At 39.3% G+C, this 72,089-nt stretch overlaps 1 protein-coding gene across 1 annotated transcript; it reads right to left on the bottom strand.

Annotated features, from left to right (window-relative positions):
- Positions 1 to 52,323: 52,323 nt before the first annotated feature.
- Positions 52,324 to 54,351, bottom strand: LOC149245237 (geraniol 8-hydroxylase-like). Its single transcript, XM_089455559.1, has 2 exons — positions 53,439 to 54,351; positions 52,324 to 52,953 (listed from the first exon to the last, which is right to left on the bottom strand). The coding sequence occupies exons 1-2, from the start codon at positions 54,336 to 54,338 to the stop codon at positions 52,324 to 52,326; spliced, it is 1,530 nt and encodes a 509-aa protein (XP_089311685.1). The 5' UTR covers positions 54,339 to 54,351.
- Positions 54,352 to 72,089: the final 17,738 nt, after the last annotated feature.

Genomic DNA, 72,089 nt, shown 5'->3' with positions numbered 1-72,089 from the left:
GCTTCCTAATGGGGAGGCGTGATCAGGTGCTCATGTCCTAAGTGTCGTAAAATTCTCAAAATTTAAAGTGCTTAGAACTGGTTCAAAGTTGAATGACTGGAAATTGTTTGTCTTCCCGATTCCGGCGCTGCAAATGGTTCGAAAAACGGTCGCCGTATGAGGAAGTTATTGCAAAAAGAAGAATTTGTCCATAACATTAGAAATTTTAATTTTTCAAAAAAAATTAAAAAAGGAATATTCCGCTGGGCACGAAATCCGAGGCAACCACCAAACATTAAATGTAACTACAGTTAAGTTGGCGGAATTTTGGCAGGAGCGCCAAATTTTGTGGACTCGCCATAATTGGCGGAGCTAACTGGAGTTAACTAAAGTTAGCTGGAGTTTTTCTAGGGGCAAACTGGAGAAACTTTAAATGGCCATAACTTTGGCTAGGAAAGTCGGTTTTGGACGATTTTTTTTTTATTTTGGGTATTTTCGACCTTCGAAAGCCATTGGTGCAGGTCTTACAGCCATCTGAGGTCATCTGCAGAGGTTTTAGAACCGTGAAAGTTCTAGGAGCCACCAGGGCCCAGTTTTGTGAAGACTGTATAGGGTTGCAGGTATCCATTGGAGGTGATCCAATAGTCAATCCTAAAGGATTCAAGTGTTCTGAATCCATTTTTACCATCTATTTCTCCTGTAGATGCTTCTATTCAGCTGTATTTTCAATTTGAGCATTTAATAAAAACAAGGACAAGCCCAGTTGGGAGCTTTGGACCCAGCAGACGTAGCCCTGGAGGGGGTGAACTGCTTTATCAACTTCTTTTTCATTTTTGGTTGATTTATTTTGCAGAACAAATTCATTTTAATGTGTTAAATAGTAAAAGGAAATAACTCTGCTATGCTTAAATGGGTCATGAACAGCTGAAAATTTCATGTGTTTTCTTTCTGCAAGACATGGAAATCTTTTAAACATGTTTAATTCTGAATTGAATACCTTGCAAACAAATTTCAAGTAGTTTCAAATTCAGATCACCAGGGAATCAGATATTGGTAAGACTACGGCCAAGAAGGTGAAAAAGGTATACACTACTGACCAAAATTCATATTATTAAAATGTTGACTTGAGGCATACCTTGATTCATGTTCGGCGGTCGTGGTCGCCATGGTTTCCTTGATCCCATAAAATAAAGTTGATCTACTTCTTCATTTGTTCCCTGAAAGACTTCCTTCAATCTAGGAAGACATGGGAAATTTCTAGTGGAATGACTCTGTTCACATATCGCACAAGTCTCCACAAAATTTAATGGACATTCCTTCAACGGATGCTTCTTCCTGCATTGAGGGAAGAAAATAGACATAGCCTTCTTTGCTTCCATATGCTTCTACATTTCCTGCAACATGTCTAGCTGCGATGATAATGTGCTCAAGATATCGGTTCTCAGGTTGTCTAGCAGATTCCCAATTTCAGCCTTTGTAACTCCATCGCTAGATGTTTTGAGAGTTCGGATTCCCTACCTCTGTCTCGCAACCCCTCGTGAACACTTGATGCATAATTCACATATGGTATCAAATTATTCCTTTGATATATATCCTTTCCCTACTATGTTCAATAGCTCTAGAGATTCTTCCCTCAGTGCTTTGAGAGAATTTATCTTCAAGATATTCTTATCCAGGTCTCTATGGCCTGATCTCTGCAAACTATATTGAAAATGTTCCACAAAATCTTCCATATTCTCATCCTCTTTCTGCATAATCTTAAAAATTTCTTCCTTTACATCTTGGGATTTGCAGCAGTCATGATATTTCTCGAGGAAAATCGTCTTCATATCATCCCATGTAGCAATATATTTTCCTCCTAAACCCATAAACCATCTCAAAGTTGTGCCCTACAAATCATCGGGGAATATCTTCAATTTCTGAGCATCAGAAATGCAATCATACCCTCGACAAACAACGTCGAATTCAAAAAGGAATGTGTCTAGATCTTCGAAAGTAAGACCATGGAAATTAGGTAGAGTTGTCAAAGGAATAAGCTTCATAGGGGCATCACCTCTGATATCTCCAATTGGGAAAATCGAAGAAGTTACAGGAGCCATGAATATATGCCAATACCCAATTGGAATTTCAATAGGTTCTAGCTCTGGTTGTCCTATAACAGGTGATGGAAGTTGTTTAACAACACTCCCTTGATCAAACAGTGCCAAGAATTCCCTCAAATCTTCTTCCTCTAGACTTGCAATATGCAGTTCCTCATATCCTCTGCTTGCTACTTCTTCTTCCCCGAATTGCACTTCTACTATTGGAGGAGGTTCTGGTTGTGAAACTAATTGTCCTCTAGACCTCATATGATATCTTACCCTAGAAGAAACTCGTGACGATGCTCCAAACTCATCCCTTGAGATAATCTCTTGGATGTAAGTTTTTCTGCCCAAATCAACCCCTTTTCTTTTCAAGGGTCTCCCTCTGCCCCTTTTATTGGTGTCTCTGTTCATACAATCAGAAAATAAAAGGGAAACATTCAAACAATTAAAAGCTCAAGACCTGAAGCAGGATAAGAACTTCCCTCTTGTTAGGGTCCCACCCTAACCCCCTTATTTATGTCTTGGGATCACGTCATAGTCAAAGAGTCAATAAAGCCCATATATTTTGTAAGTGGTTAACCCGAATTAATGACGGGACCACAGTTAGTTGCAAATGGGCCGTAGCCGTAGTATTAGATAGATGGTATTAATAAAACTCACGGTTTTGACCCGTGGTATCGCATGTATGAGTCATATATAAAGGATAGAGACTCCCTGCGAGGAGCATCGTGTCTTATTTTGTCATCGAGCTCTGCTCTATTGGAGGTTGCCCCCTCGAAGAGGCATGTGAACATTGCTCTTTGAATAATAAAATCATTGCTATTCTCTGTTCTGGGTATCTTTTGTTTGCATATTCTGTGTTCTGGGTATCTTTTCTGCGCATATTCTGTATCTGGGTATTATTTTGTAGGTTAAGAGCATAACAAGTGGTATCAAAGCACTTTCCAGGGCTCGGTGGGATCTCCAATTTTTAGCAAAATTTTTTTGGCTAGAGACGTGTTCCGGCGTCTTTAAACAACGGGATCTGTTGTTAAGCGCATAAACCTGCGGATTTGGGGAGGCATGCACGCAGGAAATACAAGAGGTGGTCACGTCTGTTGGACTCCCTTGTAACCCCTGTGGGTACCCCTTCGAGTAGTAGCGCATTAGACAGAACCGCGCACGGACTGTCTTCCACGTACGCTCTTGGTATATAGGAAGCCCCCTAGGCTCCTTGAAACCTCGCCATAGATAAACCTTCGGCCGTCTTGTGGCTACAGTACACCGAGAACAGCACTCGGAGAGATTACTCGCCCGTACGATAGGGTAGTCGGGTTGTACGGCTAAGGGTACGGTCGATCCTCCTTAGTTAGAGCCCTGAAACATTGGGCCGAGTACTACTGTCAGACCCTTATGTATATTGTGATCTGTAGCACCTGACACTCCTCTAGACCATAGTTCCCTTTTCTATTGGGGGATCACACATCATCTATTCCAGATCCGCGTGTGCAAAGACGTGCCGCAGCAGCAGACATCAGTCTCGCAGCTCCATCAGATCCGCAGCAGCAGTTGTTCCACCATTCAGATCTCTCAGATCCACTAGATCGGAGTTGTTGTGAAGGGTTCCTATACCGGGGTCTACTTTTCGCAGGAATTTTGGCAGCGTTGACATTTTGAGGATTTGGCGACTGCAGTATTGATAGAGAAGGAGTAAAACTCCGTTAGGAGTTTTCCAAAAAAAAAAAAAAGTCTGAGATCTTTCGAAGCGCTTATTTGTGATCTAGCCCATCAGCATCAGGACGACGAGCTGAGCACGGTGGTACCATTCAATTTATTAGAAAAAAAATTTGGCGGTCCCAATTTTTCATCAAGTTGGTGTATGGTAGAAACTAGAGCTCAAGCGATGGCCAATGAAAGGCTAGACAAAATTGAAGCAGATATGAACGACCTCAAAAATATGATTAGCGGACTAACTAGCCAGGTACGGCAAGCACTCGATAAGGGCAAGGAGCCAGCCCTCAAGGAAACGTATAATGGCCATGAACACCATGAGGGTGAGTCTAGCCACTCTCCTCACGTCTGGCACACCCATTCACCACCCCGTCAGCGACCTCCCAAGTTGGATATGCAGAAATTTGACAGTTCTCACACGTCCGCATGGCTAGCACAAATGGACCAGTATTTCAAATTGAATCGTCTCCTAGATGATTGGACTAAGCTTATGGTGGGGACCATGTACTTGGACAATGAACGATGGCAATGGGCGGAATGGCATCAACGTCGCAATGGACCTTTTCAGAGTTGGGCCCAATTTACCAAAGCTCTTCGAGATCGCTATGAACAGGGAGACTCCTTTTTGGGACGTCTCACTAAGCTCCAACAGACGGGTACAGTGGATGAATATCTCACCGCTTTTGAAGCCTTAGCCTTCCGCACTATTGTCTCTCAGATGAGTTATACACGGAATGCTTCATCAGTGGTCTTAAAGAAGCCATCAAAGCTCAAGTTCTACTCCACCACCCTCCCACGTGGACGGAGGCTTGCTAGGTAGCTCGTAAGGTGGAACGTGCCATAACATCCCAATACAGCCGCCCCAATTTCCCCACTAAAGGTCGTCCCCCACAAGCTCACAACACGACTCAGACACTTAAGGTCCAAAAGGTGTCACCTGAGGAAATGGCCGCAAGAAGGAAGCAAGGACTATGTTACTACTGTGATGAAAAATATTCCCCTGGTCATAAATGCAAGGAGCCCAAGTTTTTTCAAATAGATGCCACTGACTATAGCTCAACCGAGGAAGATCCACCACTTGAGGAACCTGAGGTGATAGAAGAAGACAACCAAAAGGAGATGGTATCTGACGAACCAGTTATTTCGCTAAATGCGTTGGCAGGAATTTCTTCACCTCAAACTCTCAAAATCAGGGGTTTTCTTAAACATCGCCCAGTAGTAGTCTTGATTGATAGTGGAAGTACCCATAATTTCATCTATCAAAAAGTCGCCGACGCAGTGCATTGTTTTGTACACACAGTCTCTAACTTCCAAGTCCAAATCGCGGATGGGGGCACAATGAAATGTGAAGGCCGCTGCGAAAATGTCAAACTTCAAATGGGGGATTATCAATTGAAAACACACATGTTTGCCATCCACATGGGCGGATGCGACATTGTCCTCGGCGCTGAATGGCTTCGCACTCTTGGGCCAATCACAATGGATTTCCAGGAGTTATATATGAGTTTTAAGCAAAACAACTACACATATACCCTCCGTGGCCTCCAGGCGGGAGCCCCCTCGATCATCAGCTCGCATAGGATGGAAAAATTGTTAAAAAAGGGCAATCATGGCGTGGTATCTCAATTCAATGCCATCTAGGTCGTTGAAACCCAGTCCCTGCAAATTCATCCTGAGATGCAACAAATTTTAAATAAACATCGACAGGTCTTTGACAAGCCTAAGGAGCTTCCACCATCGCGAGGGGAACATGATCATAGCATCACATTGGTTCCAGGGGCCCAACCCCCAAACGTGCGGCCATACAGATATCCATTCACCCAAAAGAATGAAATAGAAAAGATAATCAAGGAACTTTGGGAAGCAGGTGTCATTCGTCCCAGCGTTAGTCCTTATTCATCCCCAGTGGTCATGGTGCTCAAGAAAGACGGAGAGTGGCAGATGTGTCCCGACTTCAGGGCCCTCAATAAGTTGACAGTCAAAGATAAATTTCCCATCCCGGTGGTTGACGATTTGCTGGATGAACTCAATGGGGCTCAATTCTTCACTAAGTTGGATCTTCGCTCAGGCTACCACCAAATTCGCATGAAGGAAGTCAACATTCCCAAGACGGCATTCCGAACTCATGAAGGCCATTATGAGTTCCTTGTCATGCCATTTGGTCTTTGTAATGCCCCTTCTACTTTTCAGAGCCTTATGAATCACCTTCTTAAACCATATCTCAGGAAATTTGTCCTGGTCTTCTTCGATGACATCCTCATCTATAGTGGCACTTGAGCTGCACATCTTCACCATGTAGATCTACTCTTGCAACTGCTCCGCCAACATAAATTATTTGTCAAATTGTCTAAGTGTTCGTTTGGCATGGAAGAAGTTGAGTATTTGGGCCACATTGTGGGGCGGGAAGGTGTCAAGGTGGACCCCAAAAAGATCCAGGCAATGCAAGAATGGCCTCAACCTAAGACCTTGAAGATCTTGAGAGGATTTTTGGGAGTCACCGGCTATTATCGTAAATTTATCAGCAACTATGGCCGCATAGCGAAGCCCGTCACTCAACTCCTAAAGAAAAATTCCTTCTTCTGGAATGAGGAAGCCCAACAGGCATTTACAGCCCTCAAAAATGCCATGTGTTCTACTCCAGTCTTAGCACTACCTGACTTCAACAAATATTTTGTCATTGAATGTGATGCTTCAGGGACAGGTATTGGGGCAGTCTTAATACAGGAAGGGCGACCCTTGGCCTTCACAAGCCAACAACTAAGTGGGAAGAATCTGGGCCAATCTACCTATGAAAAAGAAATGATGGCCATCTTACATGCAGTCGACACCTGGCGCCCTTACTTATTGGGGCGACGTTTCCAAATCCGCACAGATCATCACAGTCTTAAATATTTTCTGGAGCAACGCCTATCTTCCCCACAACAAAATAAATGGCTAGCTAAAATGTTGGGATATGATTATGAGATCATTTATAAGAAAGGGAAAGACAATAGGGTAGCAGATGCATTATCTCGCCAATTTGAGGAAGAAAGTACTCTGCTAGCAATTTCCCTCCCCATTCCAGAATGGATCGAAGAAGCTCGCAGAGAATGGTTTTCACACCCAGGGCTATCCCAACTCATTGCTCAATTGCAGGTCGATCCAAATTCCATCAAGGGCTACTCCTGGCAGAATGATATTCTTCGCTACCGGGACAAAGTAGTAATATCACCAACATCAACCCTCAAAAGTCGCATATTGGCCAAATTGCACTCATCTCCCATTGCAGGACATTCGGGCTTTCAGAAAACTTATGCTCGCACCAGAAGATCATTTTTTTGGATCGGCATGAAAAAGGACATCCTTACTTTTGTCGCAGAATGTGATGTCTGTCAACGCCACAAAGGAGAAACCGTCAACACACCAGGCACATTACAACCATTGCCCATTCCGACATCAATTTGGACGGAGGTTTCCATGGATTTCATTACAGGTCTTCCAAAATCAAGGAACAAGTCAGTCATCATGGTGGTGGTGGACCGCTTGTCAAAGTATGCTCATTTCTGTGCCCTACCCCACCCGTTTACACCAACTTTGGTTGCGCAAACTTTCATGGATCAGATATTCAAACTACATGGCATGCCCACTTCTATTGTGTCTGATCGCGACCCGATCTTCACCAGTAATTTTTGGCAAGAACTCTTCAGGATACAGGGCACTCAACTCAAACTCAGCACTTCCTATCATCCGCAAACGGATGGTCAAACCGAAGCCGTCAACAAATGTCTAGAAACCTACCTCAGGTGTTTCACTTCAGAAAAGCAACACCTTTGGGTACAGTGGTTACCTCTGGCGGAATGGTGGTATAACACCAACTATCATGCCACTACTAAAATGACTCCTTATGAAGCAGTATATGGTCAACTTCCGCCTTCCCCTATTTCTTATCCCCAGGGATGTTCCAAAGTACAAGCAGTGGATCAACTCCTACAACACCGCGCCACCATGCTCGCCCATCTTAGAGAGAATCTTCATCAAGCTCAGAACCGCATAAAGCAACAGGTCGACCAGCATCGCTCAGAGCGCCAGTTTCAAGAAGGGGACCAAGTCTTTTTGAAGCTGCAACCATATAAACAAACATCACTCAAAGACAAGGGTTGTCAGAAGTTATCTCCAAAATTCTACGGGCCCTACCAAGTACTTCAGCGCATTGGAGAAGTGGCTTACAAGTTGGCCTTGCCACCTACTACAAAAATCCATCCAGTTTTCCATGTATCATGCCTCAAGAAAGTAATTGGGAACAATTGCCAAGTTCAAACAACTCTACCTGAACTGGACGACAAAGGGTCAATCTGGGTTCAACCCGAACAGGTCCTCGCCACAAGAGACAAGCACCTGCACGGCCGCATGATTAAGGAAGTCCTCGTCAAATGGAAAGACACCTCTCCGGAAGATGCAACTTGGGAACCAGCTACTATTCTTCAGCAGTTTCCGCAGCTCCAGCCTTGAGGACAAGGCTAGTCTTAAGGGGGAGGGCATGTTAGGGTCCCACCCTAACCCCCTTATTTATGTCTTGGGATCACGTCATAGTCAAAGAGTCAATAAAGCCCATATATTTTGTAAGTGGTTAACCCGAAATTAATGACGGGACCACAGTTAGTTGCAAATGGGCCGTAGTCGTAGTATTAGATAGATGGTATTAATAAAACTCACAGTTTTGACCCGTGGTATCGCATGTATGAGTCATATATAAAGGATAGAGACTCCCTGCGAGGAGCATCGTGTCTTATTTTGTCATCGAGCTCTGCTCTATTGGAGGTTGCCCCCTCGAAGAGGCATGTGAACATTGCTCTTTGAATAATAAAATCATTGCTATTCTGTGTTCTGGGTATCTTTTCTTCGCATATTCTGTGTTCTGGGTATCTTTTCTGCGCATATTCTGTATCTGGGTATTATTTTGCAGGTTAAGAGCATAACACCTCCCCAGGACGAGAGAGTGGCCGCTAAAGAAAAAAATATAAAGAATATAAACAAATCACAAAAATCAAGCTCAGGACCTTAAACAGGGCAAAAAATAAAACTTCCCTTCCCAGGATGAGATAGGAATACTTATGAAAGAAGAACAAAGAAATGTAATGCTCCATACCTAGTGTAAGGAGATAAAAACTTCCTTCCCCAAGACGAGAGAATAATCCTACAAAAAGACAAGAAAACCAAGAAACCAAACAACCAAATGATTTAATACTCAGGACCTGGAGCAAGGTGTAAGCTTCCTTCCCCAGGACGAGAAATTAGTCCTATGGTCAATATTAGTTGTACTTTCACGCATTTGATAGCCTCCCTAGAAACGATGCCAAAATGTTGGTGTCCAAGTATGAATTATGCAATTCACCCAATCCACATTTAATTATAAACCCAGGATTCTACCCGTTGTTTCAAGATTATCGTGCACTATATGTGCAAGCCACATTTTCCCTACCCAACAATGAACATCAATTATAAATTCATCAATGTGTAACAGAAATAAATATTGTAACAACAAATAAGAGTAATAACAAGTAATAATTGTAACAACAATAAGAGTAACAACAATTAAGACTCACAGCAACACACTAATAAACATTCACATCAATAATAAACTCACAAAAATAAACCTAACACACATCTAATCCAGTAGCATCTAGTCAGAAGAGTGGGCCCAACTTCGTGATCAGGGTTGTGGCAAGATCAATGAATCATGATATGCTCAGAAGATCAAACTATCATTAATTAAAGAAATATTACAAGTATGTTGTTACAAACTCAAATTTAGAGTATTTCTCCTGTAACCTTAACGAATCTTAACAGCTATGGCTTTCACAACCTACAAATCTAATTTATTACAATTTGTCAATAATACAACTCCTAGAATTAGGGCATTGTCTGCCTTTAATTACATGATGGTTTTCAGAATGAAACATAATATAAAAGATAGCAGTGTTTCATTTGAAAGATTGATTCATCGTTGCAGCCAATATCCAAGGATAACACCGCCAACTTTGACAGTATCATCCAGTAAATCACGGTCCTCATCATTCTCCCTTAAAATCTGTAGAAATAACTGAATTAGCAAGCCACTTAGGTAATAATCCCCTACAACTATGCTTCATTGACCAATAGTCCATAAAGAGATGACAAGAGGTATACCTGTGCATTTTAAGATATCGATTAACCACTATTGGCGTGAAATGGATAAAAAAAATAGGGTAAAAGGGTGAGTAAAAGTATGCGAATCTAGCCACCAACACTCACTCTCAAGCAAGTTCAATATCTCAAGAAGAGCTAGAGAAGTGTGAAGTCTGTTGACGGGAGGAAAAAATAAGTGCGAGTATTGGGGAGTCTCTAGAGAAGAAGAAAATCAAACTTTTGGTGCCTCTCTCTCTCTGTTTCCTGGTCTGGGTTGGGAGATCGAAGTCTCCTAAAATTTCATTGTTGTCATAAGTTGCATTTTGCCGGAAGTTGTTGCCTAGTTGAAGTTGCTGGAATGGGTCGAAGATCTTGGAGGCTGACATGGTGTGGAGGTAAAGTTTGGTCTTTATTTAAGGTAAAGAGTCTCAAAGAATATTATTGAACGGAAGAATTATATTGACTGGGTTTTCCCCTTGAGGGGATTTTTTCCCTGGCATGTTCTATATCTTGTGTCTCCTGTTTTGTGATCTTCATATATGTATAATTTCTTGATGAAAGATAAAATAATAAAGAAGTAAAAGAAGCTATCACACTCACAAGTAATTATAAATAAAATAAATTTCTTTCTTCACAAATAAAGCCCAAGAAGGGTCTTCTACATTATGACATGGATAAGGACTCTTTACATATACCATAGAAGTCTTCAATGGAGACTTTGACCTAAAAACAATTGACCCAAGCATAAAACCCATGCTTTAATAAGTCAATTTATTTAATAATAAAATTTATTTTTCTTTCTTTTGGAAAATACATTACATCATGACACAAATACAATTATGAAGACTAACACTAGTTACATTCTTAAATAGGTATAAATTATTTCTCAACTTCCTTCAAAGAAAATTCTCATGTAGCCCAAGGGTTAGCTCGATTGGTTTAGTCCCCGTTGTTAAAGCACCTTTACTATTGAGCGGTCACAGGTTCAATTTTCTCAACAATCTCGGGGTTAGGCTATGTGGTTGAGTTGACAGGAACCTGGTACAAATATTCTATGGACATAGCAGTCACCGATCTCCGAGGTTTGTGAACCACAAAGAAAAAAAAGAAGACTCTCATGCCATTATAGCTGAGGTAATAAAATTATCAAAATATTTTCCAAGATTTTTTAGTCCTAAAGACAATAAAGATTTGATGGAGGAAGTGGGAAAATAAGAGTTTCTTAGTTGTCTCCAAAGTTTCTATAGGATAAAAGTTGAGGGCCATATAGCCTCCCAATGGAATTCGTTTTAGGTTTCTTTGATTTTCTAAGATATTATTTAATAATGGTGGTAGAAGTAACTAGAACAAATGAGAAGGTTTTAGGAGCCTATATAACCAAATTTATTGCTCTTATCCCAAAGGATGGAAATAGAACATCCTTTTGGTAATTCAAGCCAATATCCCTATGCAATTCTATAAATAAAATCTTCTCCAAGGTGATTGCAAGAAGACTAAAAATAATCTTGTCATGAAAAATATCAAGAGAACAATCTAGACATTTAGAGGGACGAAAAATTCATGAGTTTATATGGATCACTCAAGAAGGTCCACAAACAATTAAAATTAGGACTCAAAGGTTAATGGCCATCAAAGTGGACCTCTCCAATGCTTATGATCGAGTAAGCTAGTTATATCTCAAGATTGTCCTTATTCATCGGGCTTTTTGTAATCAATTTGTAAGATGGATGATGAGCGACATCACTTTTCCATGTTTTTTTGTTTTAATAAATGGGGAAACATCATAAATTTCCTTAGTCCTAGAAGAGCCTTAGACAAGGATTCCCCCTTCCCCCCCTCCTTTTTCTTCTATTTTTCTGAAGGATTGATTAAGATCTAAGGAGGTTGTAGACAATGGTAGTTTCAAAGGAGTTTGAATAAGAACTTCATATAATATCACTCATTTACTATCTGTGGATGAAATCTTGATTTTCTAATAAGGATATAAAAATATAATTGAAAATTTTAGAGACATATGGCACTATTTTGCAAAGCAATGAACATGACATAAATATTTTAAAATTATCAATTTCAATGTGGGGATTTTCATAAAATGAGAAAAACTTTGTTTCATAAATGATTCCTTACCAATATGTAGACATAGAACAAGGATGGAATGCCTAGGTTTTTACCTAAAACCAAATATTTACAAAAATGAAGACTCACAATGTATGAGGGATAATTGGTTAATTTATGGTGCAATAGATGAATGTCCCATGGAGGGAGGCAATAGATGACTATCCCATGGAGGGAGGCAATAGATGACTATCCCATGGAGGGAGGCTATTTTTTATCAAATTGGTACTAGAAGCAACTAAATTATACATGATGTCCATTGCATCAATATCAAAAGGAATACATTAAATTATTAAAAGGTTATGTTATAGGTTCCTTTGATGGGGAAATACAAAAAAATGGGGTATTTCCCTTACATAAAGAAAGAAGCTAACATTTCCAAAGGCAAAGGTTGATTAGGGCTTGAAGAATCATTTTTTTCTTCTCAAAATCCATAGAATAAAAAAACTCTAGATATTGACTTAAGGATCTACGACATGTGTAAAGGTCATATATATATATATATATATATATATATATATATATATATATATATATATATATATATTTCTCCAGAGAGTGTAGAGGAACGGATTGGAAATTCGAATAATTAATTACATAATACCTTAAATGTGTGAAAACAATACTTTCTCTTTGTATTTGGTGGGAAATTAGTTGACACGATAAGTGGGCAAAGATGGTAGAGTGAAAATTAGTTTACACCCTTGGCTTGGTAGAAATGGTAGGCATAGGTTATCACACCAGCTGGCATATAAGTTATGAAATAAAAAAAATATTATATGTTATGATAGGTTGTGAACCACGACAAGACAAGAACATAGAACCAACCTTGGTTGTCTTGGAGGGACTTAGTAATTAGGAAAGAAAATGAAAGGGAATGGTATATATACACACATTTTCTTTAAAAAATAGCAATGTTAGAACTAGAGAGGAGGAAGGCCAATTAGATTAGTATATAATCCAATTAAGATATTATGTACCAAAATTACGATATAATGCTCCAGCTAAGGAGGATATAAAAGGTATATATGCTTAGTGGTAAGAATGCGTATGGAAACTTAAGATCCCTCAAAATAAAAATCCTTCATGTAATTTATCTTGAACAAAATGGCTTCTACCTGAGATATTTTGCAAAAAAATACTTTTATTGGGCATGGATGGTGTAGTTTATGCCACTAGGAAGAAGAGACAAATGCTCATCTCTTCATTATCTGTGCTTTTATGTTATAAGTTTACTAAACAAGTGAAAAGTTTAACATGGAACCAAAATTTTTGGGTAGGCGTAAGAATTGAAGTGGATTTTTAGATTTGGTATGAAAACAAGGCCTTAAAGCATGTTAGAGATTTACCCTTAAAACTACATGGGGAGTTTGGATTTCTCGGAATTTAAAATCTCAAGATAAACTTCATTTTCATAGATCCAAAGAAATGGAAATTAAAAAGTCCATTCATTGGGTTTTCTTAGATGCAGCGTCACAAGAAACTCCATCTAAGGGTGGAGCAAGTGTAATACTATTTATAACCCCTACACACAACATTCCATTTAAAGCAAGAATTTTCCAAGAAACCAATATTTTTTCTTAACTAATGGAACTAAATTTGTTCCTAATACTAGGTCATGAGGTTGGAGTCTCAAAGATTTAAATCTTTGGAAATTATTTGCTAGTTATTCAATGTATGCAAAAGGAAAATGCTCTTATAAGCTTCACATTACAACCTCTTTATAATGATATTTAGTTTATTATATTAGCCTTCTCACACAATTCCATTTCTCATATCTATGGGGATAGAAACATGATTATAGATGGGCTTTTGTGAGATGGGACAAAATTTTAATGTGGAACTTGGTTGGCCTCCTAATAGTTGAAGGGAACTGTCTCCAAATATACTCATGATATATGGCTCTAAAGATGTTTTCTATTTTTATTTTATACCTTTTCCATGTATAAATATCGGATAATTCCATTTCGAACAATCATTAGGAATACGACTTTGTAAAAAAAAAATTGAGTTGTTGAATGAAAGCTATTTTCAATCAGTTAAAAGAAGTTATGAAACTTTTAAAAGATATAGTTATTCAATAAGTTGATAAACTTCAATAATATTTTCCATATCAAACTAAGGCTATAACAATATTTTTTTAGAAATGTTGCAAGCATTGCAACATTGTAATTCTACATTAATAAAGTTATATACCTTTTCCATCCAAAAAACTTAGATTATCTCTAAGGATACTTTATAATGAACTACATTACTATGAAAATGATAATTACCCTCCCACTTACCAACTTTGGTAGTAAATAATTAGTAATGCACTAGGTTAGTAAGTAATATTTTAATGTTATAATTATGCTACATTACTATAATACAAATGTAATGTATGACTTTGAAATGGCATGCACAACCTTAAAAATGGAAATCGTGACTTCCTTGGGTTGACCTTTCTATATGTTTGGCCTTTAGACATTATTTTTCTAATTGTATTTTTCCTTGTTGTATCCGTTTGTATTTTTTTGCATAGATATATACAAAGGATGCAAATTCTATAAACCAACTTAGATCCATCTAACACTAGATCTATCATGCATCGAGAGGGATAAAACCCCTCAAGGTGCAAACCTTCTTTTTGGAGTGTAGAACTTGAAGAAAGGTTTGCACCTTGAGGGGTTTGATCCCTCTCGGCGCAAGATAGATTCAGTGTTAGATGGATCTAAGCTGATTTCAGTTGAGGGCAGCAACCTCACATTTTTAGATTATCGTTATTACGTATATGTTTGAGATTAACTTCAAAATTGACATTACGTTCTCTTTGCTTGGCATGACCATATCATTCTCTTCTTTAATTTAGCTTGTGTTTCTTGCATTGAATGGTTTGTAAAACTTTGTTTGGATGCTTTGAGTGGTTTATGTGTTTATGTGTTTGGATTTGGATGATAATATTTTTGAATGTTACAGTTGTTGTGCTATATTTTTATATGTGTATGTAATTGTCTATTAGTAATTAGTTGGTGATGAAGAAGGGGGACAATCTTGTCAATAGATTGCAGTGGGATTGATATTGCACATCTATTTCATTTAATTTTAGGTATCACAACTTCTGACAACTAATTAATTCTCAATAGTGTCACTCCAGGTATTACTAAATATATCTTAAAGAGTAGTTTTAATAATTTATTGCGTCAAGATTACTGTTGAAATAAAATTAAAAAAATTGATAATGTTTGAAATAATTTATTTCCTTCAAGAATATTTTGATGATTTTTTATCTATAGTCTATTCAACAAAGTCAAGAAATAATGTATTTTTTATTTTTTTTTAACGAGTGGCTAGAATTATAAAATCTTTACATTATTTGTTTCTCCAAAACAATTATCACATCTCCTTCAAGAATATTTTGTTTTTTTTTAATGTTTATAAATATATTTTTTCCTCTTATAAATGTTATGAATACATTATTATATGCAATTATCTATTAGTAATTAGTTGGTGATGTAGAATGGAGACGATCTTATCAACGATTAATTTGTAGTTTGCAGGAGGATTGATTCTGCACATATATTTCATTTTAATTCTAGGTATCACAACTTTTGAAAAATAATTAATTCTTAATAGTTTCCTTTTAGGTATTACTATATATATTGAAAATAATTTTTCTTAATAATCTACAATGTCAATATTAACAACATCTAATGCATCTAACGTAAGCAATCAAATAATATTACAAAAAACATCTACACTGAAATCAATGCATCAAATGCAAGCAATCAAATGAGATTAGAAATCAACATCTACACTAAAATCAATGCATACAATGAAAGCAATCAAATAGGATTAGAAATCCAAATCTACACTGAAATAAATGCATCTAGTGCAAGCAATAAAAAATGATTAGAAATGAACATCTACATTGAAATCAATGAATCTAGAGCAAGCAATCAAATAGGATTAGAATTCAACATCTACACTGAAATCAATGCATCTAGTGCAAGAAATTGAATATAATTCTAAGAAAACATCATCTACATTGAAATCAATGCATGTAGTGCAAGAATTATTCTTCCTTGTCTCTCCCTTCCATCTAATCTTGAAAAATATTTTTAATAATTTACAGTCTCAAGATTAACAACACCCAATCCATTTAATGTGAGCAATCAAATAGGGTTAGAAAAAAACATCTACACTGAAATTAAATCTTATAATGCAAGCAATCAAATAAGATTAGAAACAAAAATATACATTGAAATCAATGCATCTAGTGCAAGAAATCAAATATAAGTAGAAATCAACATCTACATTGAAATCAATGCATCTAGTCAAAGCAATCAAATAGGATTAGAAATCATCATCTACACTAAAATCAATGCATCTAGAGCAAGCAAACAAATAGGATTAGAAATAATCATCCACGCTAAAATCAATGCATCTAGTGAAAATAATAAAATATAATTAAAAATCAACATCTACACTGAAATCAATGCACCTAGTGCAAGAAATGAAATAGGATTATAAGTCATCATCTACACTGAAATTAATGCATCTTGTGCAAGAAATATTCTTCCCTCTCTCCCCCCTCCGTCTATATCTATATCTTCCTTTATCTCTCCTCCTTTGTATCTTTATCTCACCTCCCCCCAAAACACACACACACTCTTTGTCCATATATATCTATCTCTCCCTCCCTCCCTCTCTCTATCTCTCTCTTCTTCCATCTCTTCACCTCCCATCTATATCTCTATCTCCCTTTGCCTCTCCTTTGTCTCTTTATATCACTCCCAAATCATATATACTCTTTCTCCATATCTATCTCTCCCTCCCTCTTACTCTCCCTATCCCTCTCTCCCCCTTCTATTTATCTTCCCTCCTCTCCTCTCTCCCTCTCTCTCTGCCTTATCACTCCCTCTCTCTCTCTCTCTCTCTCTCCACTTTTCTCTCTTTATGTATTTCTTCTTACCTACCTCTCTCTCTACCTCCCTCTCTCCTCTCTGTCATGTCCTCTCTCTCTTCCTTTCTCTTTGTCCCTTTCTCTCCCACCTCACTCTATATCCCCTGATTCAGGAGATTAACCTGCGATCTGGGAAGGTTCTCCCAGATAGCCAACCTCCACCTAGGGAGGTTGAGGAAGATAAAGAGGAAAGTGAACCTAAAGCAATTCCACCCTTTCCTGAGAGACTATCCGGGACAACACAGCTTGCCCCAGAAGAAACTGAACTTCTGGGAGAATTGAAACAGTTATGTGTAAAGATACGACTTCTCCAAGCCATAAAAGATGTGCCTATATACAATAGGTTGATCAAAGAGAAGTGCTTTAAGCATCCAGGAAGGCGCAAGAGAGATGCCCCAACCATCAATGTCATAGGACAATTGTCCGACCTGATGTTGGGGCAGGTAATCTGTTCGAAATATCTGGACCCTGGAAGCCCAGTAGTTTATGTCCACATCAATGGCACCATGATACCACATACCTTGATTGATTTGGGAGCTTCCATTAATGTGATGAAAAAGGACACAATGCTCAAACTTAACCTCCAAGGCTCCTTGAGGAAGACCATGACAGTAATACAGCTAGCAAACCACTCCACCATGACCCCTGAAGGGATTGTGGAAGATGTGATGGTCCCCATTGATTCTTGGGAGTACCCTGCTGATTTCTTAGTTCTCCAGCCAAAGGCAAAGCTCACTGGGTATCCTCTCATCCTGGGAAGGCCCTGGTTGGCTACTGTCGATGCCTACATCAGCTATCGCGCTGGGAACATGACCATAAAGAACGGGCATATGTCTAAGCAATTAATCCTATACCCACCCGCCCAACCCTTGCTTGAACATGATCTACCTCTCTGGTTGGAGGAGGAGGATGAGGATGAGGTCTATTATGCACCACTTTGTGCATTAGAAACTTCCATGGGGGAAAACTGCAAGATGAGGATGATATGATTGAAAATTTGATTCAGAATCCACCCCCCAGTGTCTTACCATTAGAGGACATAGTGAGAGAAAACCAAAACAACCCCTCAACTGATCTTTGTGTGGCCAACCCGACCTCTCTTCATGTTAAGAATATAGAGTTCGGCCCTGAAAGAACCTTGAAAATCAATCCATCCCTATCCACTTCCCATGAGAAAGAGTTGTGCAGCTTATTGAGAAAGCATTTAGATGCCTTCGCCTGGAGTTATAAGGAGATGAAGGAAGTTTGCAAACCAGTCAGGCAGCCTCAAAGGAGGATGAATCCAACGCTTAAAGACATTGTTAAGGAAGCATTGCAAAAATTGCTTGATGCAGGATTCATCTACCCCATCTCTGACAGTGAATGGGTCTCTCCTTTGGTGCTAGTGCAAAAGAAAAAAGGAAAGTGGAGAATCTGTGTCAACTATCGGGAATTGAACAAAGCCACTAAAAAGGACCATTTTCCTTTTCCTTTCATAGATCAAGTGTTAGATGGTCTGGCGGGGAAGAAGCTTTTCTCCTTCCTAGATGGGTTTAGCGGGTACAATCAGATTGAAATCAACCTAGAAGACCAAGATAAGACCATTTTCACTTGTCCTTGGGGTACCTTTACATACCGGGTCCTTCCTTTTGGTTTGTGCAATGCTCCAGCCACTTTCCAGTGAGCGGTATTGAGTATATTTTCTGAACTAGTTCATGATGCAGTGGAAATATATATGGATGATTTTACTCCTTATGGTTCTGACTTTCAGGAAGCTTTATCTAACCTAGGAAAAGTTCTAGACAAGTGTATTGAGATGAACCTATCCCTCAGCTTGGAAAAATGCGAATTTTTGATGACTGAAGGGGCCGTGTTAGGTCATGCAATATCTCAACAAGGACTGCAAGTGGACCCCAACAAGATTGCCATCATCCAAAGGGTCCCACCTCCTCAAAAGGTGAGAGATGTCAAAAGTTTCCTAGGCTTAGCTGGATATTACCGAAGATTCATTAGAGATTTTAGTAAGCTAGCCTCTCCTTTGTTTGGCCTTTTAGGCAAAGATGTTGAGTTCATATGGTCAAAAAACTTTCAAGAAGCCCTAGATACCCTAAAGAGCAAGTTAGTAACTGCCCCAATTCTCATAGGCCCAAACTGGGCCCTACCCTTTCACATTCACACAGATGCCTCGAACAAAGCAATAGGAGTAGCCTTAGGACAAATTGATGAAAAGTTACCTTATGCCATATACTTTATAAGAAAAAATTTGTCAAAAGTAGAGTTAAATTACACAGTGACCGAGAAGGAACTCCTAGCTGTCGTGCATTCTTTAAACAAATTCAGACATTATATCACAGGCTATCAAACCTTCATGCACATTGATCATGCTGCAATTAGATATTTAATGAACAATCCAGATGTAAATGCTCGCATTATTAGATGGTTGCTTCTATTATAGTAGTTTGATCTGACCATTATTAATAAGCCTGGTAAAGAAAATGTTGTTGCTGACTTTTTGTCTAGAGTAAATTTGCCTACAGGTGAAGAAGGAATGGTGGATGACCAAATGCCAGATAAACATCTGTTTGCTATTTCAGTACTCTCTCCATGGTTTTCTGATATAGCAAACTACTTGGTTTCAGCACAGTTTCCACCACACTTATCCTCAAAAGAGAAGAACAATATAGTAAGGAAAAGCACCCCTTTCACCTGGATTGGGGGTAATCTCTTCAAACTTGGCCCAGATCAGATCTTGAGAAGATGTGTCAGGGAGGAGGAAGTCTTCGACATTCTCCTGACCTGTCATGATGGGCCTTGTGGAGGTCATTTTGCAGCAAAGAGAACTGCCTTCAAAATATTGCAAGCAAGCTACTATTGGCCCACTCTTCATCAAGATGTGAGGAGATACACTAGCCAATGTGATTGGTGTCAAAGGATGGGGAAACCTACTCCAAAGGATGAGATGCCCATGCAACCTCAAGTGACCTTTGAGCCATTTGAGAAGTGGGGCATGGACTTTGTGGGTCTTATCAACCCTCCTTCAAAACAAAAGCAATACATCATTGTGTGCACCGATTACCTGACAAAGTGGGCAAAAACAAAAGCAATCAAAGAAGCAACAGAGGAAAAAGTAGCTAAATTTTTTAGGGAAAACATATTCTACAATTTCGGGTATCCAAGAGAATTGGTCACAGATCAAGGCAGTCAGTTCACTTCCAATTTGATCGAAGATCTGCTCACACATCATAAAATCAAGCACAGGACTTCCACCCCTTACCATCCACAAGCCAATGGGCAGGTGGAAGTCACTAACAGAGCTTTGGAAGGAATTCTGACCAAGGTAGTGAGCAGCAGCAGAAAATATTGGGCGGACAGATTAGTTAAGGCCACCTGGGCCTACAACACAACATGTAAGACCACCACAGGGTTCACACTCTATGAACTAGTCTATGGGAAGAAGGCTTTGCTGTCAATAGAATTTGAATTCAATACACTAAGGATGGCAGCTCAGCTGGACCTAGACCTCAGCCATGCACAGAATGAAAGATTACTCCAGCTCAATGGATTGGATGAACAAATATTATAGGCCCTTCTCCACACAGAGGTAGTTCAGCTTGAAAGGAAGATATGGCATGACAAAAATATCGAGAAGAAATTCCAAGAAGGAGATTGGGCACTGCTCTATGATTCAAGGTATAAAGACTTCAAAAGCAAGCTGAGGAAAAGATGGTTGGGACCCTACACTGTGGAAAAATGCAATGACAATGGTTCAGTTCTGATCAGAACCATTGATGAGGAAGCCATCCCCATGCTTGTCAATGGACATCGATTGAAAATTTACAAGAAGCCCCTCTCCAAGCGAGAGTTCATTGAAGATTTGAATAAGATAGTGATGGTAGTGGAGCATTTCTTAGCCTCCACTTCACCCACTTACTGAAGGAAAAGAAAAAATAAAAATAAGGACTCAAGTGAAAACCTCCATGAGGCGCTTTAAGTCCCATCATTGGGTTGAAAACCTCTTCTGAGGTGGCCCAGTGATGTAAAAAAAATATATAAAAATAAAAAAAAATTAAAAAAAAAAAGAAGAAGAATAAGATCCTTGAGTGAAAACCTCCCTTGGAGGTGCCCAGGGCAAGCAATTAGGGTGAAAACCTCCTTGAGGCGCCCTAGTTGTTTTCAAAAAAGAAAAAGAGAGAGAGAAAAGAAAAAGAAAACTGAATTTTAATGTGCATTGCAGGTTTGCAGGAGGACCACAGAGAGCAAGAGGAGATGCCACAGAGCCCTGGCATTCACACCAGCACCTATTTCATCTCCTCCACACTCTTCTCCATCATTTATGACCTTTCTTCCACCCCACTATGTTTTTTCCGCAAACTGTGTGTTCTACAGGAGGCTTTGTGTTTTCTACAGGAGGCTCCTATAGGAATTACAAAGAGCCAGAAATGGTTCCAAAAAGAATTTTAAGGGGCTGGGAAGCTTCATAAAGGACATGTAAACCCTCCTATAGCTATCAACCCTCCTTGCCATCCATTCCACACCTGCATCACATCATCATCATCATTTTCTTCCCTTCCTATCAGAGAAAAACACAGAAAACCAATTTTTAGTAAAAGAAAAAAAAAGAGAGGAAGCAGCACCTCAAATCTCACCTGCAGCTTACCTAGTATCTCTCCATCTCCATCTAAATCTCTGGCATCATCCTCACAGCTCCCAGCACAGAAATAAGCTGAAATTTTAAAGGGAGCAGCAGCTACAGGAGCTCCTGTAGGAATTCCTGTAACAGCTGATCCCATTAAAATCAAGCTACAACAGTAAAAGAAGTGCAGCCACGAGGATTGAAGGAGACATCTAAAGCTTAGATCCAGCAAGAGGAAACCTACACAAGGCAAACAGCCACACATCAGGCAGCAGATAGCATGTAGCAAACGAAATACAAGCATTGTTTCAGGGAAAGCTAGTGTCGATTCGAACTGTTAGTCCCACTCAGATGGGTAGCTATCTTAGAAACAAACAATGAAAGCTTTTCAAGAGTTCCTTTAAGTGTGATAGATGGAAGAGAAGAAGAGAGGACAAACCTAGATCTTTCGCTTTGATCCTAGCTTTATTTCTCCTTTCCTTGATAGAATTTTCCACTCCTCTCCTACTTGTCCCACTTCAAAGAGTACATGTAGAGTCAAAGTAACAACAAACTATCAAAGCATCTCTATCTAAAACATCATAAACAATGCGGAATCAGAAACACATTGACCATACAATTGCATTCATAAACAATAATATTCACAAATACAAAATCATTTGGAGGAAAACTCAAAGAAATTTATTAATAGTAATGTAAGAGAGGATTACCACCCAGCTGTCTGATCCAACATCATCCTCCCAGTTGTAGAAGCCCTCTTCACCTCATGAACAAGCAAATCCTCCAACAATGCAATGTCTCTTCTGAGCAAACCAACAACACTTCCTTACAAAATACAAAATTCCAGCCTCCAGATCTCTCAGATGAGGGATCCATTTATAGATGTCTTGCAAGGGTGTGAGTGAGCTCTGGGTTTCTGATTAGTGTCATTCCACTGATAGTTCTTGGTTCCACTTGGAGATTTAATGATCTCTTACTCATCCCTGGGTGAATTCAGATAGGCAAGTGTCACAGGAAAAGTTTCTGGAAGATTCCATGATCATCCACCTTGCAAACTGTCTCTGCCATTTGTCTATTCTCGCTTATCGCACCCCACAAAAGGCCATTTGAGTATGCATCACACCTGGACAGTTAGGCAATCAGTATGCATCGCACCTTGTCCATGGAGCAGTCTGTATGGTCCAGTTTTGGCCAATTCTGAGTAGTTTTTCAGGTGGAACTTCTGGGAAATGATGTAATCAGTTGACCATGATCATTTAGGGTATGAAACAACACTTTTAGGGACTTAAGGAGCCCATATTTTATGAACATATGAGTTTGGGGTTGCAGTGCCCAAATATGTCTATAACAGCTGCCCCCTAAAGCATGAGGTCGTAAATCTTCTGATGTCGAGTGAAATGCTTTATTCATGAGGATCCGAGGTATTCGAACTTGAAGGTGACCTGTATAAGATACAATACAATAAATCATCATCATATTATTTTCATGATCTAGCTGAGGTGGGCATTCCCATGCTCATCTTTATAAATTCATTTTCATGTACATAGGACGGACAATCGTCTGCTGTTGCAGATTTGTGATTCTTCGCATGAAGCGTCATCTTCCCTGGCTTAGATGACTATTTGTGCAACTTTTGTGTACAATTGATGTCTTTATTTTCCTAAATATATCGCAGCCCAGATGGATGAAACTAGATCCGGGGTCTTCAAAACTCATCCAATCTTCGCCCGATGTACAAGTCAATCCATGTGAAAAGATGTTCTAAATTCGAACATGGAAAGACATCGCCTAATTACCAGCCAATGATGTAATCTGTTAACAGACACGAGAGGAGTCACCGATAATGATGATGACCCTCAAGGTACTACAGTACAATTCATGTGGTGTGAATATATGAGCCAACATCGAACACCACGCAAAGTCTTTCGATCGAAGGTCATTGATGTAAACCTGTCGTCGGAAGTGCGAAACTTGCCATTGAGGCATGCAAGCTTCAAAGTACTGAAAGGGTTGTTTCTAAGTCAACTTCTTGGATAATGAGCTGATGTCGACAAGAAGTGACCTGTCGTAGGAGGGCCTTGATGTATCCCACATCTACAACACGAAACAGAGCAAATGATTTTTGTGGAGGTGAAAACGATCTGATGATATGAGGTTCAAGAATGGCGGTCATGAAAAATGAAGCGTGGATGTAATGCAGTGGATGAGGCGTTTGCTGGATGGTGAATTCTCTGAATGACTTCTCTTGAACACATTGGCGACACTGATATGGACTGATAGCGTTAACCCCATGGATGGCGCCGCAGACCAATGGTGACAGTGAACGGAAACCCAACCCAACTCAATCACGGTGATGGAGTGAAAGTGTCATGTTCAAGAGCGACTTGCTACCAATATAGTTCTTCAAGTTTTCTTCCCATTTTTCCCCAGTCATTGCTGACCAGTACCTCTTTATTTTTGACAAGATTGAGGAGGATAACATATGCTTGGTCTATAATTTCCCTTCAGGAAAACCTGTCGCTTTGTGTTTAGCGAGCCTAGCGTCAGTGAGACTCATTCTTGTCTGGGTGGACAAGTTTGTCGCTATTGTTTTAACGAGTTTAACGACAAAGATAACTTGGTCCTTTTCTTGTTTAGAGAGTCTGAAAATGGACGAAAAGGAGACTCCAACAGTCCTTTTTCATGGCATAATCCCTTAAGTCCAAAAAAGTGTAAAATAATATGAAAGGGATGACTTTTCGATAGTTTTAACGAGCCGACAAAGACAAGCGCTCGATCTTTTTGTTTAATAATCCCTCAAGTCCAAAAATATTAAAATATATGAGAGGGATAGCATTCCCCTTACTTTAACAAGTTGGGAAGGCCAATATCTCTACAATCTTTTTATATTTAACGATTCTAAAAAGAGTTTAAAAGAGGCTCACTTTTTAGGAATGAGTGATATTTCTGGGTAGCAGCTGGTTCTAGGTAAGTTTGGAACTTCTCAAAACATGGCAGTGTGAAGAGGGTGGCAATCAGAATCACTCGTCGCAGATGTTTCTCAAAAGGGTAAACAATCAAGTGGAAGCATATGGTCGGCCGAATGAAATGGAGGTGATGGAAGGAACACAACCAAAGTTCAAAAGGGCAGATAGCAAAGCGATCACAAAAGGTTATTTACCAAAGGCGGGTTTATTTTTTAATGAGCTTGAACCTTGTGCCAACATGTGCTCAGTGTAGGTTGATTTTTTAACAAGCTTGAACCTTGCGAGAACATTGCTCTTACCAGTCTTTTGATAATGTCTCTTGGTAGATTTATTTTTTAATGAGCTTGATCACTACTATAACATGTGCTCATGACCTTTTTATGTAAGCTAGAAATGACCGAGCTATGAGGTTAAAGGGTTAAGAACCTACAAACTACGAAAATAAAAGGTCGCTTTTTACTTGCATGCAAAGGTTTGCATGCCCCCAAGTCTTTCAGTAAAAGGAGAGTTTCTAGGTTACCAAATGGAATTTCTTGCGGTTAGGCAGGATTGTTTCTGTCGACCGACAAAAATCTTCCTTTGCTTTGCCCATCGAAATGGACGAAGGTGATTGCTGTAAGCCCCAATCACATAACGTACAAAGATGAATGTTGTAAGCTTCACAATCGTACAAAGGAAATAATCACATCAGACTAATCACATAACCTATACAGGAATGTTATTCGGTCCAAGTATTATGACCTTTCAAGAAAATCTCTCTTTTCCTCTGGGTTCGCCTACCAAAGCAGACTAGGGTGCATGCCCCCTAATCTTCATCACACTCACCGAACTACTCGTGGTAATCAGGTGGATGGGATGAAGATGGAAGAGACATTGTTGATGCGAAGAGACCATTTAGGGATGATGGTTGATTTATAGTTGTGTTTGAACCAAGAAATGAAAGCTGGTTGACAAGTTGCACCAGTCTGCCTTCATGTGGAAAACACATCACTCGAAAGAATGTGGAAACAATGGCTTCCATGCTATATATATAATCACGTCCAAGGAGTAGATTGTAATCTAGTGGACCTTGGACTACCATCACATTCAAATAAACGGTTTTCTTTCTCAAAGTTATCGGTAACCTTGGAAGGATCCCTAATGGTCGATTGGTTCCTTTGTTGAAGCCCGACAATTTTATTTTATTTTATTATTTTTTTTTTCAACATTTTTTTTTTCAGGCAAAAGCGATGGTGAACCAAGCGCTTTCCAAGCAGTTGAGGAAAGGATACTCACTGAAGCCCCTCCATCTATAATTGTGCAAGACACGATCATTTTGTAAACTTGTACTATGATTCGAAATGGTACATTAGATGGAAGGCGAGGTTTCACTAGTTGATTCCAATCAAAGAAAACGACTAGACTGCTCGGACGAGGTACCGGATAAATGTCCAGATAAGTTTCATGAACTGGGGGGCTCTCTTCCTGTTGTGAAGGAATGGGCAGATTTCCTCCAAGTTCATTAGACTCTATATCGACAAAAAGAATTTGAACAGTGTCGTTCTCATCCTCTTTGGAAACTATATCATCTGAAGGTGGATCTTATAAAAGCAAGACTAGGTCGACTGCCATCTTGACCAGTTGAATTTGATCTGGTATGGACTCAGAAGGTTCACTTTCAATGATAGGCGATTCGATCGACACTTGAGTTATGTCAATCGGGTTTTCAACTAGCAAAGGATTTGGCAAGAGTTTCTTGTATCCGGGTGGAAGTTGATGCGGTGAAGCAGGACGGTTATCCAAAATGCTTTTGGCTTCATCCAGAAAAGGGCAATGGTGAAGAGTATGATCACCCTCACATAACCTACATGGAACTCTAGCTTTTCCTTTCTGTCGATTGACTTCGTTTTCACTAGTTGATGGTGCACTGTCAACCTGACTGTCATGGGTTGATGACACCGAATGGTGCAACTGGGGATACCATTCTCTCAAGATCTACGGAATGCAAGGGAAATCTCGATGGTAATGGTTCTCCTTGCAAATTGTGCATGGAGATTTTGGTTTGGAAACTTTAGTGCACGGATTTTCGCCAGATGATGCATTGGTGTTCCCTTGTTTAGCTGGCTTCTTCTTCTTCTCCTTCCCTTTCTTTTTCTTCTCGGTTACTTGGTTTTTAGTGTCACTAGTTTCACCAAGCGAAGAGGAAGAAGGGGAAGGAGAAACAAATGAAGTAGAAGGTGAAGGGACAACTTCAGTATCATCTGCTTGCTAATTAGATTGTTGAGGAATTGTGGAGAAAGGAATAGGATTCCCTCCAAGGGGGATTCCTTGATTGGTAGACTCCATTATCTCAACCTCAGATCAACGTAGGAACAAGGATGTTATTCCGTTTAAAATAAATTTTAAGATGTTTTGACGCAACTTGATTTTTCAATTTTTAAGAGTCGAGGAAAAGCTAAAGGTGACTCTAGTCACCTTCGATTTTTAATGAGCCTGAAGTGACAAGTGCTCAGATGGACCTTTTCTTTTAAGGAGTCGAAAAGGAACGAAAGTGATTGCTCTGGAAGTCTAGACAAAGGGTTTACCAAATCGATCATAAAACTACAAAATACACCTTGGTGATAAATGATAGAGAAATTACCAAGGACTTATGTATGGCAGTCAATCTTCCCGAATGTTGTGTTTAGTGCATTATGATTGATAGGGCGGCAGACACAGATTCCTAAGGATAAAGGATATCAGCCTATTGTGATCTCCCAATATATACTCGACGATACGGGGAGCACAAGTCCGTACTGGCACTTGTCGTATCAAAGAGGAGGAATCACCCAACCTTCGATGAAAACAATATTTACCAGGTTTTACAACACCGGAACACGTCTCTAGCCTAGACTTCTAGATGTGTTGCGTTAGATTCCAAAGCGTTTTTATGTTCATTGAGGTTTATTTTAGAGTTGATCTTGCTTAGAAGTTTGTCTTTCAAGGTTCACCACGTGATGTAGATGTGAAATTCCTAAATATGCAATCTAAAATGATAAACAGTTGTTTATGTTCTTTTAACAATGAAAAATCCTAGCTACAAAGGAAAGAAGATAATGATTTTTCTTTCAGCAGAGAGCATAGAGCACACACTCAATGCACTTTCCTAAATCAAATTTAGCAAGCAGTAAAAATGCAGATGAACATGCATGTATTTTTTTCAGCTTTCTTAATGTGTGAATGACAAAAAAGAAAGCTAAGTACAAATCTGAACTATTTTCTTTCAAAGCAACAGTACTAACAATTTTTCTTTTCAAAACGAAAGGAAGACTAAGACGACACTTTTCGATTTCGAATTTAAAACTATTTTCGACACTTGAAATACTAATAATTTCAAAATCAATTACAATGACAAAAGTACAATAAACTATCTAGAAGAGGAAGACTTTACGACACTCTTCTTTTGATTCAGAATGACAATTACGACACTTGCATCAAAAACGACAGTTCGATTAGGCTACTTTCGACAAAGGAAGATTGTAAATGATTGACACATACACACAAACATTTACAATTCCTAACTGATGGAGGCTGAAATAATGTGAAGGAAGATGGTTACAGCAAGAAGGTACTGATCATGCACAGCAAAACTACTGAATAAAGCTGAAAACAAAGAGGAAAAACCAAATTTCAGAGAAGAAAACACAGTTCACTCAATCATCGCACCTGCAACACAGGGAAATAGGGATGCATCTCAGCTGCAACACACGGGAGGTGCGATGCATCTAGGTTGCACAGTTACAGATAGTACGATGGGCCAGGGAGCGAAACTGAGCTTGCTTTTTGCTCAAAACTTGCAGCTACGTTCAATGATTTAGCCTGAGTAATGATGGATAGTAAACACAAAGCATAAGGGTAGGATCTGATGAGGTTTTGAGCTACCACAAGGTCACTTAGGATGCTTTGTAAGTCAGATGTTCAGTTCATAAATCAACTCGGAGATTGACTGAAGCAGCGTTTATCTACTTCGCAATTGCATAGAAAAAGCGTTTCGAAGGCTAGCTGGCTAACTTCAGGCTCCTTCTGTAGTTTATAAAGCAAACAATAAACAAACAAAACAAACTATTCGTTCCCTAGCAGAGTCGCCATTTTGTTTCAGGGAAAACTAGTGTCGATTCAAACTGCTAGTCCCACTAAGACGGGTAGCTATCTTAGAAACAAACAATGAAAGCTTTTCAAGAGTTCCTTTAAGTGTGATAGATGGAAGAGAAGAAGAGAGGACCAACCTGGATCTTTCACTTTGATCCTAGCTTGATTTCTCCTTTCCTTGATAGAATTTTCCACTCCTCTCCTACTTGTCCCACTTCAAAGAGTACCTATAGAGTCAAAGCAATAGTAAACTATCAAAGCATCTCTATCTAAAACATCATAAACAATGTGGAATCAGAAACACATTGACCATACAATTGCATTCATAAACAATAAGATTCACAAATACAAAATCATATGGAGGAAAACTCAAAGAACTTTATTAATAGTAATGTAAGAGAGGATTACAACCCAGCTATCTGATCCAGCATCATCCTCCCAGTTGTATAAGCCCTCTTCACCTCATGAACAAACAAATCACCCAACAATGCAATGTCTCTTCTCAGCAAACCAACAACACTTCCTTACAAAATACAAAATTCCAGCCTCCAGATCTCTCAGATGAGGGATCCATTTATAGATGTCTTGCAAGGGTGTGAGTCAACTTTGGGTTTTTTATTAGTGTCATTCCACTGATAGTTCTTGGTTCCACTTGGAGATTTCATGATCTCTTACTCATCCCTGGGCGAATTCAGAGAGGCAAGTGTCACAGGAGAAGTTTCTGGAAGATTCCATGATCATCCACCTTGCAAACTGTCTCTGCCATTTGTCTATTCTTGCTCATCGCACCCCACAGAAGGCATTTGAGTATGCATTGCACCTGGCTAGTTAGGCAATCAGTATGCATTGCACCTTGCCCATGGAGCAGTCTGTATGGTCCCGTTTTGGCCAGTTCTGAGTAGTTTTTCAGGTGAAACTTCTGGGAAATGATGTAATCAGTTGACCATGATCCTTTAGGGTATGAAACAAAACTTTTAGGGACTTAAGGAGCCCTTAGTTTATGGACATATGAGTTTGGGGTTGCAGTGCCCAAATATGTCTATAACAAGCATGCAGCAGTAAAAGGAGCCAAAATACCTCACAGCACATACATTCAACTCACAGGTAAGTGACTAACCTGCTCCTATGTTTGCATTTGCGTAATTGAAAGATATGCATGAGAAAATGAGATGGTTGAGGTTGAACGAGAAAAAGGTGGCCAGATAACTTGGCCACCTTCATCTAGTTGACTGCACTCATCCGAAGATGTCACCCACAAGTTTTTTGATCGATTTCTGGCTTGAGGAGGTAGGTTCCATACATACCCACCTTGATTATCAATATGTGCAAGGAATGATATCATTTTAAGGAGGAATTGAGTCCATAGAAGAAGAGGAATTACATAAAAAAAAATCTGCCTGTTTTAAAAAAAAAAACACAATGTTCTTCTATTTTCCTGTTTCTTCAAAATTATTGTCTCCATCTCTATATTTGGTGCTCAAAAGGGATATAAGCACAATGACAGGAGGATTCATGAGGAAGAAGCCCACTAATTCAACCAGGCTCCATGAATATCCCCAAATAGTAGCCATTTTCACAAGGGCAAATTGGATGACCTTTTTTGAGAAATTCCGAGGGTTTGATGAGGAAATTTCTCTTTCTTTAGTTCCTCACTCAAAAACCCATGCCACTGTCACTTTTAGATGTATTTCCATGGAAATAACCCCATAATTTATCAGTAGGGTTACTACCCTTCCTCTTGGATTACCTTGGAGCAAAGATGAAAAACCAATTGGACAGGCTGCCAAGAAAAACTTCTTCGAAAAAAATGAACATCTTGTAGAAGATAAAAATGGCATTAGAAGGACAAGCATACCCTACCCTTGGGATGAAGTTAGTTACCAAATCATCAAATATATCTCATGTGAGGGGAGGTATAACATAGTCTATGGCTACCATTTTAGAATCCTTCATGAGCTAAGATATGGCATGGACACTCCAACACCCCAGAGACTCAGCATCCCCTATTTCCTCCTGTAGTCCCTCATAGACTCCAGCATTAAGTTTAAGGTAGGGAGTCTAGATCAGTTGGCTCACCATGGGTTAATCAAAACTTTAGTAGAAGAAGCCCTCCATACATTCACACTCCCTATAGCATGGGAAGTCTTCATAAACATGACAGCAGAAGATGACATAAAGGCCCTCACCTATGACATCAGTCCTTCTAGCAGTGAGGAAGAAGAGAAAAAAGGGGGAGAAGGTGAAGCAACTAATGACTCAGCAGGACAAGAAAAGGAGGAGGAAGAAACTAAGATAGAAGAGGAGAAGGATGAAGAGACAGAAAAGGAAGAAACAGAGCAAATAGAGATAGAAAAGGAGGCAAAAGGAGGAGAAAAAGAGGCAGCAGAGGCAAAAAAAAGAGAAGGGTCCCCTGAGACCCTGGAAAGGGAGGCAGCAGCTGCCCTCACAGCCCTGAGCACACCAATTAATCCAAAAGAAAAGAGAAAAAGGCAGGCCTCCATGTATTTCAAGGCCAGGAAAAGCACAAGGATCAAATCAGGGAAACCCCAGCCATCTTCAACAGTGCCAATTACAATTAAAGATTCACCCACTATCAAAGGGGAAGAATCTCCCTCTAAAACCCCTATCAGATATGAAAGAGGGACTCCTATATCTTCCACCTGGAAGGAAAAAGTGCAACTACAGGACCCAAAAATAGTCCTACAGGAGGCACAGACAGTTCTACAGGAGACACTGTCAAGGCTACAAGAGACCCAACAGCTTGAGAAAACAATGGAAGAGCAGCCAAAGGGGAAGGAGGAAGCTATAGAGCCACAAGAACCTGATCCCCAGCCTAGCCTTGCCTCCTATTACCATCTTCTTGAAGGAGGAAGGATAATTCCACAAACATTTGCAATTCCACTATTCTTTGAACTAGAGAAGGAAAGAACAAGAACACATAGGTGGATGCAAATAGCCAAATCCAAGGGAGTTGAGGATGTTGGCCACATGGAGAACAAGCTTAGAGAAATGGGAAGGGAGTTAAATGCTATCAGACATAGGGAGGCAATTGCAAGAAGCCAACTCCAAACTAAAAATGAATTGCTAAGAAGGCAGCTGAAGGAGAAAGAGACCCAACTGGCATGCATGGCTAGCTTATCCATGGAGGCACTGCAATGTAGAACACCAGCAAATTCTATGGATTATACCTCAAGGACCAAGGGCTAAAATTTCAGATCAAGACTTTGGCACAAAGAGGCATAATGCCTTTTCAATATTACAGACAATTTATGGACTTGTGTGACCAGAGCACAACAGAAGATAAGGAAAAAATGGCAGAATTTTACCTGCATAACATGGCCCTCACAGACATGAATGTGTGGGACCCCAATGCTAGGCTATGGGACCTACAAATAATGGCCATGGCTTCATGGATGAACCATGAGGAGTTAAGGGCAACTGAAGTAAAAAGGTTTATGATCAGAGAGCAGAATGAGCCACTAATGATCAGAGCTACGCCATCAGATCCCATGGCTCTCATCAGCACACACCAGCTGCTTGCAAATAATCCTCAAATTTCCCCCAGATATATAAATGATCAAGCACAGACCATTGTTGTGGAGGTAAATCGTCTCTGCGAACAGAGACGATCCCTACTACCCCAGACCGGGTCTAGCAACAATCACACAATGCTATCACGCAAGTTCCTAATTGCAAATACAAAGTAGATGGTGAGAACCTACTTGGATTCCAATGCTAGTATTCGTCAAAGAGATGTCGCCCTCGTTCCGTTGCCTTGGCCGGTCACGATCCTCACGATCTCCGTGAGTGGACACCTACACATGCAAAGAACAACACGAAAACAAGCATAAAATCTAGTAGACGCAATTATATATCAGTCAGAAAAGATATAACTCAACATCAAACATAAGACAATGAGAGTGGAACCATAATGATAGTCATCTATTATTAATAAATAACAAAGAAGAATACAACCATTGTTCTGACGTCAAATCCTCCTTTGGCTGGGTAGTCAGCTACACAAGTCTTGCAAAGCTTGTTGGGATGAGGAACAAGCCTCTCTCTCTTTGGGTGACAGGAATCTCCTTACTTAGATTTGGCCTTATGGGTGCAAAGAAGGCTCTTGCAGCTTCAAACTCTTGAACTCCTGGAACTACTGACTATTGTGACTGTCACTAGCTTGCTCAAGGCATAGGGAAAAGCTTTTATAGATAGAGAGGGAAGAGATAGGATCAACCACATTATTCATGGGATTGGCTTTATCACTTGGAAACTTCCATGAAAGGTGGCAAACCACTTTCCCTTCTATGGAGATTCGAAGCCAAACCATCCTAGCTCAACATAGATTCAGTTGGTGAATGGGTTGAAGCGAACCTTCGGGAGTTTGGTGGTTGAAAACTTTACTCAATTCGGTTGGCGCGAGTGCGACTCTGAGACAGAGCACCAACGGCGCGCCCTTTTTAGAGGATTTCCCTCATTGGCGTGGGCAGTGAACTGTGGACCCGCGCTAATACAAAAAGAGATGTTTTCATGAGTATTTTGCAGGAGATGTCTTCAGGACAAATGAAGCTCATACTCAGAGGAATTCAATGCAAGTGGTTTCAGGTCATGTCACTTCTCACAGGTCCCGGAATGAGTCCTCCAGTGTACAGGTGAGGGGTAACAGGGACGGTGACAAATGGTGAAAATTTGTTGTGTAACAGATGCCCCCTAAAGCATGAGGCCCGAGAGAGAGAGGGGTGAAATGCTTTACAAGAACATGCGTGACTGAAAACACGGCCGCCGGAGAACCTGCGTAAAGAAGTACAACTGATATCTCAAGTACATGATATAAGTGGTATGGGCGCAACCATCCATAATAGAGGACATAACAATCTAGATCCAGGGTATGGGCATAGCCATCCAGAGAGGATCGATAAATAGACTCAGGCATGGTCACAGCCATCCAATGAATGAGTCATGTAATAATCACAATAAATCACAAATCGTAACCTGGATTCCAATAGACAAAATCCAGGGTCTTGCGCTCCATCTCGACCCGAACAAAGTACAAGTTCAAGCATGCGAATGTATGAGTTGAAGTCGAACATGCATGAACATTGTCTGATTACCAGTCAATGATGAAAACTGTTAACAGGCGCGAGAGGTACCACCAATAACAACAATGGCCCTCAAGGTACTATAGGTACAATCTACGGCGTGTGAATCAATGAGCTGGCGTCGAACACCCGTAGAATCATTCGATCGGAGGCCAATGATGAAAACCTCTCATCGAACACGAAGAACCTACCATTGAGGCATGCAGGCTCCAAGGCATCGAAGGGAGTCTCTAGATCAGCTTCCTGGATAATGAGCTGAAGTCGACAGGAAGTGATCTTGATCAAGGGTGGGCCATGATGTTTCCCACATCATTGACACAAGACAGAGGAAAGATGTCGTGGTGATGCAAAATTATGTGAGGTATCAGAGGAGGTTGTATTGTTGCAGAGGCCAACTTCTCTTGAACATATCGGTGGCACGACAGTGGATTTGGCAGTATTTGACATCAAATGAGCAGAGGTCATGGTGACAAGGCAATGAGCAGATGAGAGGCCAAATAGGATAACCCAAACCCGCGGAGGCTAGTGTAAAACAAGATGAGATGTCCCCACCCCGACACGAATGCAGACTAGTGCCATGTTCAAGAGCGACATACTGCTGACACGACGACAATTATGGATCCATTTTCCCCACCATTTCTGGCGAGTACCCCAGTTATTTTTAGCAAGCTTGATGGGGATAGCATATGCTTGTGAGCGTCATTATGACGGAATCCAATGTCATTAAGTTTTAACGAGTCTGACAAAGGAAGAACTCGGCGTCTTTTCCTATTTAGAGAGTCTGAAAAGACAGCAAAAAGAAAAACTCCAGGGGGTCCTTTTTCGTAAAGTTGTGTCTCCCGAGCCCGAAAAAGTATAAAACAATGCTCGAAAGAACCGCCCGACCATTACGATCGAGGAGTACTTTTCATTTATAGTGACATCGATCCGAAAAAGTAGAAAAGTGATCAACATCACGTCGTTTCGTAACCATTCACGAACCGGAAACGACAAGGGTCCGACAATCTTTTCGTTTTTACACGGTCGGAAAAGGGTTTAAAGACGACCGCCTCTTATTTACTTTTAACGAGTCAAGAGGGGTAACTCGGCAATCTTTTCACTTTTAACGAGTCAGAAAAGAGCTGAAAGATAACTCCATAGTGACTTTTTCGTGTATTTACCGAGTCCGAAAAAGTATAAAATACAACTCGTTTCACCATCGAAGTTGCAAAAAGGACCTGTCATAGCACCAGAAACAAGCGTAAAACCCATTTTTGACCAAAAGTATATTAAAATATTCAAAAAACAACTTTTTAAACCCTATTACAAGTCAAAAAGTCTATAAATGTGGTGAAAATGTAAAAAACAAAATTACTTTTACTTTTTACCTCTTGCATAGTGGTAGTGGTCCATTTGGGGTGCAAACTTCGAGCAGCGATTACCACCAATCCGGGCAACCATTTGAGATTCCGCCAGTTCCAGGTAAGAGGTGCTTCCTTTAGCTCCATTTCCATACTTGTTTTATGCATTTTGTTCCTTAATTGAGCCTCCGCAAGGGGGATTTTAAAATTTAGGGTTGCGCCCCATTGGCGCGGGTATCCGGCACGGGTCCGCGCCAATGGGGTGATTTACCCAAAGGTGTCGCGCCATTGGCGCGACTGTTTTAGAAACAGTCGCGCCAACCGCGCGACCTAATTTTTAACTTAAATTTTCCCATCATTTCTGAAATTTGTCCGGTGTATATGCCTACCAGGGTTTCATTAATGATTTATTCATCCTTGTGGGTGCAGGAAACAAGCAAAAATGGTGGTGGAATGGAAAGAACGAGAGCATGATGCCATAGATGCCTTGGCCATTGCGGATGAGGGATGCATGAATGCTTTGAGAGACTGTGGTCTCAAGAAGTTCTTCCTCACCTCTTATCTGCGAGCTCAACCAGAGCTATTACAGTTCATAGTGGATGCTTGGGATGTCGATGACCAAGTATTTTGATTACGGGATCAGACCTTAGAGCTGGATGTATCTGATGTGTACTTCATTACTGGGCTGTCACGGAGAGGGGCGAACCCCATTTTGACCAGAATCAGGCCTTCCGGGGAGAAAATAGGTGAAGTGAAGGCTCGTGTGTGCCTAGAGGCACAATTTGGGAAGAGCAGCGCCAAGGTGGATATCGCCACCATCCATGATTTGGTTCTTAAGGTGATATTGTTCACCATCACACGTGCAGTTGGGGTACAGGCACCCCATGAGGCAAGCAAGAATCATCTGTTACTGGCGACAGAATGTCTCAGCCCCACCATTTTTGACTGGGCTACAGCAGTGACTACTAATATCAAAAGGCAGCTTACAAAGTGTAAGCACGGGGGAGTGAAACAGTTCGGGTATGGCTCGATTGTGGTGTCGTTCTTCTTGGAACGATTACCCTTATTCTAGTACCAGGGAACTGTAGTAGCGGATCCATTACCACGAGAGCCTAGGATGGTTCGCTGGGCAGCATTGATGCCCAGAGGAGGAGGGGGGCAGCAGATGTCTTCGCGGCCTGAGTTCTTCATATGGCTTCGCCGCCTGCTGATCATGGTATAGGACTGGCCATACGCAGGAACCAAATTCATGGGGGACCCAGACCTCCCACTGCCAGAGGGAGAGGAATGGGAAGAGGAGCTAGGTATGATCTTCTCTTTTTGATGTTTTTTATGTATTTTTATTTTTTGTCATTACATGCATGTTCTGATGACAGTTGTATATACATGCAGATGTGGGCCCAGAGAGACCAGCTGGCTTGTCTCCTATAGCGTGGAGGGACCAACCTGCAGCTGACCCTCAGGCAAGGGGTGCCGTGGGGGAAGAGCTGGTGCAGAATCTTGAGGGACTTACCCAAGGGATTCCAGGCTATGCTAGATTGGCGGATGTGCCGTTTGCATACCAGAGGCACATGGTGGGGGTGCCGACCCGCATCCATCGTCTGTTGAGACGCTTGGTGCGCGCGGTGGCGTGCTATCATGAGCACCACCACGAGTAGACTCCTAGGTTTCTTTCATGCATATTTTTGAGGGAAATGTTGTCCGAGGATGTATCAGGATGAACATGTATTATTTTTGGGTTTTGTAACGCATGCGATGCAAACATTATGACACACATATATATATACATATGCCTATGGTTTATTATTGTGTTTTTATGTGCTTGCTTGTATAATGTTTTGATTATAAATTACGCAAATGTCTATCTAATACATGATTGGCCAATGCATCATATAATGTGTTTAATCGTCATGGAATATGTTGATATGTGATAAAGTCAAAATTCCTTTCTAACAATTTAACACGTAAGTACAACCTTAAAATGTGACGATCTCTAACGGAATATCGCCCATTGAGCTGATGGACGACAAGCTGAGAGTCTAGGTTAACAAGCAATGTATGAATACTGAGATTAATCGCCTCGGCTAATAATTCAATAACAGCGCTATATTCAGCAACATTATTTTTAGTACAGCCTAAACAGACACCTTAAAGGTCTATCAACTCACCGTGAGGATCGTAGATCACCCACGCCGCAGAGGACAAATTACGAGTACTGCGGCAGGCACCATCAGCCAAACCAATGTAAGGTGCACTCGACATCTGCACAAGAAGAAAAAATACACAATAAGGGGCAATCACGCTTTCACACCAAACTGAAAACATGAAAACTCACACACACACACACGCATGTACAAATCGAAGCGCATGAATTATGCATAGTACTTTTTCAAGTACAGCCCATTGCGGGGCTTATCAAGAGGATTACCTTCGTAGTCAATTAGCTCGTAGGCCCCTTTTTGCAACACTCTCTTTACAATGTAAGGGCCTAGCCACATGGGCTCGAGTTTGCCTGCCCCCAGCTTGTCATTGGCTTGGTCGTATAGCAGGACAAGGTCTCCCTCAACAAAGGAACGAGGATGAATGGTATGGTCAAAATGAGTTTTGACTCTCTTCTTTTGAGCTTCGATAGCTAGAGAGGCTAAACGACGAGTCTCGTCTAACCGTTCTAGATAAAGAAGCCGTTCCTCTACCGGAGTGGTGTTGGGAAGCAGCTCGACGGCTATTTTCAACGAAGGAATTTCACATTCTATAGGAAGGGTAGCCTCCAGTCCATAAACTAGTTGAAATGGAGTGAACCCGGTGGCATCCTTCACAGAGGTTCGGTAGGCCCACAAGGCGGGAAACAACATCAGATGCCAATTAGACTTATGCATGTCGACAGTACGTTGAAGCATCGTAACCAAAATCTTGTTAACAGCTTCAACCTGACCGTTGGACTGAGGATAGTACGGGGTTGAACTATCGTGCCGTAAGCCTAGTTGGGTTGTCAACTCGGTCATCATGTGATTACGGAAATGCTTTCCGTGATCTGTGACGATGGCCTGTGGAACTCCGAACCGCGTAATAACATGATTGAACAGAAACTGCGTCGTTGTATGACCGTCTTCATTTAATGTGGGCATCGCCTCGACCCATTTTGTAAAGTAATTGACGGCAACGATAATAAACCCATGCCCCCCGGCCGAGTGAGGCTTACAGGTTGTATAATCAATGCCCCATTTTGTAAAAGGGCCTACGGTCACTATAGGGTGCAGTGAGGCCGGTGGCGCACGCATCTTCCTCTGGTATATCTGGCATGCATGACACGAGCGGACAGCAAGAATGCAATCCTTAAAAATGGAGGGCCAGAAATAACCGGCGCGAAGGATTTTTTGAGCTATGGCATATCCAGACATGTGGCCACCACAGGCGCCAGAGTGGCAGTCATTCAGGACTCTCTCAGCTTCTTCGAGGGTAAGACATTGGCGGAGAACAGAGTCAACGCCAAGGCGGTACAGGGTGTCCCCTATGATCCGATAGGGTTGAGATTGATGGCGGATCCGCCGCCGGGCATCTTTAGAAAGAGTGAGGTGAAACAAGGAGGTTTGTAAATAAACAATAATATCCTCGTACCAAGGATCGAGGGTGCTGATCAGAAAAATAGTTTCGTCCGGGATATGATCTTCTCAAAGAGAGGGTGCAGAAGGAGATGGCAAAGAACAGAGCAATTCAGCAAAGACCAGAGACTTCTTAGACTTGGCAGCAGTAAATTCCAAGTCAAACTCTTGGAGGATTACGATCCATTTTGAGTATTTGCCCCCCAGCAACTGACGCGACAAAATGTACGTCATCGGGTTGCAGTCAGAAATCACGGTCGTGGTGCGCAACAGGATATAGTGCCGGAAACGTTGGACGGCGCACACAGCGGCTAATGCCAATTTCTCAACGTAAGCGTAGCGAGTTTCCGTATCCAGGAGGTTGCGGCTGAGGTAATAGATAACATGCTCATTGCCGTCATCATCATCCTGCACGAGAACCATGCCGATAGTGGTATCGGCGGCGGCCAGATAGAGAGTATAATCACGATGGTAGTTCGGAGGTCTCAATAATGGAGCGGAAACAAGGAGACCCTTGAGACGCTCGAAAGACTCCTGAGCGGTAGCATCCCAATGAAAGGGTGTGTCTCGCTTCAGTAATCGTGTAAAACCCTTAGCCACCTCGGCATAATTCGGAATGAATCGTCTGAGGAAATTTGCTTTGCCCTGCAAGCTCTGCAACTGCTGCAAAGAAGCAGGGGGAGGAAGATTCAGGATGGCCTCGACTTTGAGGGGATCCAGATGGATGCCTTCTCGGGAGACGATAAACCCGAGTAGTCGGCCTGATTCAACGCAGAAGACACATTTATGAGGATTGAGCCTAATACGGTAGTGTCGACAGCGGAGAAAAATTTCGCGAAGATGGGAAGGATGGTACTGACGCTTGATTGAATGAGCTGGAAGATCATCCAGGTATGGTTGTACAATGTGACGAATTTCATGAAAGGCATAGGACATTTCACGTTGGAAGGTAGCGTCGGCATTCTTTAAGCCGAAGGGGAGCTTCTTATAGGCAAAAGTGCCCCAAGGACAGATAAAAGCCGTCTTATGCTGATCAGCAGGTGCGATGTTGATCTGGTTATATCCAGAAAAACCATTCATAAACGAGTAAATTTCGCTTCCTGCACACTCATCGATAAGCTGATCGATGAAGGGTGTAGGGAAGTTATCCTTAGGACAGGCGCGATTGATATCACGGTAATAAACACAGACGCGAATAGTGCCCTGCTTTTTGTTCACAGGGACTATATTAGAAACCCAATCTGTCAGTGGAATGGGGTAAATAAAACCAGCCTTGAGAAGCTTTTCGACTTCTGCTTTGATGGCTACGGCCTTTCGGGGGTGCACAGGGCGTAGGCGCTGACGAAGAAGCTTGGCACCGGGATACGTAGGTATCTCGGGAACCACTATATTAGGGTCAATGTCGGGCATCTCTTCGTAGGACCAAGCAAAAACATCAGGAAATTCGCGAAATAGGTCAGTGTAGAGTTGAACTTCCTCTGGAGTGCAAGTGACTCCTATGTAAATGTTCTCGACAATCCCTGATTTCACAGAGATGTCGATGGGTTGGGTTTGCGTGATGTTTCCCATATTGCCCTCAGAAGATACTTGGTAGATTTGAATAGGTGTTTGGAGGGGCAAGGATGGGATACACGAAGCAAACTGTTCGAGACATGCGATCATTTCCTGATGGGCAGGGAGAAATGAAGAGCAGTGGTGATGATCTGACCAAGGGGGCTCTTCAAGAGAGATAGTCTCTATGATGGCTTCATCGGAAGGAAATATTTCCTTTAATGGATCCAAAGTAGCATCATCTCCAAGCCAAGGGAAATGAACATACGAATCGGGAACACCACTCGGAAGAGCAGGTTCGGGGGGGGAGCCGATACAGCAACGATTTCGATGTAGTTGAGCTCGGCAGGACTCAACAACATCATATCGCCCCAGGATTCTTCCTAATTAGCGGGAGGAAGGACCCACAGATCAGAACGCACAGAAATCTTGTTAATAGGGGCGAGATTCGTAGGTGGAAGGGGAAAGACACCCATTAGAGCGGGATCCTTAAAGAGTCCGGCTCCCACACTCTCGAATGATTTGGAGGTATGCTCCACGAATGGCACATTACCTCCGGAAGAGGAGGCGAAGAAGGAGAGCTGGTCCACCTTGAAAATCTTCCCTTGATGAGGGAAATGAATGACACGGAAAAGGGAGGAAGCCACGGCTTGCATGGCGTATGTCCAGCTACGTCCAAGGAGGAGGTTGTAGGTAAGATTAGCATCGACAATTTCGACCTCCACTTCTACCATCTTTCCTTCCAAGGAGATGGGCAAGCGTAGGAGGATACCGTAAGGACGAGACTCTCTTCCATCAAAGGCTTCTAACGTCGTAGGAGACTGGCTTAATGTAGGAGAACCAATAGGTTTCCAGCAAGCAACAGACATGATGCAAGTTGAGGCACCTTCATCAATGACTGTACGATGAATCATTTTTCCATTAATGATGACCTGTATAAGGAAAGCGATTTGGTGGGGCAGTCTCGGCGTATAACCCTCGAGATCAAAAGAAATCAAATCTGAGTCAGTCGGGTCTATGCCACCGATGGCTGATAGCAAGGACTTCCTCTGGGAGGGGTAGCTCTGGAGGACTTCTAGAGCGGACATAGCAGACGGAACCTGAGCTAAGTCCTCAACAATGTTGTAGTGCTGGGCAGCACGAGCATTAGGGTTGTAAGAAGGCTTCTGGAGTACACCCTTCGAAGGGGGGCGGGAAATCGTCTCAGTGCTGGGTCTTTCGATGTGGAGAGGACCAGAACTGGACGGAGGAGCGCTGGAGGGGACCTCCGGCTCTTTCCCAGCGGAGATGGATATTCTTTTGCTCGAGTAGTGACATGGATGGGAATTGTCCCAGCCATAAATACTTGAGAGCCGAATGAAGAAGAGGATTGCAATGGATCTTCCACCATTTGAGTTTGCTGAGAAGGGAAAGGTTCTTTAGGCACAGTAGGAGTCCCAGGAGCACCTTTCAATAATCGACTAACTTCGGACCGCCTAGGGCAGTCTTTAGTGTAGTGATCCTCATCACAGATAAGACAAGGATACTTAGGTTTTCGTTTGGCTCCTTCCTCGGGTGGATTTTTAGGGGAGTCTTGTTTGGGCTGTTCGGTCTTATTCTTAGCTTTCCCTTTCTTTTTCCCTTTCGAGGATTTATCCACCGCAGTGGACTGAACGGCGTTAACCTCAGAGGTACTTCTAGAATTAGATTGACCCTGAGAAGTGTTTCCATTAGAAGCGTTCTGTTTTTGCTTCCCAGGGTTTGCAGTTGATTTCTTTGATGACGTGTTTATAGAGCCAATAACTCCATCAACAGATGGTTTTGGCGGAGCTTTGGATGTTCTGGGTCTCGGGGCGTCTGGAAAATAATCATATAAAGTACTTGACTGAGAGTATACTAATTCGAGGTACTAAGCACGCGCGATAGCTTGCTCTTCAGTTACACAAGCTCCCATGGCGATGTCTCGCGCGATCGCAGGGACAAAGGAAGTCGTGAACCAATCGGTTAGGAGCTGATCAGGAATCCAGAATTTGATCAAGCGGTGATGCCGCCTCCGTTCATGTATATGATCGGATATATGCGTGGCCGTGTCTTGTTTGAGAGACGTAAGGAGATGTGTCCCTGTCTCATACCGAATGGGTAACTGAAAATGAGTTAGGAATGCCATAGCCAGCGAGTTGAAATCTTGAAATGTTCTACGATTCAACTCAATATACCACTTAGCGGCTGAGCCGATGAGAGTCCTTTGGAAGAGGTGGAGCCGGATGGAGTCATCAAGCCACGAGTTGGATGAGCACCAAAGGTGATAGGTCATGACATGGGCTTGAGGATCTTCACCAGCTTTGCCATCGAATTTTGGGCAATCACCGGGTATTTTAGTTGGAACTGGTGGCCAATATGGATTATGAAGAATGGGATCATTTGTCAACTTGGACACATCTGGAAGTTCCAATGTCGCTAAGAAAGGCAACTGAGGATTAAAGGAGATTTGTGGCTGTGGAAGAGAGGTAGTACCAGGGTTCCAACCAGGTGGTGGTTGCCCCCATGGACTTTGTCAGGATGGGCCTGGCCCATAAGGGTTCTACCCATAGGGATTTTGCCCATAGGGGTTCTGTCCATAAGGATTTTGTCCATAAGCAGACAGTTGACCCTGGGTCTGCCCCCCAGCACCCCATGGATTAGCAACTTGACCTACAGGTGCAACGTACTGTTGCTGATAATTTTCATAGGGAGTAACCTGCATTTTTTGATAATTTTGGTAAGGGGTAAATTGAGTTTTCCCCTGGGGTTGCTGGTATCCATACATTTGTTGAGCTCCATACTGAGCCTGATAAGAAGGCTGCGCTTGGTAGGAAGGTTGGGGTCGTGGCCCACCTTGCATTTGATAACCAAGTTGAGTCTGGGTCCCAGAAGAATGTCCTTGAACAGGTTGGGCTTGGACCATCTGGCCGGAAGGTTGGCCTGGTTGGGTTTGGGACGGACCTGTTTGCCCAGAAGGATGTGTCTGCTGGGTACCAGGTTGTCCTTGAGCAACCAAGGGTTGTCCTTGCGGAGCGGATGGTTGAGCAGGCTGGACGGCCGGTTGACCTTGAGGTTGGCCAGCCTGTCCAGAAGGATGACTAAGCTGGGCAGTGGGTTGGCCTTGCTGTGCAGAGAGCTGGCCCGTTTGCCCAGAAGGATGACTAGGCTGGGTAGTGGGTTGGCCCTGCTGTATGTAAGGCTGCCCCCCTTGCCCAGAAGGATACCCCTGTTGGACTGCCGGTCGACCTTGTGGAATGTAAGTTTGTCCGGTTTGTCCAGAGGGATAACCCTGCTGAATACCAGGTTGGCCTTGTTGGATGTAAGGTTGTCCTGGTTGTCCAGAAGGATAACCTTGCTGGGTACCAGGTTGCCCCGGATAACCAGAAGGTTGAGTCAGATAGGTAAAAGATGGACCGCTAGCGGCCAAAGGTTGTCCCTGATAGGGTTGTCCTTGTAGGCCCCCAGGTTGTCCTGGGTAAGACTGGCCATAATATTGCTGCCCCTGGGGGGTTTGCACATAAGATGGTTAGCCTTGGTTAGGTGGTCCCTGAAGCTGTGCAGGCATTGCTTGGCCCCCATGGAAAGAGGTGGTACCAGGGTTCCAAGCAATGGATAATGGTACCGAAACCTCAACAACAGGTTGAGTAGGCAAGGGTTGAGAGAGTTGAAGGTATTGACCGGTAGAATCATAGTAAAATAATGGAACCTGCGCATTCGGATCTTGAACAGCTTGTCCAGAGGCATCATATGGCCCCCCTCCTAGAACGGGACCAGAAGAGGGTGGAGCACTTTGTGCAGGGTGGACAACTCTAGGCGAGAGTGCCGGCTGGCCACTACTCACTTGACCGTGAGGGGGACCAGCACCAGTGTTCAAGGCTGAGGACGTTGTTACGACACTAACAACCGGAGTTGAATGTGCTACACAAACAGTTGGATTCATCGGAACTGAAGTGACAGGTGTAGTGTGGACTTGTGAAACAAAAGATCCTGTGGTGGGAGTGATATGGGGATCCCACATGGTCGAAGCAGGGGTCCTGGCACTTACCCTATCCCTCAACGACTGATAGCGTGGGGGGAGTGGAGAAGTAGCTGGGATGGGAGTGTCGATATTCGACACCACAGGTGTCTCACTCACTCTAGGAGATGTCTCATCCATGTGAGAGGTAGACATTGGAGACGAAACACCAGGGGGGGTAAAAGGAATATCGTCCTCGTCAGGCTCCCAGATGGGGTTCCAATGAATTTCGTAACCTTCGTCATCCGGAGCGCGAGAGTTGATCAGTTGGATACTCGGGATAACAGGAAGAGTATCACTTACAACCGGTACCTCAGGAGCAGCAGAAGACGGAGAGCCTTGATCACTTGGAACGGGAGTCGACGGTTCAGCCAGGATGACAAACTTCAAACAAACCTAAGGGAGTCTAACGATAAAGGACCCTACTCAAACTAACGCACACAAGATCTAACCAGGTAATGTTTATCGTGGCCAAATGAATTTTAAGATGCAAGGACACAACTTGACCTTTTCATGTTTTAAGAGTCGAGAAAAGGACAAAAAGGTGACTCTAGTCGCCTTCGAATGTTTTGTGAGCCCGAAGTGACAAACTGCTCAAGTGAGCCTTTTCGTTTGAGTCTGAAAAGGATCAAAAGTGACTACTCTGGAGAACTAGGCAAAAGGGTTTACCAAACAAATCCGTAAAACTGCATATACACCTTGGCAGTCATATGAAAACCAAGGACTTCCCGTACGGCAGTCAATCTTCCCGAATGCTATGTTCGGTGCGTTACAGCTTGTAAGGCGGCAGACACGGCTTCCTGTGGATAAAGGATGATAACCTAGTGGGGTCTCCCCTATATACGCGACGGTACGTGGGAGCTCAAGTCCGTGCTAGACCACTATCGAGTCAAAAAAGGAGGAATCACCCAACTGTAGTGTGAAACAACAGTGACTAGGTTTAACGACACCGGAGCACGTCTCTAGCCTAGACCTCTAATTAGTGAGCGTTATGTTCCAATGCATTTTTAATTTCATTCAGTTCATTTTATGGTTGATCTTTAGTTAAGTTTCAGTTTCCAAGTCCTACCGTATGTAATCTCTCACAATTCCCTAAATGCAAACTATATGCCAAAGAATATCATTTCGTTCGATGAATGCTAACTACGAGAGAGTTAAGGATTTTTCAAACAAAATGACCACAAACAAGCAAGAATCACTCTGATGTAGCTAATGACAAATAAACGAAACTTTTTCTTTTGTTTTAAATCACTTAATCAATGAAAAGCTTCTAGTTTCAATTAACTGATGCAACGCAAAAGAGATTATCCGTTTTTCTTTTCAATGGAAAAGTGCATTAAACAAATTTTGAGAGACAGTAACACCGAGGAAAAGACCAATTTCACTCAATGAGAACACAATCGAATCCCAAAAACACCAAAACAGTCCTTCAAACCAAGAAGAAAATACAAAGACCTCTATGAGCCACGTGATCTAAGCCCAAACGAAGCCAAGTGAAACCCAAGCGAAAAAGAAGCAAATCACTTGAATAACAAGAAAAAACTTTGACAACTACTGAGCGAATGCAAAAAGATAATCACAATGTTGACCGGATGATCAAAGAACACAAAACACCTCCGGGAGGCTCGACGCACAAAGCCACTAGATGCCCTAGGGCTAAAATGTGAAATCGATAGAAAAAGGCAAACACCCGAATGATGAAGGTCTAAAACCAGTCAAACCAGGATCAAACACACTCCAGTAATTGAAAAAGACATAGCAAGACACAAATCCAAGCTCAGAGGGCTTAAGGACAAGCGAACTTGAAGAGTTGATAGGCCTGGTGCGACTGTCAGGCTGCAACTCGTGCTTTTATAGGATTGGCGCGGGTTGTCTTTGAGCAACTTGCGCCAATAGTGCGACTGTAAGGCTAAAAAGCGCGCTAATCAAGTTTTCTAAATCAAAAACAAAAGCAAGTGACCCAGGGCTTGAGAACAGTATCTAGGCCAACCAGGAAGCAAGAAACAACAAGAAATCCAACCCAGAAAGCTATCTAAGCAATCAAAGCAAGAAAAACCAAAGAGACAAGACAAACTCCAAGTTGTTTAGTCCGTAAACCAAACTGGAGATTGACTGAAGTGGCGTTGATCTACTTCGCTAATGCAAAGCAATAGCGTTTCGAAGGCTACCCGGCCATACTTCAGGCTCCATCTAAAGTTTACAAATCAAACAACAAGGTCTCCCTAGTGGAGTCGCCAAATTGTTGTGGAGGTAAATCCTCTCTACGGACAGAGACGATCCCTACTAGCCCAGACCGGGTCTAGCAACAATCACACAATGCTATCACGCAAGTTCCTAATTGCAAATACAAAGTAGATGGTGAGAACCTACTTGGATTCCAATGCTAGTATTCGTCGAAGAGATGTCGCCCTCGTTCCTTTGCCTTGGCCGGTCACGATCCTCACGATCTCCGTGATTGGACACCTGCACATGCAAAGAACAACATGAAAACAAGCATAAAATCTAGTAGATGCAATTATATATCAGTCAGAAAAGATATAACTCAACATCAAACATAAGACAATGAGAGTGGAACCATAATGATAGTCATCTATTATTAATAAATAACAAAGAAGAATACAACCATTGTTCTGACATCAAATCCTCCTTTGGCTGGGTAGTCAGCTACACAAGTCTTGCAAAGCTTGTTGGGATGAGGAACAAGCCTCTCTCTCTTTGGGTGACAAGAATCTCCTTACTTAGATTTGGCGTTATGGGTGCAAAGAAGGCTCTTGCAGCTTCAAACTCTTGAACTCCTGGAACTACTAACTATTGTGACTGTAACTAGCTTGCTCAAGGCATAGAGACAAGCTTTTATAGATAGAGAGGGAAGAGATAGGATCAACCACATTATTCATGGGATTGGCTTTATCACTTGGAAACTTCCATGAAAGGTGGCAAATCACTTTCCCTTCTATGGAGATTCGAAGCCAAACCATCCTAGCTCAACATAGATTCAGTTGGTGAATGGGTTGAAGCGAACCTTCAGGAGTTTGGTGCTTGAAAACTTTACTCAATTCGGTTGGCGCGAGTGCGACTCTGAGACAGAGCGCCAATGGCGCGCCCTTTTTAGAGGATTTCCCTCATTGGCGCGGGCAGTGAACTGTGGACCCGCGCTAATGCAAAAAGAGTTGTTTTCATGAGTATTTTGCAGGAGATGTCTTCAGGGCAAATGAAGCTCATACTCAGAGGAATATAATGCAAGTGGTTTCAGGTCATGTCACTTCTCACAGGTCCCGGAATGAGTCCTCCAGTGTACAGGTGAGGGGTAACAGGGACGGTGACAAACGGTGACAAATTGTTGTGTAACAACCATTGCACATTTTGAGGACATGGAAAGTTTACTTGGGGATGACTGTGTGCATGCATGTATGAGGAGATGGAACACATTACCACACAGTCTGAAGATCAAGGAATATCATTCTCCAATGAGGATGAAGGAGGCACTAAGGAGAGTGCCAATGTACAAGCACTCAATGCAAAGGCTGCAGGTCAATTGGATTGGCCTCAAACTAAGTCCACCACTGCTGTTAGGCATGCTAGAAGGGAGAACCGAAGAAGAAGAGCAGAGGCAATGGGAAGAGATAAACAGAAAAGCAGGTTTCTATGACAAGGAAGAGGAAACAACATCAAAATCTTGGGATGCTAGAGAGGCCACCAGGGCCATCAAAGATGAGGAGAAGGACTAAGTTGCTCAGAGGATGAGCAACACCTTCAGTAGGGGGGTGATGATGAGCCCCATAAATGGGTAATTATATGGGCTCATTTTGCTTCCTAACATAGTTAAATCAACCATTCTCTTAGCTTATTGCATGTTTTTTATTATATTTATGCTTATGGAGTGAGTTGAGTTAGTTATGATGCCATGAGGTCTAATATGTGTTTAATGCATATTTTTGTTGAATTTTGAAGACAAAGTCAAAGATTCAATGGACAATTGGCAGCAACAATTCAAAGTGGACAAAGGAGAGGATTTATAGGAGGGAATCCCCCTCATTTATTGCTCCCCACTTCGAATTCCCCTTCATGCAACTTGGAGTACAAACAACCAAATCAATGCACTAGGAGGCAGCCGAGAAAGTGGAGGATAACTTATGTTTATCTCGAGTTTTGGGAGCCAAGCCTCCCTGATTTTAAGGAAGCTATTGGGAGCTTCAGTTGTATAAGTAGAGAGGCCTAGGGCCTCACTAGGGTTGAATTTTTTTTGGATTTTTGTTGTACTTTTTCTATTGTAAAACTCTGCTCAACTTCGAGTTTACTTTTGGTGACAGTTTCATGTAATCCTATTACTATTTTGATAATAAAGATGAGATCCTTTTTGAGCTAGCATTGAGTTACCTCAGAGGGCTTAAACTCTTGGGTTAGGGCCCAATCCAAGCAGCCAAGCTCCTCTTGTTTGTATTTATATGCTTTGTTTCAGTTTATGGATTAGTTGTTATTAGATGAATTTCTTTATTGGTTAAGAATAGGTTGCTTTTGGTGATTTAGAAGGTTGTTTCCATTTGTGTTTTTTGTAACAGGTTAAGCAGTGATAGAAAGAAGATTCAAAAGGCTAGCAACAGTGCCTTGGCCTCTTTTCCTCCCTTTGCGACCATGAACTGAGGCAAAGACCCTCTTGCTGCCCCAAAAACACAGATTTTCCTTCTCCATAGGATTTCTAGTGTTTGCAGTTTGTTAGAAGGTTAATGTTTTGCTTTAGATCTTTTTCACCATGCTCATTTCTATCTTTGCAATAAGTCTTCTTCCATGCTCTCTCTCCTTGTAGCATTTTTTCAACATTTACTTCCATAGCTCATAATTTAGACTAGCTTGATGCAAAATTTTGTTTTTTTTATGTACTCATTTCCTTGCTTGCTTGATCTAATTGGTTGACTGTCAGTTCTTTTGCAACAGATCTATTGTCACAGTAGGTCAGCCTATCAGCCATCACATTCTCTCCCTAATCCATGCCCTACAGGTCGCCCAAAGTTCACCTCAAATCTGCCTTAGTTTTCTGCATTTTTCCATAGGATTTCTTCCTCTCTCCCAATCATCTTTCCCTCTCCTAGTGATCCTTGGTGGACCCTAGGCACCCTAACACATCATCCCAACCTTCAGCTACCTTTTCCACCCGCTCTCACACCCTAAAAACCTTCAAAACTGCTCTCGGCATCCTCCTGTAGATCCCCTGTGTCCTCCTGTAGATTTTCCTGTAGGCTTTCTTTTGAAGGTCGAGTGTGGGAAAAGCCTCCAGAAGGCCACCCGAGATCTCCTAGGACCCATATATACCATCTTACATCTCTTCAAACCCAAAAGTCGCCCTTCAACACCACCTATTCACTTCCACCTTCACACACAATAAAATACATGCATGTCAATTTCACATAAAAATACATAAAAATCCAAAAAGATGTTTTTGCTCATTTACTTCTAGAAACAGCTTGAGTAGATGTTGTTTACTTCCTTGAGTAGGTAATGGCATTTATTTCATGGTTTTCATAGTGCTTTCTGCAAAAGTAGGATTAGTTGGTTAAGTAGGGTTTGCTAGGTTTACTTCACATTTTATTCTTTTTCTTTTCTGCAATTAGAGTAGCCTTTATAGAGTAAGCTTTCCTTTCATCACATATAGAGCTTCTTCTAGAATCTATAGAAGATGGCTTGAGCTCCTAGTGATCTTGCGCCAACTGACCAAGTGACAGCCTGCAGTAAGAACTAGTATTTGTGCATACAGCACCGTCGCTTCCAAGTTTGTTACGAACTACCGGGTTGATAAGAGTAAAGTAGGCAGCCCAGGAGTTGCAACATTATTGCTGCAATACTGGTGCTCACCATCCCCCCTCTCTCTCCGCCCTCCAACTCTATCACTATCTCCCTCCCTCTCTCCTCTATCCTTCTCTCCCCCCTTTCTTCCATCTCTCCTTCTTTGCCTCTCTCTCTCTCCCCTAAACATACACTCTCTCTCTCCATATCTCTCTTGTCACTCCCTCTCTCTCCCTCTCCACTTTTCTCTCTCTATGTATTTCTTCTTAACTCCCTCTCTCCCCCTCCAACTCCATCTCTATGTCCCTCTCTCTCAAGTCCTTTCTTTGGTCCTTCCTCTCTCTCTCTTCCCTCTAACCTTGTCACTATCTCTCTCCCTCTCTATCTTCCCTCTAACCTTGTCACTATCTCTCCCCCCCTCCATCTTTGTGTTTCCCCCCCTCTCTCTCTCTTACCCTTCTCTCCCTCTCTCACTCTATTTTTCTCTCTCTTCATTCCTCCTCTTCCCTCTCCTTCATTGTATCTCCTCCTCTCCCTTGTCACTCCCCCATCTCTCCACCTCTATCATTCTATGCATTTGTTCTTCGCTCTATATATATCTAGAGTTAACATATATCGTGATATATTAATATATATTATAATATAACAAATTGAATATTGTATTAAATTTAATATTGCATTAATCCAAAGCTATTAAATTTAACAATATTAATACTATAATATATTGACATTAATATTATCATATCAATATTAGATTTGATGATATTTTTTACATGGCATGATAACAAAATTTATAGTAAAACTACATCAAATTAATATTTTCAAATATTACAACTTTGATGTGGAATATTTATGCCTTTAAAGATTTTAATATATCCCTAAGATATGGTTTTTCCTTTTAAAGATTCATTTTACAAATGTTTAGTTAAAAGAAATATTAAAAGATTTTGGAGCAAGATTTTCGAATCTTTGTCTTGAATTAACTTTTTCCCTTTGATTTAAGAAATGAGACTGACTTTAGTAAAGAGTAAAAATGTTTAAACTTTTACTTAATTTGGAATTTTATTGTGGTCAAAAAATTTGTTAAGGGTAAATTTATGATCCATTCAAATTCAAGTATATGATAAAGGAACTATTAAAAGCATGAAATAATTTACTAGTCATTTAAATACATAACTATATTTAATAATTAATCTCCATCCTTCAATAAGATTAAAAATAATGAATACAGAATGCAAAATGCTCCTCTAGACGTAAAAATTCAAAGTAATACAACAACAATACAAAATAAACAAATAAAAATTAAAAAAAATAATGAAAATATTAAAAAAAACCATGACCTAAAACATCTATTTTACATTTTTTAAATTTAATTTAAATAATATATAAAAAATAAACTTACTATAACATTTTTTTTTAATATCATTTTCTCAAATAAAAAAACCTAAATATCACATAATAAATTGGATTTTTTTTTTAATAAAAGTGTACATTAAACTATTATATACACTTAACTTCTAAACTATTTATAATTATTATTCATTTTTAATTACTCATCACATATATATTAAATAGATATATTAAAAAAAATTGGAAATTTTCTTATTATAAAAGTGTACATTAAACTATTATATACACTTAACTTCTCAACTATTTATAATTATTATTCATTTTTAATTACTCATAACATATATATTAAAAAATTTAAAGTATTTTTTTAATATTAGATATTTTACATTATACTAGTGTTTTTGAAACTTATTTTTGATTTTTTAATATTTTTGAAACTTACTTTTGATTTTTTTATTGTTTTTGAAACTTACTTTTGATTTTTGAGCCTAGAGGCTTATTCTAAACTGGGTATGATGTGTAATGTTATCTGTCCCTCTTTGAAATTTTGTTCATATATGCCAAAAAAAAAAAAAAAAAATTAAAAAATTAAATAACTATACAAAACATTTAAATAATATCCACTCATAAAAGAAATTTGCAAATGAAAAAATTAGATCTCTCCAGTAATATTAGATCCGTATTTAAAATAAATCTATGTTGATATATTAAAATAAAAATAATATATATATATATAGAATTCAAAATAAATAAATATATATAAGCTTATAATTCTCACATAAAATATACAACATATTATATTATATTATATATATATATATATAATGTATCATATATATTTTGGTAGTATTAATACATTGCAAATGTCTTATCTATGTTGTTCCTCTAAGAAAGTTTGCAGAGAGGGCAATCCACCCTATATAATCCTCTGTCTAGTAAAGATTAATAGACAGTCTTGGTGCGGGAACTGCTATTAAGGGTATTCTCTTCTGTAGAGCTAGCCCAAACACCTCAGACATATCAACTGCAAAATCATCGTCCTTGGTGGCCCCAAGGATGGACCAATTGAAAGCATGAAGGAGAGATCCCAAAACCAAATGAAGCATTCTGTGTGCCAGAGGAAGCCCAATGCAAATCCTTCTTCCTGCACCAAATGGTATCAACTCAAAGTCTTGGCCTCTATAGTCAGTATTACACCCCAAAAACCTTTCTGGCTTGAATTCCAAAGGTTCCTTCCAAACCCTGGGATCTCTTCCAATGCCCCATATATTCACAAACACTTGTGTGTTCTCTGGGACAACATATCCACCAATCTCACAAGAGCTATCTGCTCTTCGTGGAACTATCAGTGGAGCTGCTGGGTGCAATCTGAGGACCTCCTTCACTATTGCTTGTAAATATGGCAGCTTTACTATGTCTGATTCTTCCATTCTTTTGTCTTGACCAGCGATTTCATCCAGCTCTGCCTGAGCCTTTCTTATTACTGCTGGTTTTCTGAGAAGCTCAGCCATTGCCCATTCAACTGTTACCGAAGTTGTATCCGTCCCTGCAATGAACATGTCCTGCCAGCATAATCACTATATTTAGTTTACATTGTGTAAGGTTTTATAGATAGAAAGTGGGTTACAAGTTATAGATCATAGAATTGGCTCAATCATAATAATAAAATTGGTTTGGAGTTACACCATCAAGAGATTTCACATACCAATTTAATATTATTTAATTCTTGTGTTTTTAAAATTAAACTCTTGATATTATTTTTAGTATTTTTAGTATTGTAAAATTTAAAAAATATGAATTTATAATTTGAAATTCTTTTTTCCATTAACAAATCTAATATATAAAAAAATAAAAATTTAAAAATGATTGAGAACTCTACTTATGTGGCTATACAGTGCACGATTGAGAATTCTACTTATGTAATTATGCAGTGAGGTTGACCATATACATCAATCTTAACTCAATTGTAAATTTTAAAAATACATAATGGCTTCCATGTGCATGTAAGTATTTTTTAATGGAAGCTATCACTACTCAAACAGCTTACCATTAGCAGTCCCTTGATGTTTTCCAAAGTGAATTGTGTGCCACCCTTCCTTAAATCCAGCATGATTTCTAGAAAATCCTTCCCTTCATGGTGAACAGTTGCCCCATCATTATCATCATCTTCTCCTAGACGCTCCTCAATAATCCTGTCAAAGAGACTGTCAAACCTCCTGGCCAAGCTCTTCATTCCTTGCTTCAGTCCTTGCAGATCAAACCTCTCCAGGAAAGGGAAGACATCTGATAAATTTGGAGTTCCTGTCAACTTTAGGACTTCCCATACCATATCCTTAAACTCTGCAACCTCTTTAGAGCCCGGGTGAAATACATTTCTGCTGCAAACCATCCTGCCCACAAGGCTAAGTGAATTCAGAAAGGCTCTCTCTCCAATATTCACACTTTGTCCCTCAATGGAGTCCTCAAAGATAGACCTAATGGTCCTATTTACTTCATCGCTTCTCAAATGCTGAAGAGCATCAAGCCTTTTGGGTGAGAATAGTTCAGTGTTACAGATCCTTCTGAGCAACCGCCAGTGAGGACCATAAGGACTCCATACCAGACTAGTCCCTTGGTATCCAAATGTCCTGGCAGCCATGTTGACAGACCTGCTGGAAAATGTCTGGTCATTGTTTTTCAGCACCTCTTTTGCCATGGATGGTGATGAAACAACAACTGTTAATTTGCATCCCAGTCTCAGAGACATAAGAGGCCCATATTTCTGTGCAAGGCCAAAGAGAGATTCATGAGGTTTGTCACCCCACTGAAGGATATTTCCAATGATGGGCCATCCAGGAGGACCAGGTGGCAATCTGTTGTTCTTCTTTTTGTTGTGGAGGAGGAAAATAGATAACAGCACAACTCCCACTCCCACTACTATAAAATCATACACTGATGCAATCTCCATTGAATACACCAGGAATCAAACAGCTTCAGAAAATCATTCACTGCATTGGCCCATGAAAACCAAAATAAGATACAAAATTCAAACCACCCAAGGGTGTCCAACGATCTTGTTTTCAATCTTCGTTTGGACATAAAACAATTATCTAAGCCAACTAAGCAGGTAATAGTTTTGAATGGTTGTTTGGAATGGCAAGTGGAAAACAGGCATTGCTCACCACACCAAATTTGTTTATACAAAGGTCGCTTTCTCCCACTCGAGTTCCAAGCGACCTATTATTGTTCTACTAAAATTTTGTCATTTTGTTTTTTTGTCAGGTTGCAATATTCTGTTATTCAAAGTATTTTTAAATTTTGTCATTTTGTTTTTTTGTCAGGTTGCAATATTCTGTTATTCTGTGAATGTAGTGTATATCTACCAGAATTAACAAATATTTATGATCTTTAGCTTCTACATTCTGTGAATGCAATGTATATCTACCAAAATTAAACGGTTACGGATTCAATGTATTTAATTAATATTTTTTATTTTATATTAATTATATAGTCAATTATATATCCAATAAATCTGCAAGAAAATTAATGGTTACAAATTCTGTGAATTTAATGGACAATTAAAATCTGTCCAAGAGGAACAATTTTGGGGAATTTTTCTGTGGTAAGAAATTCGATTAGGAAGTATTTAAATCTTTTTAAATGTAAAAACAAACCTAATACCATAAAAAAATTCTAGCTCACTCAAATCTTAACACTTTACAACCATAACTCAAATTTTTAAAAATTTCAATCAATTTTTTCTAAAATCATACCAACATTTACATAGCCAGGGTTAAAAAAAATATATTATTATTCCTTTTCCACGTACTCATTTCCTGCACACTCATCGCACACAAGGATCTACAATCCAACAGAGATACGATTATCTAGATGCAGAAAAACTAGATCACAAGGATAAGAGAACTAAAGAACCTACCAACGAATTATGTTTGAATTTTTTTTTTTAATTATTAATTTTGAATTCTGTTGTTACTAAAGATTTTATTTTTGTAAGTGATGATCTTAATGTTTATAGCAAATTAACAAGTTGGCAGACTCAATTTTATTTTTGTAAGTGATGATTTCAATATGTATATAGTAAGTTAACAAGTTGGCACACTCAATTTTTTATTGAATTTATTATTTTGCAAGGTAAATTTGCATTTTAATTCTTTTTTCTAGTTAAGTGAAGTTACATTTAGATTATTTTTCATGAAATTCTTATGATTTGGCTCATTTTAAAATGGACTTAAACTCCTAAAAGGAAAGTTTCATTGTTAAAGTTCACTTTAGTTATGTAAAATTATAATTTTTAGTAAACTTTTCTTTAAAATTAGGAAATTTTTTTCCTTTCATTTTCATTGATGGAATCAAACAACATGCAATGTTGTTGGCCTAGAATCTAATTTGGCATATTTTCTTGTCGAATTCAAGGAGGAGGGAGGACATGATGGACATTAGTTCCCCAAAGCTTATATGTAGAATTCGACCTCATCATAGGTGTTACATTTAGCATTGTTGATGGTTTAAGATAATCAGTGATTGTAGATTGTTCAATATGAGTTAGATCCACAAATGTATTTGACCTCCATGTGGATACAAAAGAACCACATATAGAGAATCAATTAGAAATTCTAGTTGGTTATAGGCATCATTAACATATCATCTTGATATTCATTTATTCCACAACAATGGAATTCACTGAATCAATAATGATCCATTAATATAACTTCCTAAAAACAGCCAAAACCACCATAATACCAATCTTGGTGTGAGGACTTGTAACTAAAGATATGCCTCATGCACCCATTACTACACACATTAATGTTGTGTATGTTTTATAAATACACCATATACAACTCTAATGGGTCTATTAGAGGGCAGTTATGGAAATATGTTAGCAACGAGAATAATTAATTGGAAAATATGATGTTAGTAAGGATTTATTTGTTTGCATACAAATAAATTTGGAATAGATAATGCACAACTAAATATTGACTTTGGCCTATGATTGTATTATTTCAAACTTGACGTTGCAAGAGAGTATTAAATAGGATAACCTATGATTTTATGATTTCTTGTCCTTGAGGAAGTAACTCTATGTAAATATTAATCTGACTAAGTATGAAAAAATAAAAGTTAAACATGTAAAAAATTTCTCTAGACATGTTCTTAAATTTAGTGTTTGTGGATTGTAGTGGATTCTTTTGAAATGAGTGTGCACTTTAATAAACCTCTAACATGTTGCTAGATTAATTGGTCACAAATAAAGTTTAATCATCTATGGGAAAAAAACATCAACTTGAGTGATTGAGTAGAGGGTTTGAGGACTATGAAGAGTCTACAGGAGAATTGTATAAATAAAACATTGAGAAATTGTAAGAATTAATGTAAAAATGAAGAAGACTACTTACCGAAAAAAGGTGGCATTCAAATTAGATGGGATAAAAGAAACTTCACATGGATGAGTTGGTGATGACATTACATAGATGTTAAGGGAAATACAACGTAGGCTTGATGCCGTGTAAGTGGACATAAGCCAAGTTAAAGAAACAAGGGAAAAAGTTATGGCTTATTATTATTCCTCAAGTTTGTTGAGGAGGTTATAAAACCTAGGGTTGAAAGAGATGAGTGTGATAAAGTCTACTAAGGAATTTTAAAATTGAACATTATATCTAGTCATGTGGAAACAATAAATAAAAAACACTAGATATATTAATGGCCTAAGGTTGGACATTTAAAATGAATATTCAATTTGATATGATTTCATTCAGTTGAGGATGCCTATCAATAGGCCTTGTGAGCATAAGAGAAACTGGAAATAAAGAAGCAATGATCAAACAGAGGTAGAGGTTAAGGTAGCGGAAGAGGACAACATAGCTATGGAAGAATCCAAATATATGAAAATAAAGAATAAAAGGACAACACCTCTCGATGAAAACAAAAATGCAAAATTGCTTCCTACATTATTTAAGGAGAGAAGACAATGTGCAAAAATTAATTAAATGTAGTTTTAATAATGCGCAACATAGAAACATATAACTATTAGACAATGATTTTCTCAAAAAGACCTTTCCAAGAGGAAAACCCCACACTCTAAAGCATGTATTATTCAACAACTAAATTGTTACAATATATTACAATCTTATTTCTCTCAACAAGAGAATTTAGTAGTAGCATAAGGATTTCAAAGAAATTTCAATAGTATCATAGCAACTTAAAACACACATTATGTTTTCTTCCAACTCTATCACTCAATAAATAGGCATAGAAAAACCATAAACCATTTATGATTTTCTAATTCTACGTGTTGGAAACCATAAAAAATTAATTGGATAATTACTACCACTTGGGATTCATTGCTAGCTAGCAATATGCATTTATTCCCTACTATTGCTAAATGTTTATTTCTTGCTACAACTTAACAATCATTACCTACTCTACTATAAGACTACCAGGTGTATTACACCTATGGCAACATTGTTCCACTTGTCCTATATATTCCAAGAGTATAAGGGAGAATGCATCAAACATTAAGCCAAGTATCAAGGGCCATAAGGCACATAGCGTCATAGCACCACTAAAATTTACTTTTGCTCGCCATTTTTTCAATGTGTTAGTAACACTAGGTAAAATTGTCAACCTTATCTAGTATTTCCTTTCCATCATCTACCATCTCCCTCATGAAATGGTAGTAGATATCTATATGATTTGTCTTCACATAAAAGGTTAGGTTCTTAGCAAGGAAAATGGCACTTTTACTATCACATTGAATTGCAATAGCTTTAGAACTTAGCCCTAATTTTAAACATAATTTCATAAGCCAAATGGCCTCCTTAGAAGCATGAGTTGCTTACATATACTCTACCTTTGTAGTGGAAAAAGAAACCATAACTCAATGCTTATCATCCAAATTATTGCTCCACCAAACAATTGAAACACATGTCCACTTGTAGATCTTGTTCTATCTACATCTCCTACCTAATAAAATATGCTTAGTTCTTTATATATCCATTGAGTGTGGGCCCACTAAAACATCACTATTATAGAAAATGAAACATTTAGAAGTACTTCTGAAATACAAAAATACCTTCTCTATGATAGCCCGATGTTCCCATCTAGGATTAGCCATGTATCAACTCAATACTACCACTACTTAGGAGATGTTTGGTTTAGTATAAACCATAGCATACATAAAACTATTAATTGCATGAGCATAAAAAAAAATATGTATCCTTCATCTTTGCTGGTGTTGTAGGATGCTAAACAATTGAAAGCTCAGTTCCCACATAAATAAGAACACTCATTGATCATCAATATTCCACGTGAATACATTATAACATAAGCTTTGCATACATTGGCTCAACTAAATATTTCTATTTTCTCTATCTCTATTAATCTCCATTCCACATATATATTTTGCAGCCTCCAACTCCTCCATATCAAATTGTGTTGAAATTTGAGACTTCAAATAACAAATAAGATCCTCACTATTGCCATAGAATAACATATCATCTTAAATATAGAGATATAAGAAGGAAATCACCACCATCATGTTTGTAATAACATGGTGATATGATTTTGATATTAGAAATCCCAATCCAATACAAAAGAATCAAACTTTTGGTACACACCTTGGGAGATTATTTGAAACCCTATTAAGATTTTTTTTTTTCAAACCAATGACTCTTTACCTTTGTTAATGTAGTACTCTTGTTGTGTCTTATGGATATCCTCCTTAAGTCACCATTTAGAAATGATGTTTTCATGTACATCTATTCTATCTCTAAATCAAAATACATTTCTATAGATAATAGAAACTTAATATATGTTAAATTAGCAACTTTGTTTGCTCAATTTGGTAATATCATTTCACAATCAAATTTTCCTTGTGCCTTTCAACATTTCCATATAAATTGATCATCTCTTTGAACACCTATTTACATCTAAATTGATCATATTTTGTATCACCCATTTACATCTAATGGGTATTCATCCATAAGGTTATGGTACCAAGTCCCTTTTATAACTCTTCATAAGTACATCACTTTCCTCATCCACATCAAATCTCTAAGATCCAATATCATCCATCTCCATTACATGTTTCACAATTCTATCTGCATCAGTGTTACCAAATAAATAAAATATACATATAAAATTAGATGGATTGTAATTATACTTGTTTGGATACCTTCTTTACCAAGTGGACCTCTTTTAAGATTGAGGTGGAATTTATTCCTCCTCTTGCAAACTCTCTAAACCTTCCTCCTCATTAGTTCCATCTTGAACTTCTTGTTGAATTTCTACGTCATTTTTCTTGGCCTTGGATGGTATTGAACTAGTAGTTTCTTTCCATAATCTTCTAATTACACCATTGTGGGAGGATATTTAACATATCTACAAATAAGATTCCTAGGATACAAAAAAATTCCAGCCATAGATTCCCAAAGCTTGTACTCCTTCATGAAAATGAGATAGGTAGTGAAAATGCCTTTCAAAAACTTATGATCTGAGTTCAATTGCTTCTCCCTAGGAAGAATGCATATTGATCATAACCAAAAACTTGAAGATGTTGAAGTAAGGGTTTCTTGATTGTATAGACCTCCATAGGGGTCTTATACATAAGAGCTAACATGGGAGACCTGTTAATCATTCAACATGCAATAGAAACCACTTATACACAAAAGTTATTCTCTAAACTAGTTGCATTAAGCATACTCCTATCTCTCTCAGTTAGCACTCTATTCATCAATCTTAGTAAGGGGTATATGGAGTTTCATTATATATTACAACGGAATTCTTATTAAAAAACTTGCTAACTATGCACAGTGAAACTCACCACCGTTATTATTCCTCAACACCTTAAACTTCCTATTGGTCTAATTTTCCAAGAGAGATTTAAACTTCTTAAACTAGCTAAAAATCTCATATTTTGTTCTAGAAAAATATGCCCATGTCCTTCTAGAATAATCGTCAATGAATGATACATAATATAAAGCCTTAGAAATTGAAGGAACTTTAACTAGACCAGATACTTCAGAAAATACTAAGTCCAACAACCTTAAATCTTTGTGAGAAAAATAAAATTCAAGACGATTTTGTTCTCCATATATGTGGTGCACACAAATATCAAATTTAAGAGTAAAATCATCCAATCCATTGACAATATTTTGTTTTTCAAGGAGTGTAGGTCATGCCCACCTATATGGCCCAATGTTTGGTATCATAGCATTATCTTCACTATAGGTAAGTTTGTTTCTGAAGTGATATATTGTTTAGTAATTGAGAAAGTAAGATCATCAAAAGTAGGTGTATCTTCTTCTAATTGTGGATATCTATATTTTATAGATATACATACCATAAAAATCAAAGAAATATTAGAATTGATAGTGCACAGATCAAGTTGGAACAATGTACCAACAAAAACACCCTTAATAAGAACCATAGCTTTGTGGAAAATCTTACGGCATTTGTTAGAGAAAGCAACCTACACACTGTTAACACTCTGTAATTTCCTTTAGGCTAAGAAACGATTACAAAGGTAACCACATACCACTTTTAGGCTAGGATCCAACCTTACTAGCCTTGGAGAGGGTTGTTACTTGCTTCAACTTATTCAAACCTCTTCTTTCTAAGCAATTTCTCAGCGTCACTTACAACTTCAGGGGGATCAGGATCTAGATGTGATCTTATATGGATCTTTCTAGAAGCCAGATTTTCCAAAAAATATGATTAAAACTAGGTTTAAACATAACTTCTAGGTGAAAATTCAGCCTGATTGATTCCTAACTCACTATCACCCACAGGAACTAGGATTAGGCTTCTCAAATAAAGATTTTACCAAGGAAAATTTAGCCTTCACCCCCTGACAGTGGTGCCAAAATGTTAGCACTCGTAACCATAGACCACCTTTAGGCTAGGATCCGGCCCTATTAGCCTTGGAGAGGGCTCTCTCACTAGGGTTTTTCTCGTTCAACTTGATTACTGAATGATTTTTTATCTTAGGCTAGTTATGAGGATCATAAGAGAATATCTTGTTTATTTTCTTGAAGGTAGGTAAGATATGAAAGACCCACTCAACATAGAACTAGTTCTAGCTAATGATTTCAAGTGAATAGGGATAGTGAAGGTGATTTAGGAAGGGGTAGGATAGGTAGTTTTGTTGATAATATAACTTGATTTCATTGTAGGGAGGGTGAGTGAAGAATCATGAGGATGAAAATCAGAGCATCAAGTTACAGATGAATTCAAATTTCCATTAAGAGGAAATATACACATAAAATGTTCAGCTTATATAAAATAGAGCACAACAGTGAATTTTGAAAGATAAAACATGAAGACATATGTTTAAACCATGGAAACATAAGATAAAGCTGATAGCACATAGGAAAACATACCAACAAAGGTATGACACAAGAATCCCTGTCAAATTCCTTCTTCCTTTCTTCTACTCACTTGAGAAATTAATACAAAATACAAAATAGCAGCCTTGCTTCATCACACTGACCAACATAAAACTTTTCTTAGTTTTTTACATATTATATACATAAAAATATTCTACTCCCACCTAGCAGGGTTGAATTCCTCAAAGGAAAAACTATTCGTCATCTAGATACATCGAATTGTCACCTACTTTGTAGAAAAATAAGAACTAATTACCAAATGCAGTTTTTAGCTTGATACACCATCAAAATTGGAATATTCATAACAAATCATTAACCATAGCATCCCAAGGATTAATGAAACCTAACATCATTATTAAACAACTTTTGGAACCCAAAAACATGAATTTACAAGTCAAATTGAGGATTGTGTCAAAAATGCAACAGTTGCTGCGAATCTTCTAGTTTCGCAACAACTTTCACAATATTTCAAGTTCTGCATATTTCCGACCTATGTATGAAAAAATGAAACTGATGGGTCATATTGGAATGTCCCTATGCAGCTTATGAACCTATGAAACAACCCCAAAATGGAAAACAATCCTCGAAAACACTATCTCCCTTTGTTATCAGATTCACAACAACTTTCGCAACACTAGAACATCTCAAAATTTTGACTTTTCCTATGAGAGTTTTATGATAAAAAAGACAAAATCTAGAGCTTAGTGGCATCCACCTGATGAAACACAACTTTTTTCTACTTCTACAAGTATATATATAACTTTCCTCTCTTCCTCTTTCTTCTAAATTGCCTAGCCTCAGTTGGTTGTTGTTTTACTAGTCTAAGTCTCCCCTTTAAGACCAAATTTTGTGTATACATATTTCTCACTTGCCTATGTAGAGGAAAGGTCCACTTCAACTTATGTTCGGCCTTCTCAATGATAGGTTAAAAAAATTTCAATTGATTAAAGAATCTCAACTTATCCCTTTGATATTTCTATGCAAGCTAATCTACTTTTTTTCGAACTTCCTCTATTTGTTCCATCGGTTTGTTGAACTCATTTTCTCATCAGAAAATTCAACTATCCTCTGCTCTAGCTGAGCAATTTCTTTCACTTGTGTCTTTGTTTTCCTAACAACAGGTGTAGTTATAGGTTTCCTTGACTGCTCAAATGTCCTCTTCTATACAGTAGGTACCAAGGCCTTCTTTTCTCGTTTTCCTTCATTGGACTTAGTAGATTCTTGTAAATTTCTCATCTTGAGGTCTCTACTTTATTGATGTAGTTGTGTTACAATTAAATGTGCTTTACCAAGTTGATCTTACAGATCCTTAATTTTCTGATCCCTTTCATCAATTTCCACTTCTTCATGTGCACTCTCTAATATCTCAACATCTTGAATAGGTGTAAAGTCTACACGAAATCTCTTGACTGAAACTCGTGCTCTCCATCTCCTAGATACTTGTTCTACCTTAGGTGAGAAGTGAAGTTTCTTGGCACTCCTTTTTCCACTGATTTGTCCCTAATCAAAGGTTTTTTCACTTAGCTAGTTGTTGCAGATTAGGGCTCTTTGATTGCAACTGATGGGGTATCTCTCTTACTATTTTGGCTATCAAAGGATTGTTCCATCCGCCTTGAAGATATCAAAAAGTCTTGCCATGACTGCTCCCTCTTGTCAAGTTCTTTTATCACCATCATTTTAATCAATGAAAAATGGAATAAACTAGGTTCAATCTAACTCCCCTTTTCTTGAACTTTGTCAGCCATTTTGCTGAGACTCCTAAACAAATAGTAAGGAAGATTCAAGGGTTTCATGCTTGTAAAATGTATTAGAAGTCTAATGTGGTACTAATAGACTTTGTTGAACCTCCCTTCACATGTAAAATACCTTTGAATCACCTTCAACAACTTACTATGGTGGTCTAATAGATAACTCCTTGGGGTAATAGACTCATTCCCCTCCTGGTATTGTGGCTTCAGAAAGTATTTTAAATGAGCGAAATCTAACTCCATACCTTTAAACCACTCTTCACCATGTAAAGGGATATCAGTTCCAGCAGCTATTGATTTCTTTGAGACAATAAGCTCCAAAGTTCCAACTTTTACTTCCTTCCCTTTAAAATTTAGTGAAAATTGTTTGGTGAGCTGTAAGTGGTGACCCTAGCCCTGAATATTCTCACAGAATGCAATATAAGCATCTTGTTCAAATGATACCCTAATGGTAGGGTCAGAGTTCACTAGACTAAGGTCTTGGGGTTCATATCACATAATATATCATCCTTTTACTTTCTTCTTTCCTTATGGGGTCTCCATAATCAAATATACAAGTTCTAAAATCTCCTCAAAATAGGATATGATGTTGTTTAAAAGTGGAATATGTAGCACATTGGAGGCAGGGTACTTTTGCAACAAAAAGGGGAGTTTCGTAGAAACTGTGACTCGAGCTCTTTGAAGGGGAAGATGAAATACAACTCTAATAAAATAAGTTCAATTGAGGTTTACAAAGGATGTGTTTAGAACTCAAAAAAACTTGGTACACAGTGAAAACGAGCTTTTTGTAACGAGTGAGGTGACAAAGGCCTTTGTGCAGCAAAAGTCAGTGCATTCGTAAGTTTGAATAACTCGGGGTTCTTTCAGACTCTCAGACCAATTGAGGGATAAAATACATATCACATACAATGTACAGAACCTCACAGGAGATGAAGAAAGCCTTACTTAGAGCCATGATGGCATTTTTTCCAAATGCATAGCAACACTCAGACTTTCACAGCAACAACCTGATTTTTAGAGCAAGACTCTAATTTGCACAACAACTCCTCTTTCCAACCCTACAATTCTCTTCTTTGACCTCTAAAACCACTCCATAGCCAAGATTAATTTCGAATGAGGGTAAATGAGGAGCCACAAGCAGATTTCAACCCCTCATACCACTAGAGCCTTCTTTGAAATCATGATGGCCCACTTGTTTATGTGAGAGATGATTAAGGGATATATTTGCAATGGTGACCATGAAATGACACAACTAATCATAGCTATCTCTCAAAATTAACTCTTATAACTGACATGACATCAGCATAACTAACTCAGGATGACCAAATTTTTCATAACATGACCATTAGACTCTTCCATGATGACATAATGACCCCTCATGATCACCCTTTCAAATCATGATCCTTTATGATGTTACACTTTGAATTATGACAAATAGACCCATTTTGACTCATTTGTTTTTTACATGACACTCAATCCAAAACTAGACCCTTTTTTACAATAAACCCCTCTAGACCATATCACTCATGAAACCAAGACTGATATTTTAAAAAATGACCTCAAATTAATAGTAAAACATAAATGACTGAGATTCCTATAATATAGGACCCTAACACAAACCTACATCATTAAGTGTTCTTACTAATAATAGGTTTCAAGCTAGAACTAATATGGGAAAGACTACATTAGTCCCCTTTACTTTTCCATCAAATAATATGATTAAGACTCTATCATGACCATCTATGTATAGAGGAGAGTCATTACCAAGGTATACATCCCACCATCATATTTCTCATACATTGAAAAACAATGCCAATGGGAAATCATATGGAAGGAATCTCTAGAGTTTATCAACTCTATAATCAATCTTTTATGGATTTCCAACACTATAATAAAGGCCTTTCCACAATCCTTGTAAGAATATTTTTCATACTCTATGATTAAAATCGTTATTTTCCTTCTTATTCTTTTTTTCTTTTCCTTGTAGTCTTTTCTAAAATTCCTAACCTTGTTGTATCTCCAACATTTTTATTTAGACTTTTTAGGATATTTATGTCTTCCACAATATTTAGATTGACCCATTTCTCTCTTCTTTCCTTTCTCTTTCAATCTTCCACAACAAAGCAAGGCCTCATTGGTAGATTCAAAATCCTTCTACCTCACCTCCTTTGAAAGTAAAGAAACTACAACCTCATTAAGTACCAATTTCTTTACAATTCTTCCAATGTCAATTATCAAGTTGTTCGATGAATCTAGAAGAGAACACAAAAGAGAACCACATGATAGTATTAAATTTATTCAGGCAATCCACAATAGAATCACTCTCAACCATTCTCAAGTTGACATGTTTTTGCTACACAACAAGTTTGTTATCCTTGAATTTATCATGATATAAATCCCCCCACCTTTTATAAAGAGTTGTTATGGTTTTTTATTCCAATACATTTAATAATACATTAGCCAAATAAAACCTAATAATGTTTCTCTCCTTTTTGTCCAACACCACCCAATCTTAATCTTTCACACCAATGGGTTTGGTTCCAAATACTGCAATCCATAAATCTTAATTTTTTAGAAAATTCTCCATATTGAGCTTCCATAGCTCAAAGTTAGACCCATTAAAATCCTCCACTTCTAGTCTAGATATGATTTCCATTTACTTGCAACAATATTTTCTTTCACACAAGCTACCAATCAAATTAGGATTATATAAAAATTCCTTGTCCCTAACACCTTGGATCTGAGGTGATTAGTATTTGATGTGAAATTAAAGTAAGCATAGGTGAAAAACATGCTTCCTTCACTAACCAATGAGAGGAGAATGCATATAAATCAAAATAAACATAGTTGTGGTAATAAACAACACATAAACAGACAACCAATAGAGAATTATTTCACAGGAAAACCCCTCTTAGGAGAAAAATCCCACACTCTAAATTATGTTCAATGGATTGTTCAACTAAATGGTTACAATACATTACAAATTCTCTATACTCTTAACAAGAGTTTTTATTGGTTTCATAAGGATTCTAGAGAACTTATAATGGCATGACCTCAAGTTAGAACTCATACTCTATTTTCCTCCAACCATAGCACTCAGTAAATATGCATAATAAAACCATCAAAAATTTATGGTTTTCTTATTCTACATGCTATAAACCACCAATAATTGATTTTCCAACTACTACTGCTTATTATTCCCTAGTACTACTAAGATTTTATTCCTTTCTATCTCTTTGCATTTATTCCTTACTACAACTCAACGATCATTTCATGATTTATTATAACACTACAAAGTGTATGACACATCTATCCCAAAAATTGTTCCAATTTGTATATACCTTGCAAGAGTATAATAGAGAATGTATCAAACTATGAGCTATTTTCAAGAGGACATAAGGTGCATCGAGTCAAAATACCACCCGAATTTACTTGTGCTCATTGGTTTCGTCAATGCATTTGTAACATTTTGTAAACTTACGTGTCAACTTTCTCTAGTACCACCTTCCCATATTCTATCATGGCACTAATGAAAATTGTTTTGGATATTTATATGCTTTGTCTTCACATTAAAAGGTTAGGTTCTTAGCCAAACAAATGGTAGTATCACTAGCACATTGAATTGTAATAAATTTATGACTTAACATTATTTCTAAACATAGTTTTATAAATCAAATGGCCTCCTTACAAGACTCATTCATTGTCATATAATTTTCCTTTATATTGGACAAAGTGACCTTGTATTATCACTTTCTCATCCAACTTACTACTCCACCAAACAATCAAGACATGTATCCACTTGTATATCTCCTTCTATCCACAAACCTTACCCATAACCTTGTATATCCATTGAGCATGGGTCCCCTAAAACATCATTGTGATAGAAAATGGAATATTCAAAAGGACCTCTCAAATACTTGAAGATCCTCTTTACTATAGCCCAATGTTGAAATTTAGGGTTAATTATGAAAAAACGCAAGACTCCCATTGCTTGGGTAGTATTTAGAAGAATACATACCATAACATAAATAAAATTACTAGTTATACTAGCATATAGAGCATAATTTATATCCTTAATCTTTGAGGATTCTATAGGACATTACTCAACTAAAATCCTAGTTCCCATAGAAATGGGAACACTAAATGGTATGAAAATTTCAGTACTGAAATTCTATTAGAGCAACTAGAATTAATTCTTCTCACCGTAAATTAATTTAGTAGTTTATTGCTACGACAACAACAAATTAATCACACTGCAATATTCACAAACAAAAAATATTGCGGAAGATAAATTGGAAACTGAGAAAATCCTAGCACACGCACAATAAATATAACACATTTATTTTTGGACAGAAGTCTCTAGAAAAACCCAATGTGGTAAAACTAGTGTAGTATCCAAGGTTTTTTATTATTAAGTCGCAATAAGAAAATTATGAGTACAATAAATATCACCAAACTGGTTAATCTATCTAAGAGAAATCTTGGAAAAAATAATTCTGAGGGAATTTAGCCTCTCTCTGAGAAATCTCGACACTGTCTAACCTCTGAAAATCTAGTCATCCAAGCGTTCTACGCAGGCTTTGCGTCACCCTAGTGCTACTTGGCACATACACGACTTGAAAAAACTACCAATCTAGTCATCTTGCATGTCGTTGATTGGGGAAATTCTTCTCTGGCCTTCTAAAAAATATTCCCAACCTCTAGAACTAAAAATGTCTTCCCCTTCAGCCAAATCGAATTGCTCACTTGAGGTTCTGTGCAACCTCTTAGAGAAAAATTTTGGGCTCCTCTTTTGACTCTCTAGAACTAGAAAACTTCCTTTGGATGTGCCCTTTTTGTTGAAATCCAAGCAAGTTATGCGCAGATCACCATCCATACATGCCTAACTCGCCCCCGACAACATTTGGGTGGGGTAACCTACGTGGGTGATAAGCAAGCATTACCCCTCGGATTTGACAAGTCAACATGGCGGGCCCGCCAATCCAATGACCCATATTAATTCTAGGGGTAACCGATGGATCCAACGTCCCACCCTCCTACCTGTCGAAGGATGGTGGAGACCACCCGCCAGAATGGTCAGTCCGCCGGTGCCAATTCAAGCGAGCCAAGAATTCAAATCATAACCTTAACACATTCTCCCAACTCCCTCTCTCATCCACCTATCACCTTTCACCACCCAATCCCCTTCTTCCACACGTCCTCCCATGACATTACCCCCATGTCATCCAATTGTTTGCCCCTCTCCACCAATAAAAAACCCTTCTTGCCTAGAATTTTTCAAAGTTTTGAATTGCTTCCCAGTCAAACACTTCCTTCCTTTCGTCTGTTCTGTAAACATCGTCCAATCATAAAGCTAGTTCGGAACAACCCCTCCAACATCGTTTTCAACTTCTTCGGGCAAAACAGGTAACCAATCAGTCCCTTTCACCTACAATTCATTTGATTATTCATTAGAAAATGAGAAGACTACCACCCTTAAAGGTAAAACATTGGTTAACTATCTGATAAAGGAATTTCAATTGTTAGGATTGATAAAGACCTTGTTCCACCCTAGGTTGGACTATACAGGGGTCACGAATCTCAAGATCGTATATCAACAATTCTTTCATGCTCTTGTATTAGCTTTGGCACTTTGGAAAAGGTGTGAGAATTTTTTCAATATTCCTATGCTTCAAATCATCAACCCAAAAATGTTGCCTCCAAAACCTGCTTATCATGACTAAGTATGTCGTTAATCGTCTCAATCGTGACACTTTGATTTCCTGTTTTACGTAAATATTTTATTTTAGAGGAAACTATGTCAGTTAGTTAGAATTTGGTTTGTACAGTTGTGTCACTGATCAAACTAATATTTTGTTATGCTGATTCACTTCCAAATCAAGAAAGAATTTTTTTTAATGGGCTCTCCCTCTAAGGCCCTAATATGAAATTGGAGTAGGTGATTTCTTCCTCTTTTCCAAAATCAAATAAAAACAAAAATAGGACCATGTTGACGCTTTACAAGATAAAATAGGTCTTGAAACAAACATGTTTTTCCAACGTCTCTTCAAGTCATGAATTTCTCTTCACATGTAAATTAATATAAGAAACATAATAACGCATAACTCATGTAGGCATAATGAAGAGATAACAAAATAGTTTTTGACAAAGTTCACCCCTCTTAGTCTACATCTCTAAGCCTACCAATATAGTTAGACCACTCATATATTCAGTAGAAAAATGGAGTACTGTTGTGGTCACCAACAACCCCCCTCTTTGTTTGGTATTAGCAATAACACCAAGCAAATGGGGACCCTTAATAAAAATCCAAAAAACATTTTATCAAAATTTTTGTATTTTAGCTCCCTAAAGCTGTATCGCATCGCGAGAAGAGAGTGAAATGTTTTCCTATGCGCATAATAAGCTGCGAAGAAGCAACGCGAAATTCATTGCATCACATATATTGTGAAGCGCTCTTAAATGAAAAACTTAAGGAATCGCCGACGGCCGATATGTGACGTCGCATATCGCAACATCGCATAAGCAGCACACAATGATTGGATGACTAAGCGCGATTTGTGATTCGCGATCTGCAATATTGCGATCTGCGATGTTGCGATTTGCGATGGATGCGACCATCAATTCCTGCGATGACACATCTTGACGACGTGATCCTCGATACTGCGATACGAGTCGCAGAAATCACCCATCGCAAAAATTTCCTCGACACAGTATTCAAGGAAAGCTGTCTATAGACCAAAATTGGGCGCACACCTTAAAAGAAATTAATGATTGTACGCCAAAGTATCCAAGAAGGATTTGTGTTGTGTTTTTCGAAGAGTCAGTTCATTATGGGTGTCATGATTATGCATTCATTAGAGCTTAAAGCTTTCATGTCAATCTTTTCGTCATTACTCTTTTCCTTTGCGTAAACTGTAAGACAGCAACTAACATAAAGCAATGTGCAGGAAACATCTAAGGAAAAGAGGAAAGCTTCAATACTCGAAGAACAGAGAAGAGATGCCTTCGCAAACGGATGCCGCATGCAACAGGACCACAGATTCCAGAGTATCACTCAACAGATACTGATGTCAATAGGCCATCCAAAACTCAGAGTCAAAGGCGCAAAAAAGTAGCATGTTTACAAAAGACCCTGAAGCTTAGACTAGGTAAAGCAAAAAGAAAAAGGCGCTAAAGAGGGAAAACGCACCAGAAAAGCCTGGAACAAAGAACGGAAGCAGTTTTCAATATAGAAAATTGTTCAGAGAGCAAAGTCCCTAACTTATTCAGTCATTCGCAAGGCTAGAAACCGAAATAGCAACAACACAATCAGTTTGAGAGAAATTTGGGTTATTACCAAGTATTCACTGTATTACCAAGTATACACACAATGAATACACCAAGCCAGAGGAAGATTTTCGAAAATATCTTCTAGTCTGCCAGAAAGCGGTGCCAGCTCTTGTTATTTCTATTTTCGTAGCTCAAACGAAAAGAGAAGACGACCAGCCGACTCTTCCCAGGCGAATGTTGCATTGCTTACAGCACTGAGGAGCAAATACAGAAACGGTTAGAAATTAGATTCAATTTTTAGAAATAAATTTGCTTTAGTAGAAGGGCGGTCATTTGAAACCGTGTCCTAAATTTATGTAATTAATATTAATTAGTTAGCAGTATTTAAACCCTTCTCAGGCATTTGGAGAAGGGTTCGGAAATTTGTCAAAAAACTTGTCCTCAGAACATGCACTTTTGCACCCTCGGAGGGGGTTTTTGATGAATGGATGGATCGAGATTTATCAATGTTTGCATTTGATGTCTGCTACTGATGTTGCACTTTTGTACTCTTAGTAGATGTTAGAACAAGTAGAGATAAATCGTTGTTGCTTGAAGCTTATGAGTGGAACCAGTCATAAATGGTACTTTTATCTCTTGACCAATTTCTGCTTATATTCTTAAAGTGATATGCAGTTTTCAGTTGTTTATATGTTAATGCACGAATGTGTGGGTTACCATTTGGCACTTCTGTACGATGGAGTCATTTATTTGTGTTTGATATATGAATAACTTATTATGCGATATGTTGTTCACAACTGTTTTGCTTAACTTTTTATGCAGAGTGGTTTATCTTAATTGATTTCTATTCTTATGATAGCTGAATGATCTTTATTACCAGTTATTGTTCGAAATCTCTGATCACATAATAGATGAAATACACCCCGGGATAGCGTAGATTAGATGTGTTGTTTCTCATTAGATTACAATAGCATAGAGTTATTTTAGAAGTTTGAGTTAAATTAGCTTTAAATACTCCTAAATCAGCATCATCCAACTCTACACACACACACACACCCCTTAGATTGGGAAACTGGTCCCATTATCCCCAGTCGGACCCGCTATACCAAATGGATAAGGAGCTGCCAACCAAGGTCCGGACTGGGTGGGTATCCCCCTTGTTGTCGACCCGATTTTCGGGGCTTCAACATATTTGGCGCTAGAAGGAGGGCCCGAACTATGAATGGCACCTAAATAAAAATCTAAATACCATTCTGAGAGTAAATCGCCCTCATCAACTCCCCCGAATTCCCCAGTACG

The sequence above is a fragment of the Pinus tabuliformis genome, chromosome 7 (assembly GCF_031772625.1).
Source record: "Pinus tabuliformis cultivar Carrire ecotype Pingquan chromosome 7, CPIR1, whole genome shotgun sequence".
Lineage (NCBI taxonomy): Eukaryota > Viridiplantae > Streptophyta > Pinopsida > Pinales > Pinaceae > Pinus > Pinus tabuliformis.
Note: the sequence above shows the minus strand (reverse complement) of the source record. Positions and strands in the feature narration are given on the sequence as shown.

Bases quoted from the DNA above. Each gene is read 5' to 3' on its own strand.
- LOC149245237 (XM_089455559.1), bottom strand. From the start codon at position 54,338: ATGGAGATTGCATCAGTGTATGATTTTATAGTAGTGGGAGTGGGAGTT. The intron at 52,954-53,438 runs GTAAGCTGTTTG...TTATGCTGGCAG, and splicing joins ACATCAAGGGACTGCTAATG to GACATGTTCATTGCAGGGAC.